Below are 72,089 nucleotides of genomic sequence, written 5' to 3' on the forward strand. Positions count from 1 at the left end.
ATATGTGTGTATGTTTGCATGTATGTATATTTGCATGTATATATGTGCATGCTTGTATGTATGTTTGTATATATGTATGTATGGCCATGTATGATACTGTCTGCTGGCACCCTGTATCTAAGTCAACTTCACGGCAGGCTTCTATACATGGTATAACAGTCAGTATCACACATGAAACTGAATCTAAGCCTACGACATGTTTTATTTAATTTTTTTTTCTCACAGGTTTGGTGTTTGGACTACGTCGGTTTCGAGGACAACTTAGATGACGTGTTTTTTTTCTACAATAAAATGGTTAATGAGGGTTGTGTTGGGGGTGCTTTATTTCAATAAAATATTTTATCTATATCTTTGTCTTTTTCTTTTCAAATTTTATTACTACCACTTTAGTAATGGCCGCTGTCTGAGTGACAACATCCATTACTAAGGTGAGGCTTAGTGTTAGCCGGTTCAGAGGCTAACACTAACCACCATTATTACCCCGGTACCCACCACCACCAGGGGTGCCGGGAAGAGCCAGGTACGATCCAGTACCCGACCATCTGTTGTGATGGCCGGGCTCTGGGGCGGCCGCAGGCTGGTATTATGAGGCTGGGAAGGGCCAAAAACAGTGGACCTTCCCACCCTTGTAATGCTAGGCTGCTGCTGCTGTGTTGTATCTGGCTGGTTATAAAAGTGGGGGGGACCCCACGTCATTTTTTTTAAATTATTTATTTAAATTTTTTTTTTTTAAAAGACATGGGGTTCCACCCAATTTATCATAACCAGCCACATACAACACAGTGTTATTAGCCTGGGAATGGACAAAACCAGTGGCCCTTCCCACCAATGTAATGCCAGACTGCTGCGGCCTTGTATATGGCTGGTTATTAAAAATGTGGGGGACCCGTCTATTGCTAAATTTGTTAAATTCAAAAAAAAAAACGACGTGGGGGTCCCCCCCATTTTTATAACCAGCCCGATACAACACAGCAGCAGCAGCCTAGCATTACAAGGGTGGGAAGGTCCACTGATTTTGGCCCTTCCCAGCCTCATAATACCAGCCTACGGCCGCCCCAGTACCCGACCATCACAACAGATGGTCGGGTACTGGATCGTACCAAGCTCTTCCCGGCACCCCTGGTGGTGGTGGGTACCGGGGTAATAATGGGTGGTTAGTGCTAGCCTCTGCACCGGCTAACACTAAGTACCGCCTTAATAATGGACGCTGTCAATCAGCCAACTGCCATTATCTAGGCACTAATAAAGTTTAAAAAAAAACACAAAGACAATTCTTTTTTATTGAAATAAGAAATCCCCAACAAAACCCTCGTTAACCATTTTATTAAAATTTGAAAAAACGTAGATCTACGCAGTAGTCCAACGAATCGAAGACGTAGTCCAATCGGTACATCAAAATCTGCAACAACATAAAAAAACAGTTATCAATGTGAACAATAACAATACTTCTACTCACCTACACACATATATACACGCACACACAAACAAACAACCATACACAAACACACATATATACACAAACAACAAGATATACAAACACACACACACACATAAACAGACAAACACACACACACATATACACGAACTCACACATATACAAACAAAAACACACATATCCAAACACACACACACACACACACAGTTATACACACACATACACGAACACATATACACAAACACATATACAAACAAAAACACACATACCCAAACACACATATACCCAAACACACATATACACAAACACATATACACAAACACACCCATATATACACACAAACACACACCCATATACACACATATACACAAACACACACACATATACAAAAACACACACAAACATCTACACACAAACATATACACAAATACACCCATATATACACAAACATATACACAAACGCATATACACAAACACACCCATATATACACACACACACATATACACAAACACACATATAAAAACAAAAACAGACAAAGTCACATACCCAAACACACATATATACACAAACACACACATACACAAACATGGTTTCTTTTAAATGCTGCTGGGGAACCCGCTCGATCCACTATATAAGGCTGCGCTACAGTGCAGCATTTAAAAGAAACAGGATCCTGACCTGTCCATAGAGTTTAAGGCAGCACAGAGTATTTCAGGAGATGAGCATGCAGATTCAGTGCTGCTGTGAACTCTGCTCTTACCATTACGTAGCTCTCAGTCTGTTACCTCTCCTCCACTCCTGTCCTCCAGAACACCTTCACATGATTGGCAAGTCACCACGTAATGGTAAGAGCAGAGTTCACAGCAGCACAGAGTATTTCAGGAGATGAGTGTGCAGATCTTGTGCGGGGTGGTGACTTGCCAATCATGTGAAGGTGTTATTGAGGACAGGAGTGGAGGAGAGGTAACAGACTGAGCTACGTAATGGTAAGAGCAGAGTTCACAGCAGCACTGAATCTGCAAGCTCCTCTCCTGAAATACTCTGTGCTGCTGTGAACTCTGTTCTTACCATTACGTAGCTCAGTCTGTTACATTTCCTCCACTCCTGTCCTCTATAACACGTTCACATGATTGGCAAGTCACCACCACGCACAAGATCCGCATGCTCATCTCCTGAAATACTCTGTGCTGCTGTGAACTCTGCTCTTACCATTACGTGGTGACTTGCCAATCATGTGAAGGTGTTCTTGAGGACAAGAGTGGAGGAGAGGTAACAGACTGAGAGCTACGTAATGGTAAAAGCAGAGTTCACAGCAGCACTGAATCTGCACGCTCACCTCCTGAAATACTCTGTGCTGCCTTAAACTCTGTGGACAGGTCAGGATCCTGTTTCTTTTAAATGCTGCACTGTAGCGTAGCCTTATATAGTGGATCGAGCGGGTTCCCTAGCAGCATTTAAAATAAACAGGATCCTGACCTGTCCACAGAGTTTAAGGCAGCACAGAGTATTTCAGGAGATGAGCACAGGCAGCCGTTCGTTTTTCCGAGCCGTGCTCCCATTATGCACACGACCGTAAAAACACCCGTTATTGCGGGTCGGAATTACGACCCGCAATAACGGGCTCATAGACTTCTGTTACCCACGGGTACCTTTCCGTTTTCTCACGGGAAGGTGCCCGTGCCGTTAAAAAAATGGAACATGTTCTATTTTTCTATTTTACGGGCCGTGCTGCTATAATTATAATGACAGCACGGTTCGCAAAAGCAGCCGGCCGGCCGTGCTCGTAGTTACGAGTCGTAATTACGAGCACGGCCCGTAAAATAAAAAAATAGAACATGTGCTATCTTTTTAACGGCACGGGCACCTTCCCGTGAGAAAACGGGAAGGTACCCGTGGCTAACAGAAGTCTATGGGCCCGCTATTTCGGGTCGTAATTACGACCCGTGATAACGGGTGTTTTTATGGTCGTGTGCATGAGGCCCCGTAATGACGGATGGCTACATGTGTGCACCCGTCATTACGGCAGCGTTGCCAGGCGACGTCAGTAAGGGTATGTGCACACACACTAATTACGTCCGTAACTGACGGACGTATTTCGGCCGCAAGTACCGGACCGAACACACTGCAGGGAGCCGGTCTCCTAGCATCATACTTATGTACAATGCTAGAAGTCCCTGCCTCTCCGTGGAACTACTGTCCCGTACTGAAAACATGATTACAGTACGGGACAGTTGTCCTGCAGAGAGGCAGGGACTCCTAGCATCGTACATAACTATGATGCTAGGAGCCCGGCTCCCTGCACTGTGTTCGGTCCGGTACTTGCGGCCGAAATACGTCCGTCAATTACGGACGTAGTTAGTGTGTGTGCACATACCCTAAATAGTCACTGTTCAGGGTGCTGAAAGAGTTAACTGATCGGCAGTAACTGTTTCAGTACCCTGGACAGTGACTACCGATCACAGTACCTGTAAAAAAAAAGACGTTCATACTTACCGGGAACTCCCTGCTTCCTCCAGTCCGGTCTCCTGGCCGTTGCCTTGGTGACGCGTCCCTCTCGACATCCCTTGATGACGATGCAGCCCATGTGAGCGCTGCAGCCAATCACAGGCTGCCGCGGCCTCTGCAGCCAATCACAGGCTGCAGAGGCCTCTGCAGCCAATCACAGGCTGCCGCGTCAGAAAAGGTCGGACTGGAGGAAGAAGAGGGACTCGTCACCAAGACAACGACCGGGTACGTATGAAATGCTTTTTATTTTATTTTTAATCAGCAGCCTCTTTTCTCTATCAGTGATTGATAGAGACAAGTGGCTGCCGATTTGTATAATGTTTTTGACCGGGTTCGGTCAAAACGGGTTCGGCCGAACCCGGTGAAGTTCGGATTCGCTGCGAACCGAACTTTTCCGGAAGTTCGGACCGAAACCGGGTTCGGTTGTCCCGGTTCGCTCATCTCTAGTACTAAATGAAAGCTAGTGTAGACAGCAGCATCCTGGACACACAGTATCTCAATCCAGCATGTCTTAATGGTAAAGACATGTCCACATGAGAAAAGTCTGAAAATACGAGAAGGTTGCAAACTGCAAATCAGTAGGCCCGAAAATTAATAAAGGAATTAAAATTGCAGCCCGAAAATTAGTGCAACTTTTTAACACCAAATAACCACTAACACACTGTATGTTAAAGTAATGTTTTTCCAAGTTAATGGTGTCCAAAGCATTTAAGTTTAATCTCTCGCTGCAAGGGACCGAGCAAGCTTATAACCATTCTATTTAAGGCCTCATAAAGGGGACCGTTTATTAGGAAATTATAATTTATTTAAATTTCCAAACAGCCCCACGAAAAAATAAATTCTTTAAATATATCTATAAAAAAATGAAAAAGGCTTTTTTGCGCAGTGCACACCTTATGCAAATAGGCTGACTAGCTGGCCAACAGGACACAGGTCACAGTCTATAGTTCGTATAGTGTACCTGTGGTAGCTCAGACAGTAGAAAGACAGGCTTGGCTGGGACTAGGCAGCAGGCAGGTACCAGGCGTGGTATACAGCACAGCATGACTTCAGCTCAACATGGCACTTGACCAGAATAGCACGGGATACAGGTTACAGGTAGCAGGAACGGGAAACACTGGGTACTGTGAAACACTAGGAGACCATTTGCTTAGGCAAACTTAAGGTAAGAATACAACGCTCAGGCAAGGCAGGAAGCGGCTGGGCCCCTCTTATAGTCCAGGGGGCTCATGGGCTAATTTTGACTTTAACTCAGGTGTGCACGCTGACCCTGTAAGAGCAGGCACGAACGTGCGCATGCACCCTACGGGACCTGGCCGACATAAGCGGAAGTGAGCGCTGGCGTCTCCTGAGGAGGAGGCTGGGGCCAGCGCTCGAAGATCCATGGCTGCGGCCGTCAGGAGGTGAGTGAGCTTGACGGCCCACGGCCATGGGCATGACAGTATCCCCCCTCTTACGCCCCCTCCTCTTGGGGCCAGAGCAAGAGAGAAACTTCTTCAGAAGGGTAGGAGCATTGAGGTTCTCCTATGGCTCCCAGGACCTCTCTTCAGGACCAAACCCCCTCCAATCCACCAAATAAACAGTTCTTCCTCTTACTCCCTTGGCGTCCAAGATCTCCTTAACCTCGAAGGTGTCTGAAGGGCCGCTGGAGGCAACCGCAGGGCTAGGAGTCTTGGTATAACTTGGTATGAAGTCACTCTCCAATTTCTCTTTAACATAGGAAGACATGGACAGAGTCTCTGGCAAGGAGAGAGGATATACCCTACCACGGGGAAGGGATGCACCAGAGATCAACTCAATAGGACATTCATACGCCCGGTGTGGGGGCAGCATCGCTGCCTCTTTCTTGCTGAAGACGTCCGAAAATGCAACATAATGACCAGGCAATCATACCAATGACCGAGGCAGAGGAGGCTGAGCCGAATGAATCTGTGTCAGGCAACGGTCAAAACACTCGGGGCCCCACTGGTGAACCTCTGCAGAGTTCCAGTCCAGGACTGGGGCATGTAGTCGGTTCAGAACCTCCGGCTTTAGGAGGGAGACATGGAAGGAGTTGGGGATCTTGAGGGTAGGAGGCAGCCGAAGCTTGTAGGCAACAGGTTTGATCTGCTGTAGGATCTCTAAGAGTCCGAGAAACCTGGGAGCAAATTTGTACGATGGCACCTTCAGTCGGATATTCCTAGAGGACAGCCAGACCTTCGTGCCAGGTAGAAATTGAGGAGGTTCTCTTCTCCTCGTGTCTGCCTTCCATTTCATGTGGTCAACTGCCAATAAGATGGAGGATCGAGTCTGATGCCAGATCGGTAGGAAGTCCCTAAAAGCAGAATCAGCTGCTGGTACCTCGGACATAACGGGCACCGGGAGAGGAATTTGTGGGTGTTGGCCGTAGACAATGAAGAACGGTTTATTCCTTGTGGACTCGCTAGTGTGATTATTATACGAGAACTCAGCCCATGGAAGAAGCTGCACCCAGTCATCATGTTGCTTGCAGATAAAGTGGCGTAGGTAGTTCTCCAATATCTGATTGATCCTCTCAACTTGATCATTGGACTGAGGATGGTAGGCAGAGAAGTCCAATCTCACATTGAGGAGTCTACAGAGAGCTCTCCAGAACCTAGAGTTTAACTGGACCCCCCGATCAGACACAATATGCAGTGGCAAGCCGTGCAGGCAGAAGATATGTTGGTTGAAAAGGTTGGCCAGTTGAGGAGCAGAAGGAAGGCCGGTCAGCAAAACGAAGTGGGCCATTTTCGGAAATCGATCCACCACCACCCAGACAGTACTGTATCCCGCAGAGGCAGGCAGGTACGTAACAAAGTCCATAGCTATATGCTGCCAGGGAGCATCGGGCACAGGCAGCGGCTGGAGCAGGCCAGCAGGTCTGGAGTGAGTGACCTTGTTAGCTGCGCACACCGAGCAGAAAGAAACAAATGTCCATGATGTCTTTGGGCAGCGTGGGCCACCACATAGGATGGGCAATCAGGTCTCGGGTCTTACGGGTACCCGCGTGACCTGCCAGTCTAGAGCAGTGTCTCCAGCGGAGGATTCTCCCTCTGTCAGCCAGGCGCACAAAGGTCCTCCCTGGAGGAATGTCCCTAGCTTGCAGGGGGTTGACAGAGACAATGCAAGACGGGTCAATAATGTTCTGTGGAATTTCCATGGTGTCCTCTGTCTCAAATGACCTGGACAAGGCATCGGCCCTCAAATTCTGGTCAGCCGGGCGATAATGAAGCTCAAACTGGAACCTGGTAAAGAACTGCGACCAACTGGCCTGACGAGGGTTCAGCCTTTGGGCCGCCTGAAGATAGGTGAGATTCTTGTGGCCAGTAAAAATCAGGATTGGATGAGCTGCGCCCTCTAGTAGATGTCTCCACTCCTTCAGAGCCAATTTGATGGCCAGTAACTCCCGATCCCCAATCTTGAAGTTGCGTTCTGCGGAATAGAAGAGCTTAGAGAAATAGCCACATATCATTGACTTGCCCTTGGAACCTCTCTGGAACAGGAGTGCACCAGCACCGAAAGAGGAGGCGTCCACCTCCAATGAGAACTGTCGAGAAACATCTGGATGATGAAGGATATAGGCTGATGTGAAGGCACTCTTCAGGCTATTGAATGCGGACTCTGCCTATGTAGTCCACACCTTGGCGTTCATGCCCTTCTTGGTGAGGTTAGAGATAGAAGATGTCAGTGAGGAGAAGTTTGGAATGAACTGTCTGCAAAAATTGGCGAGACCCAGAAAGCGCTGTATGGCCTTCAAGCCTTCTGGGCGTGGCCATTCCAGGACGGACTTTACCTTTTCAGGATCCATCTTGAGACCTCGATTCGAGACAATGTAGCACAACACAAACATAGGGGAGGTCACGGAAGATGTCATTAACAAACTCCTGGAAGACCACGGGAGCATTACACAGGCCGAAGGGCATTACTAGATATTAATAGTGTCCGTCATGGGTGTTAAATGCAGTTTTCCATTTGTCACCCAGCAGCACGGGGTTAACGGCCCTGGGCAAGACAAAAAACGAGAGGAGCTCGGAGTGGAGAGCTCCCATTTGGAGCCTCAGCAGCTTGGTCACAGCTATAACTGGGTCTGGCAGAGATAGTCGATTTAGAGATGCAACCACCACCCGCTTCTCCAGAGGGGTAGTAGGCAATTGGAGAAGATCCACCAGGTCTCTACGAATAAAATTAGCAGCGGATCCAGAGTCCAGATACGCAGAGACCCGATGCGTTTTTTCGCCGGACATTATGGTCACGGGAATAGACAATTTGGACAAATGTCCTTCTTTATCCAAGGTTGTCTCTCTTACCAATCCTAGACTTTGGGGCTTTTGGGGACACAGACGCACAAAATGGCATCCGAGGCCGCAATATAGTCCCGAGGTGTCTCTCCTGGGTAGATAGCTTAAACTGGTCCATCCTCACAGACTCCTTAGGAGGATTGGCATCTGAGAACAGCAGGGGTTGCTGCAAAGTAGGGACCGGACTAGGGAGTACTCCCTCCCAACGAGCTTCATGGAGCCATTCTCGGATCCTTATATCAATCCGGGCGGCCAGAAGGATGAGGTTATCCAGGGTAGACGGTAGATCTCGAGCAGCAAGCTCGTCCTTAATCGTAGGAGACAGTCCCTGCCAGAATGTAGCCACCAGAGCCTCATTGATCCACAACAGTTCTCCCGCCAGGGTGCAGTAGTGGATGGCGTACTCGCCCACGGATGTGTCTCCCTGGCGTAGGTTCAGCAATGAGGCAGCTGCGGACGAGACTCATCCAAACTCCTCAAACACTGTAGGAACCCCTGCAAGTCACGGGTCTCTGGTCCTTGCCTCTCCCAGATAGGATTTGCCCATGCAAGGGCATTGCCAGTGAGGAGGGAGACGATGAAAGTGACCCTTGCGCCATCAGACGAAAATGCCCTTGCATACAGGCTGAAGTGGATCTGGCACTGGTTCGAAAATCCACGACAGGTCCTTGCGTCTCCATCATAGCGGTCAGGAAGTGCCAAAGAAAATCGGAGATCAGCACTGCCAGGAGGTGTAGTCAGAGCATCAATACTGCCAGAAGGTGTAGTAGGAGATTTGGCAGCTTGCACCTCCAGCCGACGTGCAATACTGTTCAATGTCTAGCGGAGTTGGTCCTGTTGAGACCGGAGGTCTAGCATATCCGCCCGCATCTCTTGTGATGTCATCATGGTCTTGGATTGACCAGCGAGGTCCATGGCCTGAGCGTACTGCTACGTTGGACCCACTGAGCCGTACCGCCTTGACGGTATGGCAGCTGGCCAACAGGACACAGGTCACAGTCTATGGTTCGTATAGTGTACCTGTGGTAGCTCAGACAGTAGCAAGACAGGCTCGGCTGGGACTAGGCAGCAGGTACTTGCGTTTTCTTTCTTCTCTTCCTCTTTCCCGTTCTTTTCTTTCTCTTGCTTTCCTCTCTTTCTTTTTTCTCTTTATTTCTTTTCTCCCCTTTCTCGACAGGTTACATTTATATATGCCATATTCTTACTTCCAAAATAACATCTATCGCCTCCGAAATCCCTGATTGTACTTACATATATTTACTATCGATATCGACAGTTGTTCCCAAGTCTGCATCTCTCCGTTAAGTGGTATAGGGTGAGAGAGGTGTGCGCTGGCTAGGGGTGGGGGAGTGGCTCACTCACTCTCGGCCGAGTCTTTAATCTTGGTTGGACGTGGGCGGCGCTGTCAGACAGCGTTCGCGCACTTCCACCTCGATGACGCGGTTACCGGAAGTGGGGCAGTAGCCATCTTGCTACCCCCGGCCTGTCGCCAAGAAACCTCCCACATCACCCACACTGACACCAATCTTGTTCTAATTATGCCTGCATATAAGGGAGGGCCCCGCTTGGGAAGACGCCACCCCCGGACGAAGGCATCTGCCGAAACGCGCGTCAGGACTGGCGTCTCCCCCATGCAGTTACATGAATCCGGGTACGTACCATTACTTTCCCTCATTTGTTTGTGGCTGCTCTGCTATCAAGATTTAGGCTGTACACCTTTATCCATATCAGCCTCAGCTATATTGCTTTGTGTTATCAAATTATATACACTGGTCACAATCTCTAATACCAGGTAATGGTGTTTCTTATATTAGAATCACTTCATTCATATGTACTGGCACTGCATAATTAATTATTTATATACATCTTTTATATACATGCCATATACACTAAGCTTGCTACTGTCATCAACACTGATTCTGGGTTCTTGTTACTTATTACCATTATGTCCCACTATCATCTTATGTATTCCGTATGGGCTGACACCTCTTTTACATTGTATGACTCATTTTTAATTGTTTGTTCTTCTATCTGTTAATAAAGAAGTTTTTTCTATCACACATCATTTTGAGTGTACTTGACCTCTTTCTCTATAGGTTTCAAGGTACCAGGCATGGTATACAGCACAACACGACTTCAGCTTAACACGACACTTGACCAGGATAGCACGGGATACAGGTTACAGGAAGCAGGAACGGGAAACACTGGGAACTGGGAAACACTAGGAGACCATTTGCTTAGACAAACTTAAGGTAAGACAACAACACTCAGGCAAGGCAGGAATGGGCTGGGCCCCTCTTATGGTCCAGGGGGCTCATGGGCTAATCTTGACTTTAACTCTGGTGCGCACGCTGGCCCTTTAAGAGCAGGCGCGAACGGGAGCGCTCGCAGATCCATGGCTGCGGCCGTCAGGAGGGGAGTGAGCCTGACGGCCCGCGGCCATGGGCATGACACTGTTCTATTGTGACACCTTACATCTGTACAGTATATGAAAGTAGCTCTAGCCATTCCACAGTGATAAGTGAAATGATAGGAGTGCACCCTCCTATTGCTACGAGAAAGCGTCTGTAGCAAAAAATGTGCAAGATCTAATTCCGAAAATGTAATTTCATAATTTGCAATGAAGCCTGATCCTGAAAAAATGTCTATAATTGTACACTTGCAAACCTCACACATGCACATATAATTGAATGGGCACGTTTATAACATTCTATTGTGTGTTGTAGGCATACTCTGTTTACACAGGTTGCCATAGTGATGGAGCAGCATGGTCAATTGAGGATTGGCGCTTCCCGTTTTTTTGTGTTCATTCGTGTGTGTGTGCTACCACAACGTGAGTGGCAAGTGTTGTCGGGGGACAACTGGCTCCCCTGGAGGGCAGTGACTATGTAGGCACACATTCCAAGTCTATGAATAGGTATACGCTACTACAGTATTACAATATTGTGTATGTATACCTTGCTGTACAGACAACTTCATGCACTCGTTAAGTAATAGCTTGTATAAGTCTATGCATGCGCAGACAGGGTATGCTATGAAGACAGTAATATAATTATCTTTCTATAAATTATCTAGCTTCTTGTTTTCACGTGAAACTGGAATTTTCCTTTCATCTGTATTCATAAAAGTCTAAGTTATTTATACACTGCGGTCTGTCTTTGTGCAATGTGTATTAGTGTCCTTGTGCGCCTAAACTGTTCTAGCAATAAACACAAGACCTGTGCCCTGTTCCTCTTAATGAGTCTGCCATGTAGGCTATAATTGGCTTTTCAAACTCTTCACTAGCCAGGCTGTCTGGTTGCCAAGCAGAGCATTTCATTAATTGATAGTCACTGTGAGATAACACCTAAAAAAGAAATGAAAATTGCATGTAACTTTCTCAGCAAACCTATTAGAAGTGTAAACTATCATATGCTGGTTCTAGATTATTCAACATTCTTGACATAGATCAATGGCATTGGGCACATGCTGTGTGATATTGTTATACAGAATGTGTGAATTAGGTCTGTCATCACCATCATCTATGGAGCAGTTGAGGCAGTAATCACAAGAGCTATCAAGATTGTAGAGGCAGTGGAATAGCTGCTTATGGCAATATATGATTTGTTTTTTATCTTTATTGTGGTAACTATGATTTCTGTTTAGCTACACATGATTTAGGCAGGTATAAGAAAGCATTGAATTGTCCCATGGAAAAGAAACTGTCAAGTAACCAAATAAAAAGAGAGGTGGAATGATATGTTTCATGGTTGGCAGTTTCGAAGCAAACTCTCATGAAATCTGTGGTATTACACTTGCAATGTCAATGTGAAAAAAACTTCAAAAGATTTTAGAGTGGAGGATTGCTGCCAAAAAAAAGAATACAAATTTGCATTTTTTTATTTGAAAGCATTTTAATGATTCTGTGTATCCAGCTCAATTCAGAAACAACTTTTGTAATAATTGATGCCTTTTTATGCTATAGAATTTTCTTCAAGGGTTGTGCGGGTTGGATAACCCATCAACACAGAACAATTCCCTGGAACGGTTCCATGGGAAATTAGGCAAAACACAGTGCAAATTAAAATCATTGTGCATCCCACATAATGCATGAGTGACCTGGGTCTTTTAGGGAAAGTGAGATAATATTTGTAGGGGCTCTCTGATCTGGCTAATAGATGGAAGTTGTGAACTATAAAGGAAGACTTCGCTTTATTACATCTATAAACCCTAATAAGGCATGTGGATAGAGGTATGTATTAAATAGAGTCTAGGATGGGGCAGACCCACAGGTCTTGCCCAACACATCATCTTCATCCTTCATGTCATGGCTATCTGTAACTCTGATAAAGTATAGGACACCACCCTATGTCCACATCTTTATCTTAAAAGGAACGTGTAGCAAATGAAAAAAATTAGAATTTTTTTAGTAAGTTACTTATTTTTATTATATTTTTTTAAGTTTTTTTGCTGTACTTTTTTTTTCTTCCACAAGGTGGGAAGTATTAAAAATTAAATAATAATTTCACGTTTTCCTATAGGGAGAGAGCACTTCCCAGCAAGGTGAACCAGGCAAAGCAGCCTGACTTACAGCTGCTGTAAATGTGGGAGGGAGACTCACCCCCCTACTATTTTTGGCTACAAGCCAGGAAAAGGTGTCTTCAAATTGCTAAGCAGTGTCTAGCTCCCATTTTGGGAGTGATTTTACAATGGCAGCTGGCAGAGCTCTATAACACACCAAATCCTTAAGAATGATGAAAGTCAAGAGGGAAGACCCTGTGGTGAATGACTTTTCAGTTGATAGGTTCACACAGCGTATTTGACGCGGTTCTTGGCACATTATACGTGCCATAAAATGCGTCAAATGCTTGATTAAGCTTCCCATTTACATCAATGGGAAAGTGCGCCGTTAGTACATACAACACAATTTTTTACGCGAGCGTTTTTAAAAAACGCGTTGTGGAAAAAAGAAGCGTCTGGTCAATTCTTTGGCACGTAAAGTGCACCAAATCTTCCTATAGTCAATAAGAGTAATACTTACATGCCAAAAAATGTAAAAAGCCCCTTTGAAAGACGCGTCAAAAAACACTTGATTAAGCTTTCCATTTTCATCTATGGCAAAATCGAGCCATTAGTACATACAACAAGCTTTTTTTTATGCAAGTGTTTTAACAAAAATACACGTTGTGGAAAAAGATAAGCGTTGGGTCAATTCTTTGCAGGTAAAATGTGCCAAATGTTCCCATAGTCAATGGGATTACTAATTATGTGCCAAAAAATGTGCAAAAAGCACGCACAAAATGCGTAAAAAAACTAGTGTAAAACATAAAAAAGGCCTGCATTTTAAAAGGCGCTTCACAAGAAACACTAGTATAATTGACACGTCTACACACTTGTTGTTGTTTTTTTGAGCGGCATGTGAACATGCCCTAAGGGAATTCTTTTTCATTGGCCTCTAATTTATATTGCGGTGCAGGGAAGAAGACAGAAGTCTGCTGTAGGTGAGAAGATTTTTATTTTTTATATTACTAACTTTATTTTTGGGTTTTGCAGGTTCTGCTCGATCCTTTGGACTCCGTCGTAGATATGCTGGACTACTTCGATGATCTATGTTTTTTTTTTTTTTAAATGGTTAACAAGGGTTGTGTGGATGAGTTTTTATATTATCTTAGGGTGTATTCTCACAGTGCGATTTTGCTGTGTTTTCACCATGCAGCCGAAAACCGCATCAGAAAAATTGTGGAAAAAACGCATGCTCTATTCGATGTGGTTTTCGGCCACGCGGGAACAACGCAGTGTAACCGCACAGAGTTTTTTGCAGGTAGAAAAAAATCTGCCTCAGAATACCTTCAGGAATTTTGAAGTCACTTTGAAACTGTCTGCACTTTTTTCCACTGTTTTCGCGGCAGTTTTCGTCCACGGCCATTGAATCTAATGCAATAAATATGGGCAAAAACGCCAAGAAAAACTCCTCAGAAAAGATTTCAATGCGAGGTCCGAGGTGGAAGCCGCAAGAAAGGAAATGCCACTTTTTTGTCCCTGCGAGTGGTCATAAGCCACTCGGGAAAAAAACGCCCAAGCCTCCCATTGAAATCAATGCGGGGGACTTTCGAGGGTTTTATGGCGCTGATTCCGACGCAGTTTCCGCATCAAAATCAGCGCCAGCAAGCTCTGTGTGAACAGGGAGTTATATCTCTGTTTTATAATACTTTATTACCACCTTAGTAATGACAGTTGTCTGTTTGACTACGTCCTTTACTAAGGCAGGGCTTAGTGTTAGCCAGTAAAAAGGCTAGCACTAACCCCCCTATTATTATCCCGGCACCCACTGCCACCAGGGGTATTGGGAAGAGCCGGGTACCATCCAGTACCCTACCATCTGTAGTGATGGTCGGGCACTGGGATGGCTGCAGGCTGGTATCATTAGGCTGGGAAGGACCAAAAAGATTGTCCCTTCCCACTCTGGTAATGCTAGGCTGCTGCTATGTTGTATCTGGCTGGTTATGAAAATGGGGGGAACCTCACATAGTTTTCGTCAATTATTTATTCATTTAAAAAATTAACAAAAAAAAAACACGTGGGGTATCATCTTTCATATGTCACCAGAGCCAAACAGTTGATCGCTGCTGACAGGCGCCCTGTATGACGGGCGGCTGCAGCAGTGGTCAGCCTGATGTGACTCACCTTATGGAGGAGGCAGGAGGTCTTGCAGTGGCATTCTGGCTGGGGTCGATGCCAGCCCGGGAGTGGACCAATCCAGTCACCTGACCTGTCACCTGACCTCATGTCAGTAACATGAGGTCAGGTGACTGGACTGGTCCACTCCCGGGCCAGCACCGACCCCAGTTAGAACACCGCCACAAGACCTACTGCCTCCTCCTAACGGTGAGTCACGTCCGGCAGAGCAGAGAGTTGTAGCGGTAGGCTACCACTACCGCTCTCCACTCTGGTGGCAGTGTGGCACTAAGTACAAGGGTAATGGGGGGTTAAGTGGAACTAAGCAAAAGGGGGTAAGGGGTTGTTTGGCACCAAGTACAAGGGGGTAAGGGGGGTTGTGTGGCACTAAGTACAAGGGGGAACGGGTGTTGTGTGGCACTAAATAAAAGGAGGAGGGGATGTGTGGTCTTAATTACAAGGGGGAGGTGGGTTGTGTGGCACTAAGTACAAAGGGGGTGGGGGGTTGTGTGGCACTAAGTACAAGGGGGGTTGTGTTACACTAAGTACAAGGGTGGAGGGGGGTTGTGTGGCCCTAAGTACAAGGGGAGGGGGGTTGTGTTGCACTATGTACAAGGGGGAGGGGGTTGGTTGTTTGTCACCAAGTACAATGGAGGGCAGTGTGTCACTAAGTACGAGGGGGGACAGGGTGGCACTAAGTACAAGGGGGGCTGTGCGTGGTGCTATCTACAAGAGGGGGCTGTGTGTGGCACTATCTAAAGGGGCTGTGTGTGGAGCTATCTACAAGGGGGGTATGTGTGGCGCTATCTACAGGGGGGCTGTGTTTGGCGCTATCTACAGGGAGGCTGTGTGTGGCGCTATCTACGGTGTTGGACTGTATGTGGAACTATCTACAGGGGGGCTGTGTGTGGCACTATCTACTGGGGGGGACTGTGTGTGGCACTATCTACAGGGGGGTTGTGTGTGAAGCTATCTACAGGGGGGCTGTGTGGCGCTATCTACAAGGGATGTGTGGCACTAAATACAGGGGGGCTGTGTGTGGAGCTGTCTGCAAGGGGGCTGAGTGTGTCATTATATACAAGAGAGGGGCTGGGTGTGGCGCTATCTACACTGGGGCTGTGTGGCTCTATCTACAAGGGGTCTGTGGGGCACTATCTGCAAGAGGGTGCTGTGTGGGACTATCTACAGGGGGGCTATGTGTGACGCTATCTACAAGGGGGCTGTGTGTGGAGCTATCTACAAGTGGGGCTGTGTGGCACTATCTACAAGGGGGGCTGTGTGTGACACTATCTACAAGGGGGCTGTGTGTGGCACTATCTACAAGGGGGCTGTGTGTTGTCTCTTTAATTATTTTTTTTAACTTATTGTTATGTTAAACTACCTTTAAGAACTATATTGCTTGTAAAATGTAAAAATGGTTTTATGCTCGAGTTACATTAAAAAAATTACACCTCATTAATTGGTAGAGAAAGCAAACATGTGAAGGGGGAAGGAGATAACGGTCAAGAAGTTGTGGGGGGGGGGGGCACCAATCTGAATCTTTGCCCCGTATGCTGGAGAACCTAGCTACACCTCTGTCTCAGAGCTATTTTGCTAATTTTTATCAAAGGTGGCACTTGTCATTATGAAGATTTCCTTAATAAAGGAGAAAGACATGAATGAAGCAGGTGATTATTATATGACCAAATAAAATAAGAAACTGGTAATCCAACAAAAATTTGCCTATTTCTATTCTGCACTATTTACAGTATCTTAAACTTGTTTCAGATAAAAAGTATTTTGGCATTGTGCATACATACTAAATTAATCCAGCCATGAAAAGGCAGATTCTTGAAAGAACTTTAATATGCTAAGCAGTGTAAAATATCCTTAAAATAAACACTACATGTCTTCAAAAATGGAATTGCAGAAGCTGTAGCATTGAACAATGCTGCTCTGTCAGCTTATCATACTTTTCTTCTTAATCTGAAAGAGGACACTCATCCTAATAACTGAATATCAATATTTTGTCATTAAAAAGTAACATTTCTTAGTAATTGTCAAGAGAAGTCCATTTTTGAGCTTAGAAATAAAGCCAGGAAACATGGATAATATTGCTATTTCTGGAAAGATCGGTATAGACACCTGATATAGAGCATTATACAAGGAGGTCACATAACGCCACAACGAAGCTATGGCAGGACATTCCCACCAGATATGTAACATTGTACCAGCAACTGTACCACACCTCCAACAGAGATAGGAGACCTGATGATATATTTAGTGTAGCTTAGCGTGGGTTCTATACCATTATATTGGATTTTTAGTTGAATTCCTGTAACTTACAGGAGACAGAGCGCTTATGTGTCAGAAGAAAAGGGTTGTTCCATTGTTCCTTCCAGAAACTATGGCCCAGTTCTCGCTCCCATGCCTGGACAAACCCAGAAGCAGAGTCCTCACCCAATTTCAGCATTCCATAGACCAGAGAGGTCGAGCGTGTGGGTGCATAGCTTTTCAAAGTCTGTAAGTTGGGCTGTAAGTGTAGAAAAAGGCAGAAGGGAGTTCACATAACTCCTAAGCTGATGATATTGTAACCAGTTCCCAGTAGACATACCAGAGTTCCCCAAATTGTCTCCCAGAGGTTCGACCACCTTAGTGGACATCACATCCATTATACGTAGTATAACTGTCCACACTGTCCACAGCCACAAAATGTGGATTACCCCGATTACCCATAAGCGGGGTAAGTGGACTCGGGGATGAGACCAGGTGCAGTCATAAGGTGAAACTATCCCATATGTCTAACAATGTGGAGAGAAAAGGGGAGAAACTGAGTTTCTTCTTGTCAGTGCCTGGAGGAAGACAAAACATTCCCTGTGCCTGGTGTGGTGCCAAATTAAGTTCCATCTCTACCCAGATCTTGGATTTGCGATCATGGACAAGATCCAGTGCACAAGTGCTGATTGCGGTTTTATGATACAATACAAAGTTCAGTAACCCTGTACCCCACATAGTTTTAGGGCGAGATAACAAACAATGTTTTAGGCGTGAACCAGTACCCATCCAAACAAAATTAGATCTCAACTTGCAAAGTCGAGTAAAATAAGCTCTAGAAAGGTGCTATGTCGACGTCTGAAACAGATAAAGCAATTTTGGGAAGGTATCAATCTTTTAAGACGTTTATCCGACCAAGCCAAGAAAGGGACAAGCAATTCCAATTGTTTAGGTCAACCTCTAGAGAAGCCAGCAGTGGTTTAAACTTCAGGGAAAGCGCCTCTTTAGGATCAACTGGGATGTGAATCCCAAGATAATTAATTGAGGAATATTGCCAGCGGAAGGGAAAGACTGCCTTAAGATGTGACACTTCGTCATTCCGAAGGTTTTAAAAAAAAAAAAAAAAAACTAACCCTGCTTTAAAATTGCTAAACCTACTTAACCTCTCAAATTCATACAAAATAACAGGTAGCACTACTCTAGGAGGGGGAAACATAAATTAAGAAGTCATCTGCAAACAGAAATAATTTATGTTCAGTTGAGCCCACTGTGATGCATCTAATAGAAGCATTCATCCGGAGTGCATTTACTAGGGATTACATCACTGAAATAAACAAATATGGGGACAATGGGTATCACTGTCTAGTCCCATTACGGATGTGGAAAGGGGTAGAGAGGGAGCCATTGACTCTGACCTGTGCAGTGGGGCAATTATATAGAACCATAATCCATTCTCTCACTCACGAACCTAACTCTATCCTCCGAAGGCTTTTTTCAGCATCTACCATTAAGAGGCATAGTGGGCTCTCAGAGCGACACGCCTGCTTTATTAGGGACAAAGATTTAATGGTGTTGTCTCTGGCTTCTTGACCAAGGAGAAAGCATACCTGTTCTCTATGGATGAGAGTCAGAATATTTCCCGTTTTAGCCTAAGAGCTAATATTTTAGAATACAATTTCATATCAACATTAATGAAATTGGTCTAACATTACCAAAGGCAGAGGTGTCTTTTACGGCTTTAGTGAGAAAATTTATATGGGCTAGAAGAGATTGCGAAGGAAAAGGGCATCCCTGGAAACTGCATTGAAATCCTGAAGATGTTGGGGCGGAATTCATTCCCTAAAAAATGTATAGAATCTAGTAGTAAAACCATCCGACTCATCCCAATTGTAAAATTCTGGATGATTGCCTCTACTTCAGCATCTAAGAAATCACAGTCAAGGTCTGGTGCATCTTCCACAGGGACAGATCTAGGAGAATGATTCTCTAAGTACTCTCCAACAGCTAACGAAGAAGATAAGTCGGGAGACTCACCAGGGACATGGATATTGTACAGGCGTTCAAAGTATAGTTACATAGTTACATAGTTACATAGTTAGTACGGCTGAAAAAAGACACATGTCCATCAAGTTCAACCAAGGGAAGGGAAAAGGGAAGGAAAAATTTCTACACATAGGAGCTAATATTTTTTTGTTCTAGGAAATTATCTAACCCTTTTTTAAAGCCATCTACTGTCCCTGCTGTGACCAGCTCCTGTGGTAGACTATTCCATAAATTCACCGTTCTTACTGTAAAGAAGCCTTGTCGCCTCTGCAGCTTGAACCTTTTTTTCTCCAGACGGAGGGAGTGCCCCCTTGTTTTTTGAGGGGGTTTTACAAGGAACAGGATTTCACCATATTTTTTGTATGTGCCATTAATATATTTATATAAGTTAATCATGTCCCCCCTTAGTCGTCTTTTTTCAAGGCTAAATAGGTTTAATTCTTTCAATCTTTCCTCATAACTTAAATTCTCCATGCCCCTTATTAGCTTCGTTGCTCTTCTTTGTATTTTTTCCAACTCCAGGGCATCCTTTCTATGAACTGGAGCCCAGAACTGGACTGCATATTCTAGATGAGGCCTCACTAATGCTTTGTAAAGTGGTAATATTACATCCCTGTCCCGCGAGTCCATGCCTCTTTTAATACACGACAATATCCTGCTGGCCTTTGAAGCAGCTGATTGACACTGCATGCTGTTATTGAGTTTATGATTTACAAGTACACCCAGATCCTTCTCAACAAGTGAATCCGCCAGTGTAGCTCCCCCTAGGACATATGATGCATGCAGGTTGTTGGTACCCAGATGCATAACTTTACATTTATCTACATTAAACTTCATCTGCCAAGTGGACGCCCAAACACTTAGTTTGTTTAAATCTGCCTGTAATTCATGAACATCCTCCATAGTCTGAACTATATTACATAGCTTGGTGTCATCTGCAAAAATAGAAATCGTGCTATTAATCCCATCCTCTATATCATTAATAAATAAGTTGAATAATAGTGGTCCCAGCACTGAACCCTGGGGTACACCACTTATAACCGGTGACCATTCAGAGAAGGAATCATTGACCACAACTCTCTGGATACGGTCCTTGAGCCAATTCTCAATCCAATTACAAACTATATTTTCTAAACCTATAGTCCTTAATTTACCCATTAGGCGTCTATGGGGGACAGTGTCAAATGCCTTTGCAAAGTCCAAAAACACTAAATCCACAGCGGCCCCTCTGTCTAGACTTCTGCTCACCTCTTCATAAAAACAGATTAGGTTGGTTTGACAACTTCTGTCCTTAGTAAAACCGTGCTGGCTGTCACTTATAATGCTATTTATTGTCACATAATCCTGTATATAGTCCCTCAATAGCCCCTCAAACATTTTCCCCACGATGGATGTTAAGCTTACAGGTCTATAATTACCCGGGGAAGACCTAGAGCCCTTTTTGAAAATAGGCACCATATTTGCCCTGTGCCAGTCCCTTGGCACTATACCAGTCACTAGAGATTCTCTGAATATTATGAAAAGGGGGACAGAAATAACTGAACTAAGCTCTTTAAGAATTCTAGGGTGTAACCCATCTGGTCCCGGGGCCTTGTGCACATTTATTTTATTTAATTTAGCTTGGACCATCTCTACATTTATCCAATTCAGTATATCAACTGATATATTAACAGCACTGGCACCGGCTACATCAGCTGCTCCTTCTTCAGTTGTATATACAGAGCTAAAGAACCCATTTAGTAACTCTGCCTTCTCTTGATCCCCTGTGATCAACTCCCCATTACCATTATCTAGGGGTCCTACATGTTCAGACCTTGGCTTTTTTGCATTTATATGCTTGAAGAATTTTTTGGGATTTGTTTTACTATCCCTGGCCACCTGCCTTTCATTTTGTATTTTTGCAAATTTTATTACATTTTTACAGATTTTATTAAGCTCTTTATATTTTACAAAGGCTGCAGATGTACCCTCAGATTTGTATTTTTTAAATGCCCTTTTTTTGTCATGTATTGCCCCTTTCACAGAAGGTGTAAGCCATGTGGGGTTTAATTTGAGTCGTTTATACTTGTTACCTATAGGAATAAATTTTGCACTATAATAACTCAAAGTAGATTTGAAAATCTCCCATTTATCATTTGTTCCATTATTTGACATTAGTTCTTCCCAGTCTATAGCCTGAATTGCCGCCCTCATCCTGGGGAAATTGGCTTTCTTAAAATTAAATGTTTTTGCCCTCCCAGCCTGCGTTTGTTTTTTACAGTATAGGTAAAATGTAACTATATTATGATCACTGTTACCGAGGTTTTCACGAACATTGACATTCCCAACAAGATCTGCATTATTAGAAATGACCAGATCCAACAGAGCTTCACCTCTAGTCGGGTCTTCCACAAACTGGCCCATAAAATTTTTCTGCAACATGTTCAGGAAATGTCTCCCCTTTGCAGTTGAAGCCGAACCATGACACCAATTAATATCCCGGAAATTAAAATCTCCCATTATCACTACAGTACCCGCCTGTGCAGCCCGCTCCATCTGTTTATATAGCTGAACTTCCATCTCCTCAGTTATATTGGGGGGTCTATAGATTACACCAAAAGTAATTTTTTCAGTGTTTACCTCCCTTTCTAGTTCCACCCACAAGGTTTCAACCTCCTCACAGTATTCACCCACTATTGTCTCTTTCACACTCGCCTTCATATCATTTCTCACATACAGACATACACCACCACCTTTCCTATTTGTCCTGTCTTTACGAAAAAGTGTAAAACCCTGTAGATTTACAGCCCAGTCATGTGAAGAGTCCAGCCATGTTTCAGCAACACCAACTATATCTATATTTTCTTCCAGTATCAAGGCCTCCAGCTCCCCCATTTTGCTTGCTAGACTTCTGGCATTTGTGAACATACACTTTAACTTGCCTGTCAGTTTTTCACTTTTATTATCAGAAATGTGATTTGACATTAATCGGGCCTTTTTATTTACACTGATGTTTTGTAACGAAAGGATCTCCTTATCTTGTTGTCTAGTCCTCTCCCCACATTCTGTTTCTCCCCCCACCAATATAGTCTGACCCCTCTCTAACCTGGCTACCCCTTTTTTTTCTACATTGACCTCCCTCCTCAGCCCTAGTTTAAATACTCCGCCACCCCAGCTAGAATTCTCTCCCCCAGCACAGCGGACCCCCTTCCATTTAGGTGCAAATCATCTGCAGAATACAGTTTGTACCCCAATGAAAAGTCAGCCCAGTGCTCTAGGAACCCAAATCCTTCTCCTCTACACCAAGACTTCAGCCATGCATTTAACTCCCTGAGCTCCCGCTGTCTTTCCTGTGATGCGCATGGCACAGGCAGTATTCCTGAGAATACTACTTTGGAGGTCCTTCCCTTCAGCTTGTAGCCTAGTTCTTTAAAATTATTCTTAAGGCTCCTCCACCTACCATTTATTCTGTCGTTGGTACCGACATGGACCACGACAGCTGGATCATCACCAGCCCCTCCCAGCAATTTGTCCACCCGTTCCACCACATGCCGAACCCTGGCACCAGGGAGACAGCAAACCATTCGGTTGAGGTGGTCTTGGCGACAAATTATTCTATCCGTCTTTCTGATTATAGAATCCCCTACGACTATCAATTGTCTTGGCTTACCTGCATTACCATCCCGCCGACTACTAGCTGGGCTGTTCTCCCGGCTGTTAGGGAGATCAGTATCCACTAGGGCTGCCATTTCTGAGACTGACACCCTCGCATCATCACCCAACTTGGCAATTTTGCCTGGAATGTCAGAAACCGGATCGGCCTTCCTTGTCTTTGACCCCTTTCTACTGCCCCTAACTACATTAACCCAGCTACTTACCTGATCCTGCTCACCCATGTCTTCACCCTCCAGTTGTAACCCACTAACTGCATGCTCTGTGAGCAGCAAGCTCCGTTCAAAATTGTCTATCCTCCTCAGTGTTGCATTCTGCTCCTCCAGATCTCTAATACGAGCTTCCAGGTGAACAACATGCTCACATCTGCCACAGAGATATTCACCCTGGAACTCCGGCTCCAGTCGTGCATACATATGGCAAACTGTGCACTGAAGAAAACCTCCAATCTTGCTATCCATTATCCAAGTTACCAAAAAAAAACAGCGAACAGGTGTTAATCAAAAAGAAAAAGAAGTAGAAGAGCACTTACTGGGACTTTAACTCCTCTTTTGAACTCCGGTTTTTGGAACTCCACTTGATATACAAACCACTTGTTATTCAAGCCACAGAGCAGGCTCTACAGAGTAGTGAGGCCTGATTTATAGCACCTGGGACCAGCTAATCTAGTAGTAGCATCAAAACTCTCTCAAAAAGCTCGAAGTGGAGGGCACCAGACCATTACTGGGGGAATTAATAGAAAAAAATTGGATTGCGGTAAGCGGGGGGGGGGGCGGGGGAGGTCGGATGTGAGGCTTTAGATAACCCAGTACAACATTTATCACCATATTCAGCGTAACTCCTACGTATCTTGTCTCTAAGACATAACAACCTCCGATCTCTAAAAAATCTTAAGTCGTAGTTTTGTACATCTATATCCACACTAAATACACTTAGACTGATTAACCCCTTACCTGTTTGGCCACTTTTGACCTCCCTGACAGAGCCTCATTTTTCAAATCTGACATGTTTCAATTTATGTGGTAATAACTTCGAAATGCTTTTACCTATCAAAGCGATTCTGAGATTGTTTTCTCGTGACACATTGGACTTTATGTTACTAGCAAAATTTGCTCGATACGTTCAGTATTTAATTGTGGAAAAACACCAAAATTTAGCGAAAAATTGCAAAAATTAACATTTTTCTCAATTTAAATGTATCTTCTTTTAAGACATGTCTGAAGAGAGAAAAATATACACAGCGCCACATGGTGCAAGATAAGCCTTAAGGGATAGGGTACTGAATAGTAACGGTTTAGGCTCACCATAAAAGCTAGTACTGGCAGGTACAGCTTAGTGTAAAAAGCCGTTTGATGTAGCCAGGTTGCAGCTTTCCGTATCTAGGTACCGGCATCAATGGGATTGAGCCACAGGAAGGTAAGGATAGTATATTTCGATGAAATATATATATTAAAAACTGGATATTTTTTGGAGAGCGCTCCTTGATAAGAGGAAAAGGCAGATAGGTGCTGATAAGCTGATTTATTGTGCAACACAAGATGGGCAACACAGGATGGGCAACACAGGATACCTATCTCTCGGCCTGACGAAGATGCATGTTCTGCGTTGAAATGCGTTGCCCATCCTGTGTTGCCCATCCTGTGTTGCACAATAAATCAGCTTATCAGCACCTGTCTGCCTTTTCTTCTTATTGTAAAGCAATTTCTCCCGAGTAAAACAATACCCCACGTGTGGTCATAAACAGATGTTTGGACACACGGCAGGGCTCAGAAGGGAAAGAGCGCCATTTGGCTTTTGGAGCTCAAATTTAGCAGGAATGGTTTGCGGAGGCCATGACAAAACAGTTGAAACCCCCCACAAGTGACCCCATTTTGGAAACTACACCCATTGAGGAAATGATCTAGGGGTATAGTGAGCGTTTTGACCACACAGGTTTTTTGCAGAAATTATTGGAATTAGGCCGTGAAAATCAAAATCAAAATTTTTTCAAAGAAAATGTAGGTTTAGTGATTTTTTTCTCATTTCCACAAGGACTAAAGGAGAAAAAGCACTGCAAAATTTGTAACGCAATTTCTCCCAAGTAAAACAATACCCCACATTTGGTCATAAACAGCTGTTTGGACACACGGCAGGGCTTAGAAGGGAAAGAGCGCTATTTAGCTTTTGGAGATCACATTTAGCAGGAAAGGTTTGCGGATGCCATGTCACATTTGCAAATCACCTGAGGGGACAAAACAATAAAAACGCCCAAAAAGTAACTCCATTTAGGAAACTACACCCCTTGAGGTATTCATCTAGGGGTGTAGTGAGCATTTTGACCCCACAGGTTTTTCATAGATCTTATTAGAATTGGGCAGTGAAAATAAAAACAATCCTTTTTCTTCAATAAGACGTAGCTTTAGCTCAACATTTTTAATTTTCTCAACGAATGAAGGACAAAAAGAACCCCAACATTTGTAAAGCAATTTCTCCAGAGTACGGCAATACCCCATATGTGGTCATAAACTGCTGTTTGGGCACACGGCGCATATTTGGCTTTTGGAGTACAGATTTTGCTGGATTGGTTTCTGGGCACCTGTGGGACCAAAACAGTGGAAACCCCCCAAAAGTGACCACATTTTGGAAACTACACCCCTCAATGCATTCAGCTATGGGTGTGTTGAGCATGTTAACCCCACAGGTGTTTGTAGAAATTAGTGTGCTATGGATGTTGCAGAGTGAGAATGGGAGTTTTTCCATAGATATGCCAATATGTGGTGCCCAACTTGTGCCACCATAACAGGACAGCTCTCTAATTATTATGCTGTGTTTCCCGGTTTTAGAAACACCCTACATGTGACCTTAATCTTTTGCCTGGACATTTGACAGGGCTCAGGAGTGAAAGAGTACCATGTAAAATTGAGGCCTAATTTGGCGATTTACAAAGTATTAGTTCACAATTGCAAGGCTCAGATGTGAAATAATAAAAAGAAACCCCTGAGAAGTGACCCTATTTTGGAAACTACACCCCTCAAGGCATTTATTAAGGGGTGTAGGGAGCGTTTTCACACCACAGGTCTTTTCCATAAATGAATGCGCTGCGGATGGTGTAAATTAAAAATTTATATTTTTCCCTAGATATGCCATTTCAGTGGCTAATATGTCGTGCCCAGCTTGTGCCACTGGAGACACACACCCCAAAAATTGTTAAAAGGGTTCTCCAGGGTATGGCGATGCCATATATGTGCCACTAAATTGCTGTTTGGGCACACTGTAGGGTTCAGAGTGGAGGGAGCACCATTTGGCTTTTGGAGGGCGGATTTTGCTTGGTAATAGTTTTGTTTGAGTATTGCTGGTGTTTCCGTTTATAATGTGGGGGTACTTGTGAGCTGGGCAGAGAACATCAGGGGCATAGTCAGGTGGTATAATAATGGGGTAAAAATACAATAAAATAATCCATAGATGTGTGTTACGCTGTGACACAATCCTTTCTGCACAGGCCAGTATCGCGTTGATAAATGTCCTTCCTTATCCGTCTTTTGGTCCACACTCCGAACCTTTGCAGTTTGGGGAGTTTTGCTGGGAAGTGTTGTCCTGGTATAATATGGGAACCCTCGCTTCCAGTAGATATGTTTGGGCCCTACCCTTCCTGGTTCCCTAATTTTAGGGCCTTGATAAATCGCCTCTTGAAACAGAAGAAATGTTCCCCTCGGGCCGGCACAACTGAATATTTTTTATTTCCTGCCTTATTGGAGCCTTAAGTAATTTAATCTTTTCATAGACGTAGTGGTTTGAGGGCTGTTTTTTTGCGGGACGAGCTGTAGTTATTATCGGTACCATTTTTGGGTACATGCGACTTTTTGATCACTTTTTATCCTATTTTTTGGGAGTCCAGGTAACCAAAAAAACCACAATTCTGGCATAGCTTTTTTATATTTTTTTATACAGCGCTCACCATGCGTTATAAACTACATGTTATCTTTATTCTGCGGGTCTGTACGATTCCGGCGATACCTAATTTATAGCACTTTTTCATGTTTTACAACATTTTGCACAATAGAATTACTTTTGTAAAAAGAATGTATTTTTTCTGTCGCCATGTTGTGAGAACCATAACGTTTTAACTTTTTCGTCGACGGAGCTGTTTGAGGGTTTGTTTTTTGCAAGACGAGCTATAGTTTTCATAGGTACCATTTTTGGATACGTGCGACTTTTTGATCACTTTTTATTCCAATATTTGTAGGGCAAAGTGACCAAAAAACAGAAATTCTGGTATCGTTTTTTACGGTTTTTTTTTACGCTATTCACCGAGTGCAATAAATTATATTTTTATAGCGCAGGCCGTTACGGTCGTGGCGATACCAAATACGTATGTTTTTGTTTTTTTTCAATAATAAAGGACACCTTAAATGCAGCGATCGCGTTTGAGTGCTGCATTGAAGGGGTTAGTGGCAGGGATCGAAGCTAATTTCTGTCCCCGTCATTACAGCCGGATGTCAGCTGTAAGATACCGCTGAGATCCGGGAATGATGGCACCGGCTCAGCTTCTGAGCCGGTGCCAAGCATTTGGCGTATGGATACGGCAAAATGTGGGAAGCACTAGCTTTCCATGACGTATCCATATGTCGGGAAAGGGTTAAGGACACTGAGTTTGCTATCTGTGATATTTGTAAAATAACAAAAGTATATTTATGTTCAGCTATATAATGACATATTTTAATTAACCATTTCTATTTATTGGATGAATTTATCATGGTGGGAAATAAATATGAAAATTGGATATTTGCAAAAATGGGGTCACTTTCCTGTTGTCTCAATAGTGTTTTTTGTTTTATTATATTAACTCTCAGAACTTAATGAACTTGTAAGGCCTTGATCCAAGTCAGGTTTATAACTCTGTCTATAATCACAAAAAGAACAGCTTTCTAACTGTGAAGCCTGGGGTGCTTTTGGGTTGTGTGGCAGTCAGTGGTGGTGAAAATATTGTATGGATTGTGCATTGGACTGTTAATAAATATCAATAAATCGGAAGTCTATGTCCCAGATTTAGTGAAGACGTTTAAGTTGAAAAAAGGTTGAATATTACAAGACAATGATTTAAAACATGCTGCCAAATCAAAATTGTATTACTTTAAGATTAAGATTTTGGTATGATGAATTCAAAATTGTTTAAAATCAAATGTGCATGTACATCATTGGCAGAAGGTAGTACTCAGATCTTGCAATGGCCCGAATTGGAGAAACATCCCAATCCAAGCATCATAGTGATCATGGTGTTAAAGGTGTTTTCCCAGTAAATAAATGTATCCCCTATTCACAGTATAGGTAATAAATGTATGATTGCTGAGGGCCCCACAATTGGGACCCCCACTGATTGCTAGAACAGGTATCCCAAGTCCCCTGTTTCTCCTCATCACTATGAATGTGGTTAAGAGGAGTTTGAATGGAGCAGTAGTCGGTGGATAAATGATAAATGATTTGGTGGGAAAAAAATATCTTTAACCCCTTTAGCTCCATTTGTTTTATAATACGAAATCCTGGCATCCTAATTGACAGAGTTCATGGTTACATAGTGACAGCTTGGGGATTGAGTAAAGCCTCCAGGGCTGTTCTGTGAAAATGCCTGTGGCTCACAACCCCCTACTATGTGGTTCACCAAAAGGAGCTTTGAGTTATGACCATGCTTCAATATGACATATCCTATCCCTAGAAAAGTGCCAATTTGGGTGGTGTAATACCTGTGTGTCAAATATAAAACTGATATATTTATCTGTAAATAGAAATGTAATGATCTTGTTTTTCTCCACATTTAATATTTGAATATATTTTTACCTAAATGTGGCTCTTGACCATCACTCAAAGTTGCATGTGGCTCTCAAGGTGCAAAAAGTTGAAGACCTCTGCTCTAGGTATACCCTAACAGATTCTTGTGCATATTATTATGAACAGGCATAATGAATTAGCATATATTGAGACTATGAAGTGATAAGAATAAACGTTTTTGTGCCCTACTTATTTTATAATGCAGGAACAAAAATGTTCTTAATATCTCTCCATTACTGGGACATTTTTCTAATTTACCCTATAATTGTGTGAGCACTCCTATCCTAACATGGACATAATTGTTTGAACATATAGCTTATTCCATGTTTTGACTGTAGAAGAATCAATTTTGTCTCATGTTTGCATTTTTTTTTCAATTGAATCTGTACTGACCAGCTTAGTTCTCTTCTTTATTGCAATTACAATGTTCTTTGGCTTCTGCCAATTTGATTTCCCTTCATATATCACTGATTGGGGCTAAATGTATCTCAGATGGGACTGTTAAACATGATCACTATTTTTTTTTTGTTCTACAAAACTACATGCACACTTTATTACATCACTATAGTGGCAAGACAGTGCTATGCGTGATCTGATTGCATACTTTGAAAATATTTAAAGTGAAAGTTCACCTTGATCTTTTTCTGATAGCTATGAAGACATAACAAAACTCAAAACAGAGCAAAGTGCAAAAACATGGTGATACAGTATCCAATCAATGTTTAGTTAAAAAATATGACAAAAGTATAGCAATCCCAGGTAAGGCCTCATTCACATCTACGTTGGAGGCACTGTTAGGGCCTCCATCACAATCTGGCCAAAAATACAAGAAACAATAGCGCAACATTCTGCGCTATTGTTTTTGATAAAACAATAGACACCATGTTGGAAACCCAACGGAACTCATTCAAAGTTGATGGGTTTTATTGCGTACCAATAGAGTCCATCATGCAATGGAACCAGTATTTTAGTTGTTCTGCTGCTCTGACAGAGCAGAACAACAGAAACACAGATGCAGATTTAAACGAAGCCTTGGTCACTAGGATGAAAGCAGCACATATTTTATGCATAGTTCAGCAAACAAATCAATCTAAATGAATCAAAGGAAATAAGTTACCCAAATATGTAATCAATCGGTTGGAAAAAATACTTAATAGTACACAAGAAAGTGCCAAGGATAAAGTCAATGTTCACCCACCACACCTGACACTCTGAACGGCTTTGTCTGAACTAAAAAAAGATGAATTTGGAATACTAATTGGGTCTAGCACTTTCTTCTTCTTGGTGTAGCTTATTAAGACATGTTTAAAATGTCTTCAGTGGGTTTTCCATTAAAGTCAGTGGAAATGAAATGTATTACAGACCCATTATTTTCAATTGGCAAACTCAACATCAGAATCAGAGACATGAAGCTCTCCCAGTCAATTGTTCTAGCAATTGATCATTTTCTGACACGTCATCAAGGCACTGGAAATCTCATCTACGGACTCCATAAGTGGACTTTTACTTTAAAAACAACCTAGATAAAATAAGTTTTGTTTCATAAAGCAGTCATTTAATACTACAATTATTCAGAATCAGATTTAAAAACTCTACACATGACTACACCAAGCTGCTAGGTTATCTTGTCTATTTAACTGACTTCCTGTGCCCCCTACATGCTTCACACTAATATATGTATATAAAGCTCTCTGCCCCATTCTTGTAATCATTTATTATTTTTCACATTCCAGGGCTATCATGCAGTAAATAGTTATTCTTGATGACTGCTTCTCTGCAGCTACAGGAATTAGCTTCACAACAGGCACATGGACATAAGGAATTTCTGTCAGAAAAATACCTGTTGACTTCTATGGGAGAGTGTTGTGGGCATGCTCTGTGACCTGTGCAGAGGTCACTGTGCAAGGAGAGGGAGGATGTGTGCTGTGTACACCACCTATGGCCACTGATGAAGTCCTGTGTTATTTGCCTCAAACTTTATAATAGAGTTGTTACATTTGATTGTAATTCTGCCTATGGAGAATTCAATAACCGCAGGAAGACCTCTGTGTGGAAGAACGGACAATCATCTGGCGCAGACAGGGGCATGTTTGGAAACATTGCCAGCTCATGTAATATTGTATGGTGGTAATTTAGGGGGCTTAAATAATCTGCAATGAAATGCAACAATTCCAGCTGCCCTGCAATTTTTGTTGTTTTAAATAAATCCTACATACAGCACCAGAACAATTCTAGTGATATGAATACAGTACCAGAGGCAATCTCCGTACATATATATATATATATATATATATATATATATATATATGTATATATATATATATATATATATATATATATATATAGAAAAAAGCAGAGGATTGGAGCAGCACTGTGAACAAATGCCTGACTAGGCTGGTGCAAAGCTTCAAAAATAAAGGAGTGACCTCTCCTTATGTTTTAGATATCCAAAAAAGAGAACGTGAAGCAGCACTCAAAGTGAATTTATTCATCCAACATGGAACCACAACGTTTCACCTCCTCTATGAAGGCATTTTCAAGTGAAAATTGAAAATGCCTTCATAGAGGAGGTGAAACGTTGTGGTTCCATGTTGGATGAATAAATTCACTTTGAGTGCTACTTCACGTTCTCTTTTTTGGATATATATATATATATATATACATATATATATATATATATATATATATATATATATATATATATATATATACACTACCGTTCAAAATTTTGGGGTCACCCAGACAATTTTGTGTTTTCCATGAAAACTCACACTTATATTTATCAAATGAGTTGCAAAATGACTAGAAAATATAGTCAAGACATTGACAAGGTTAGAAATAATGATTTTTTTTTCAAATAATAACTTTCTCCTTCAAACTTTGCATTTGTCAAAGAATGCTCCATTTGCAGCAATTACAGCATTGCAGAACTTTGGCATTCTAGCTGTTAATTTGCTGAGGTAATTGGGAGAAATGTCACCCCATGCTTCCAGAAGCCCCTCCCACAAGTTGGATTGGCTTGATGGGCACTTCTTGCGTACCATACGGTCAAGCTGCTCCCACAACTGCTCTATGGGGTTGAGATCTGGTGACTGCGCTGGCCACTCCATTAGAGATAGAATACCAGCTGCCTGCTTCTTCCCTAAATAGTTCTTGCATAATTTCGTGGTGTGCTTTGGGTCATTGTCCTGTTGTAGGATGAAATTGGCTCCAATCAAGCGCTGTCCAAAGAGTATGGCATGGCGTTGCAAATTGGAGTGATAGCCTTCCTTATTCAAAATCCCTTTTACCTTGTACAAATCTCCCACTTTACCAGCACCAAAGCAACCCCAGACCATCACATTACCTCCACCATGCTTGACAGATGGCGTCAGGCATCTTTTCAGTTGTTCTGCGTCTCACATATGTTCTTCTGTGTGATCCAAACACCTCAAACTTTGATTCGTCTGTCCATAACACTTTTTTCCAATCTTCCTCTGTCCTCTGTCCAATGTCTGTGTGCTTTTGCCCATATTAATATTTTCCTTTTATTAGCCAGTCTCAGATATGGCTTTTTCTTTGCCACTCTGCCCTGAAGGCCAGCATCCCGGAGTCGCCTCTTCACTGTAGACGTTGAAACTGGCGTTTTGCGGGTACTATTTAATGAAGCTGCCAGTTGAGGACCTGTAAGCCGTCTATTTCTCAAACTAGAGACTCTAATGTACTTGTCTTGTTGCTCAGATGTGCAGCGGGGCCTCCCACTTCTCTTTCTACTCTGGTTAGAGCCTGTTTGTGCTGTCCTCTGAAGGGAGTAGTAGGAAATCTTCAGTTTCTTGGCAATTTCTTGCATGGAATAGCCTTCATTTCTAAGAACAAGAATAGACTGTCGAGTTTCACTTGAAAGCTCTCTTTTTCTAGCCATTTTGAGAGTTTAATCAAACCCACAAATGTAATGCTCCAGATTCTCAACTAGCTCAAAGGAAGGTCAGTTTTATAGCTCCTCTAAACAGCAAAACTGTTTACAGCGGTGCTAACATAATTGCACAAGGGTTTTTCAAGTTTTTTCTAATCATCCATTAGCCTTCTAACACAGTTAGCAAACACAATGTACCATTAGAACACTGGAGTGATGTTTGCTGGAAATGGGCCTCTGTACACCTATGTAGATATTGCATTAAAAACCAGACGTTTGCAGCTAGAATAGTCATTTAGCACATTAACAATGTATAGAGTGTATTTCTGATTAATTTAATGTTATCTTCATTAAAAAAAACTGTGCTTTTCTTGCAAAAATAAGGAAATTTCTAAGTGACCCTAAACTTTTGAACGGTAGTGTATATATATATATATATATATATATATATATATATATATATATATATACATATATATATAGAGAGAGAGAGAGATGTAGCGCCAGAACCGAGGCCAGTAAATACATACAGCACCAAACTAAGTACCTAAATACAGCGCCAAAACCGTTCTCAGTACATAAATATAGCACCAGAACAAAGCTCAGTAGATAAATACAGCACCAGAACCAAGCTTAGTGCATAAATACATCGAAAAAGGTTAGAGGTCCAGCACACGATATGATGTGAAAAAATACAAAACTGTTTATTTAAGTCAAAATTAAAACAGGAAATTAAAAAATCCCGGGAGAGAACGCCTATGTGTTTCGATCTTTTCAGTTCTTAATCATAGCTTGGATTTCCTTGGATTTCTACCTACTCCCGACGTAGCTCTTTTGCCCGTGCACCGAATAATCATGGAATGTGGGGTCTTTACTTCGAATGAGTGGTGAGCAGACCAATTTTTCTTCTTTGCTCAGTACATAAATACAGTACCAAAACCAAGTTCAGTACATAAATACAGCACCAGAACTAAGCTCAATATATATATATATATATATATATAGAGTGATCAAAAAAGTAGGCAGCACACCATCGGATTAAGTGAAAAAGAGGGTACTTTATTAACCCTAAGTGCGACGTTTCAGCACTATCCACTAGAGCCTTTCTCAAGCCTTGAGAAAGGCTCTAGTGGATAGAGCTGAAACGTCGCACTTAGGGTTAATAAAGTACCCTCTTTTTCACTAAATCCGATGGTGTGCTGCCTACTTTTTTGATCACTGTTGATATTGAGAGCTTTGGTCTGCTCCCTGAGGCTTGCACCCACATTCTTTGACCGGTGCTGCTGGATCCTTTTTTTGTTTCTGTATATATATATATATATATATATATATATATATATATATATATATATATATATATATATATATATATTATATATATATATATATATATAGAAGACAACGTAGAAAGCAGTGACGGCACCAGGACTTCAAGGCAGATGCCTTGAAGTCCTGGTGCCGTCACTGCTTTCTACGTTGTCTTCTATCCATAAAATAGGGGAATTGATTCATCCACTTGTGACGAGCACATGGCCTGATTTTTTGTTATTTTGGAGTGCTGTGTTTTTCCATTGCTGGACTGTATATATATATATATATATATATATATATATATATATATATATATATATATATATATATATATAAATGTACTGAGCTTGGCTCTGGTACTGAATTTATATCACTAGATTTGTTCTGGTGCTGTATGTAGGATTTATTTAAAACAACAAAAATTGCAGGGTAGCTGGAATTGTTGCATTTCATTGCAGATTATTTTAGCCCCCTAAATTACCACCATACAATATTATATATATGCATATATACAACACCAGAACCAAACTCAGTAAATAAATACAGCACCAAGCTTAATACATAAATACATTGGCAGAACCAAGAATAGTACATAAATACAGCACCAGAACAAAGCTCAGTACATAAATACAGTACCAGACCCAAGCTCAGAACAAATATACAGCACCCGAACCATGCTCAGTACACAAATACAGCATCAGAGTTAAGCTCAGTATATAAATACAGTAACAGAACCAAGCTAAATACATAAATACAGTACCAGACCCAAGCTCAGAACATATATACAGCACCAGAACGATGCTCAGTACATAAATGCAGCACCAGAACAAAGCTCAGTACATAAATACAGTACCAGACCCTAGCTCAGAACATATATACGGCACCAGAACCATGCTCAGTACACAAATACAGCATCAGAGTTAAGCTCAGTACATAAATACAGCACCCGAACCAAGCTCAGTACATAAATACAGCACCAGAATCAAGTTCAGTGTAAAGGCCGCAGTCGTGGACCACCGCCTTCACTCAACTCCCAATGTTCGCAACCGCAGACCTCTGTCTTCTTGCCAGCGTTTCCCTCCTCAGAGACGCCAGCACACTCGGCCGTCCTACTCTGAAGTGCCCTCTAGTACGTGCGTGCGCTCTTTCCCGACCTGAAAGGGCCAGCGCGCACATGCAAACTGTTACCAATTATCCCCAGATCACCGTGGACTATAAAAACGGCTCTGCCCTTCCACTCCTTGCCTGAGCATTGTTGTTGTATTGCCATGTTAGTCTTAGAAAATGGTCCCTTAGTTGTATCCTGTTTTCAGTGTTCCTGTATCCTGCTTCCTGTATCCCGTGCTGTGTTTGCTCATGTGCCTTATCGAGTGTTGGAGTTGTGTTGTGTCATCTGCCACGCCTGCTGTAATTTGCCACGTCTAGTGTCATCGGCCATGCCTGCTGTAATATACTACGTCTGGTATCATCCGCCATGTCTGGCGTCGTCTGCCACATAAAGATCCATCCGTGCCAAAGACCCTGCTACTGTTTGGACTCTTACAGGTACTCTTGTGCTAAGGACTTTGCATAGACTTTATAGACTGTTGTTTTGCCAGCTGCTACTCCGCTACGGAGGTGCGGCCTAGTGGGTCCACATTGCCCAAAATCGTGACAGTACGCTCAGGCCCTGGACCTCGCTGGTCAACCCAAGACCATGATGGCTTCACAAGTAATGCAGGCAGACATGCAAGACCTCCGGTCATGGCAGAACCAACTCCCACAGTCGGTGAACGCCATTACACATTGTCTTGATACTCAAGCTACAGTCTTCACGGCACCTTCTCCTGTTGCTCCTGTTGTTCCTCCTGCTACAACTCCTGTCAGTACCGATCCCAGACTTGCCCTGCCACTACCTCCTCACTACGATGGGGACTCGAGGACCTGCAGTAGATTTTTAAATCAATGCCAGATCCATTTGAAGCTGCACGAGAGGTAATTTTATTCTGAAAAATCTCCCTTCTTGCTGGCAAGGCCCTGGCATGGGCAAACCCCATCTGGGAACGTGAGAGTCCAGAGACCTTCAACCTACAGATTTTTCTATAGACTTTCCGTATGGTATTTGAGGAACCTGGTAGAACATCTTCAGCAGCTGCATCTCTGTTGTCCCTTTGCCAAGGAGACACCTCCGTGGGCGAGTATGCAATCCGGTTCTGTACCCTGGCTGCAGAAATGGCCTGGAAGAATGAGGCCTTGGTGGTTACCTTCTAGCAGTGGCTATCCTCTTGTATTAAAGACAAGCTTGCCGCTCGTGATCTACCACCTACCCTAGATGTTCTCATCCTTCTAGCCACCCAGATTGACATGAGGATCCAGGAATGGGCCCAAGAGGTGTACCGGGACAGAAGATTCCCTCAGCTGGTTCCTACATTCCAGTGACTCCTGCTGCCCTCATCAGTTGTTCCACCAGAAGAACCTATGCAGGTGGACCAACTCAAGTTGTCTGTCCAAAAGAAACAACGCAAATGCACTTCAGGACTCTGTCTGTATTGTGTCATCATAGGGCATTTCGTGCATTTGTGTCCCCAGAAGTTAGAAAACTCTAGTGCCTAGGATTGGTTGGAGAGACAACACTAGGTGGAATGGCGCTAAATAATAAATCCGTTCCCAAACTGTCCATTCCCATGAACATAGTCTCCGGCGAGAAAACACACCAGGTCTCTGCCTAGCTAGACTCTGGGTCCGCGACAATCTTTATCGAACAGGACCTAGTGGATCGTCTCCAATTCACCACGGTTTCTCTGAAGACGCCCATGGCTGTTGCCTTGGTGAATGGACCTCCTCTGTCCGATCCTATCATGTCTGAGACTAAGCAACTGAGGTTCCAAGCTGGAGCCCTTCACACTGAACAGATTGCATTCCTTGTCTTGCCTAAAGCCATCAATTCTGTTTTGCTGGGACTGTCTTGGCTCCGGCTACATGCCCTAGTCCTTGACTGAAATTCTGAAGAAGTTCTCCAATAGGGCTCCAAATGTCTCCACTGCTGCCTGTCACAGATCTGTCCTGCCCAGCCTCCTCTGTCCCAGTCATTAGCGGGACTACCCACTCACTATGCACAGTTTGCAGACATCTTCAGCAAGAAGGAGGCTAAGATGCTTCCCCCGCACCGGTCTTACGACAGTCCGATTGAACTAGTCCCAGACGCCTCACCTCCCCGTGGATGGGTATATCCTCTCTCCTTGCTTGAGACCCAGACCATGTCGGCCTATGTCAAAGAGAATCCTGAAAGGGGATCTATACGAATGTCCTCCACCACGGCCGGAGCCGGGTTATTCGTTAAAAATAAGGACAGATGTCTTTGACCCTGCATTGACTACCGTGGTCTCAACCAGATCACGGTCGAGAATAAATATCCATTGCCGCTGATTCCCAAATTATTTGACCGTATACAAGGAGCCAAGATTTTCTCTAAGCAGGACTTGCGTGGGGCTTAAACTTGATCCAAATCTGTTGGGGTTACGAGTGGAAGACAGCATTCAACACTCGAGACGGGCACTACGAATACCTGGTGATGCCCTTCGGTTTATGTAATGCTCCCGCCGTCTTCCAGGAATTCGTGAACGATATCTTCCCAATTCTCCTCTATGTCTGCATTGTGGTCTATCTAGATGATATGTTGATCTTCTCCCCAAACCCGACACTTCGGAGGCATGTCCATCAAGTCTTGTTGCGATTAAGGGAGAATCGCCTGAATGCCAAGTTGGAGAAATGCATTTTTCATAGAAGTTGATTTTATCTGTGATCAAGGCCTCAAGTTAGATCCTGAGAAGGTGAAGTCCGTCTTAGAGTAGCCACATCCTCAGGGCCTGCGGTCCATACAGCGTTTTCTGGGATTCGCTCACTTCTACCGCCAGTATATCCCAAATTTCTCATCGCTGACGGCTCCCATCTCTACCCTTACCAAGAAAGGTGTGAACACCCAGGTGTGGACTCCAGAGGCAGAATCAGCATTTAATAGCTTTAGAGTGCCTTTACATCAGCCTCGATCCTCCATCATCCATATGTATCTCGACAGTTCTCTTTGGAGGTGGACGCTTCCTCTGTTTGTACAGGTGCACTTCTCTACTAAAGAGGCTTCAAGGGAAAGGCAGTAGTGTGTGACTATTACTCAAGACTTTTTTCTTCCGCAGAACGCAATTACTCTATTGGGGATCGGGAGTTACCGGCCATCAAGCTGGCACTGGAGGAGTGGAGACATTTGCTAGAGGGCGCAGCTCACCCTATCCTGATATACACCGACCACAAGAACCTCATCTATCTCCAGTCCACTTAATGGCTAAACACCCGTCAAGCCAGGTGGTCGCTGTTTTTCACCCGTTTCCAGGTTGTGCTCCAATCCATCCCACTGACAAGAATGTGAGGGCCGATGCCCTGTCCAGGTCATTTGAAACGGAGGACACTGAGGAGGCTCCTCAATGTATCATAGACCCGTCCTGTATTATAGCCGTTAATTCCCAGCAAGTTAGAGACATCCCCTGGTGAGGGCTTTTGCTCGTATAGCAGACAGGGGGAGAATTCTTCGCTGGGGACACAGCTCCAAACTGGCTGGGCATGCTGGTTTCCGTAATACACGAGATTTGATAGCTCGTCAATTCTGGTGGACCACGGTGCGCAAATATATTGTGGACTATGTCTCCTCCTGCACTGCCTGTGCTTCTAATAAAGTTGCCCATTCCAGACCTGCCTATCTCCTCCAACCTCGACCTGTGCCCAACGCTCCCTGGCAGTATATTGCAATGGAATTTGTCATAGATCTTCCTCCCTCAGCAGGATGCAATACTGTCTGGGTGGTGGTGGACCAGTTCTCTAAGATGGCACATTTTATCCCGCTAACGAGACTACATTTTGCTCCACGTCTGGCGAACCTTTTCATTCAACATATTTTCCGCCTGCATGGCTTGCCTCTTCATATAGTGTCTGATCGGTGGGTCCAGCTCACCTCAAAATTCAACGCCAGAAATAAGCTCAGAAAATAAATGCAGCACCAAGCTTAGTACATAAATACATTTGCAGAGCCAAGCTTAGTACATAATTACAGCACCTGAACCAAGCTCAGTACATAAATACCACAACAGAACCGAGCTCAGTACATATATGCAGCACCAGAACAAATCTCAGTACGTAAGTACAGCACCAGAGTAAAGCTTAGTACATAAATACAGTGCTAGAACCAAGAGCACTGCATAAATATAGTACCAGAACAAAGCACATTCCAAAAACACAGCACCAGAACAAAGCTCATAACATATATACTGTATCAGAACCAAGATCATACATATAAACAGTACCAGAACCAAGCTCAGTACATAAATACAGCACCAAAACCAAGCTTAGTACATAAATATAGCACCGGAACCATGCTCAGTAGATAAATCCGGCAACAGAATCAAGATCCGTACATATATTCAGTACCAGAACAAAGCTCAGTATATAAATACATTACCAGAACAAAGCTATGTCTATAAATACAATGTGGGAAGCAAGCTCAGTACATACAATGCATTCGGAAAGCCTTTTGACCCTTTACATTTTTTTCACGTTTTGTTATGTTGAGGCTGTGCACTAAAATAAAAAAATGCTCGCTTTTCCCCCTCATGCTGCACTCAATATTACATAATGACAAAGTGAAAACAGAATGTTAGTAATCTTTGCTAATTTATTGAAAAGGACCAATTAAAATATAGCATTGACATAAGTATTCAGACCCTTCAGTACTTAGTTGAAGCATGTTTGACAGAGATAACAGCCTCTAGTCTTCTTGGCTATGATGCCACAAGGTTTGCAAACCTGGATTTAGTGGATTTTCTGCCATTCTTCTCTACAGATCCTCTATGGGGACTGTAGGTGGATTGCTATTTTCAGGTCTTTCCACAGAAGCTCAATTGGGTTCATCTAGAAGCTCCGGCTGGGCCACTCAAAGACATTTATAGAGTTTTTCCTAAGCCACTACTTTGTTGTGTTTGCTGTGTGCTTAACATCATCGTCTTGTTGGAAGGTGAACCTTCGGTCCACTGTACTTTGCTCCAGTCATCTTTCCCTCAACCCTGACCAGTCTCCCTGTACTAGCTGCTGAAAAACACCCCCACAGCATGATGCTACCATGACCATGCTTCACTGTAGGGATGATATTGTACAGGTGATGAGCAGTGCCTGGTTTCCTCCAGACATGGCGAATTGAGGCCAAAAAGTTCAATCTTGGTTTCATCAGACCACAGAATCTTGTTTCTCACAGTCTGAGGGTCCTTTAGGAAGGGCCGGCCTTAGGATAGATGGCGTCCCGAGCAAAATTTTCTTTTGGTGCCCCACCCAATCATAAAAAAAATGCCCCATCAAAAAGTATAATGCCCCCCCACAATATAATGCCCGTTTTAGTGCCCCACACACTATAATGCCCCCTTTAGTGCCCCCACACAGTATAATGTCTCCTGAGTGCCCCCACACAGTATAATGCCCCTTTAGTGCCCCACACAGTATAATGCCACTCTAGTGCCCCAATATAGTATAATGCCCCCATAGCTGCCCCATACAGTATAATAATAATATAATATATTATTTTGCGCTCAAAGTGTGCCCACACTTTATAATGCCCCCTAGATGCCACACACAGTATATTGCCCCCTGTAGTGACCTGACACAGTATAATGTCCACTTAGTGGCCCCCACAGTATAATGACCGCTTAGTGGTGCCCACACAGTATAATGCCCCCCACTGGGTGCCTCAGACAGACCTCCCCTTGTAGATTGTGCCATACAGCCCCCCTGTAGATTCTGCCATACAGCCACACACCTCCCCTTGTAGATAATGCCATTAGGCCCCCTGCCTCCCCCTTGTAGACAGTGCTCCCCACATCCCCCTTGTAGATAGTGCCATGCAGCCCTCCACCTCCACCTTGTAGACAGTGCCACATAGCCCCCCACCTCCACCTTGTAGACAGTGCCATACAGCTCCCCCACCTCCCTCTTGTAGACAGAGGCATACAGCTGCCCACCTCCACCTTGTAGACAGTGCCCTACAGTCCCCACCTCCACCTTGTAGACAGTGCCTTACAGCCCCCAATCTCCCCCTTGTAAACAGTGCCCCCACCCCCTTGTAGAATGTGCCATACAGCCCCCCACCTCCACCTTGTAGTACACAGTGCCATACAGCCCCCCCACCTGTACTCACCTAGGCCCCGTTCCCGCAATGAACAGAGCTGCTCCACAACGCCGACGGGATCCTTTGTCATCACGCCGGCCTATAGCCTAGTAAATGGCAGAGCAGGCCATAGCATTCAATAACTGCGTCGCTACAATTTTAGCAGCCATAGGGGTGCCATCGGGCATGGGGGGGCCCATCCCGGCAGGAGGCATGGGCGCCCTCATGCCCGGTGGTGCCACTAGCAGTCGCTATAGCTGCTACAGTGGTAGTTACGCCACTGAGCAGAGGAGGAGCACCCGGGGGAATAGGCAGTGCAGAGTAGCCGGGCCTGGGCGCTTCAGAAACACAAGCTAGGGAAGGGACCCAGTGCAGCGCCCCCTTCTACCTGCTAGAGTGATGCGCTCTGTGTGATGGCACAGGTCGCACACCCCAAAGGTCGGCCCTGCCTTTAGGTGCTTTTATGCAAACTCTGTGTTGGCTTTCATGTGTATTTTACTGAGGAGAGGCTTCTTTCCGGCCACTCTGCTATAAATCCCAGATTGGTGGTGTGTTGCAGTGATGGTTGACCTTCTGGAAGTTTCTCCCATCTGCACACAGGATCTTTGGAGCTCAGCCAGAGTGACCATTGAATGCCCTTTTCCCCCAAATACTTAGTTTGGTGGGGCGGCAAGCTCTAGTAAGAATCCTGGTTGTTCCAAACTTCTTTAATTTAAGAATTATAGAGGACACTGTGCTCTTGGTAACTTTCAGTACAGTAGACATTTTTATTGTACCCTTCTCCAGATCTTAGCCTCCACACAATCCTGTCTCTTAGCTCTACAGGCAGCTCTGTCTTTCTCATGGCTTGCTTTTTACTCTGATATGCATTGTCAGCTGTGACATCTTATGTGACACAGGGGTGTGTCCATCCAAATCATGTCCAATCAAATGAATTTACCACAGGTGGACTCCAAAAAAGGTGTTTTTTTATTTTAAAACATAACAAAATGTGCAAAAAGTGAAAAGGTCTGAAGACTTTCCAAAAGCACTGTATATACAGCAGCAGAACAAAGTTCAGTACATAAAGGCAAAACAAAGCTCAGTGCATAAATATTGTACAGGAGGAAGTTCAGTAACATAGTTACAAAGGTTGAAAAATACACAGGTCCATCAAGTTCAACCTTTCTCAATCAATTACACGGCTTTCATTTCTAGATTAATTATAACCTTAAATGCCATTCGTCAATAAATAAACATCTGGCAATTTTTAAAGTGCTACATTACTACTTTTTGGGGTAGGGCATTTCATAGTTTGACTACTCTAACTGTAAAGAAACCTTTCCTATATTGATGTCTGAATTTTCTACGCCATGCAATGAATGTCCCCTGGTCCTTTATAAAGTCATTGGAAATAACAGATTATAGATTATATCCTACTAGCTTTTGCAGCTGCTGCTAGAAATTGAGTACTGCTTTATTACTGCTGCTTAGCTTATTTGTAACCAGACTACAAAGGTCCTTCTTTTATTCCGATATCCCCATTTTTTTTGCATTTAATGTGCATTATTATTCATTTATCAACATTAAAATCCATCTGCCATATATTTGCCCATGCTGAAAAATTGACACCTTACTATCAAGAAATTGGCCCAATACAGATCATTGTGGTACTCCACTGCTGACTTCAGCCCAATTTGAGTAAATATCATATATAACTACTCTTTGTTTTCTGTCCTATAACTAATTGTTTACCCAAGTGCATACACGGTCCCACCAGTCCCTTCCTCTGTAGCTTCATAACAAGACTGTTGTGAGGAACAGTATAAAATGCTTTTGCAAAATCCAAGTATATCACATCAGTCGCATGACTAACTTCCAGACTTGCACTTACCTCCTCTTAGAAACTAAGCATATTAATTAGGCATAACTTGTTTTTCATGAATCCATGTTGGTTATCACTTATTGGACTATTCTCCGCTATATACTTTACAGTTCAACTGTTAGAGTACCTTAAAAAAAAATTACTTACCGCAGTTTTCAAACTTAGTGTACAGTAGTTACTCGGTTCCACCTTCTTAAATATTGGTACAAAATCAGCCATCCTCCAATACCACCCATTATCTCGCTGCAGATCATACAAGTAACTACAGTGTTGATCAGTCAGTGGGAGAATAAACATTTGCATTCAGTGACTCCAATGCAAAGAACACACCTCAGAAAATAATAAATCTTATACTTACCCAGAATTCTGTGCTTCTACGTCTAGGCCAGCCTCTTGTGATGAGGTTTCAGCCCACATGACCGCTGAAGCCAGTTACAGGCACATGGCATGGAACATCATCCCAAGAGGTCGGCTTGCAGGATGGCAGAGGGATGCGTCGCTATGGCTACGTAAGTATCAAACGTTTTTTTTCTACGTGCACTTTTACGCAGCGGACCATTTGGTTTGGTTTATCGGCCACAATTCCCTGCGGTTATTAACACCTATAATACCTTTTGGGCATAAATAGAAGCACAAGACATAATCCAAATAATTGCTACATTATTCAATACGGTTTACAATACAAATAATAATTTGATTTGAAATTCTTGAAATATTTCTTGAAATTTTTAGGCTGGCTATCCCCATAACTGGAATAGTGAAATGGGGAGGTAATAAAAAAGGGGGGGGGGTTGGAAGAAAAAAGGGGGGGAAATGGGGGGGAAGAAAAAATTGTTGTCATGGATCGTGTAAACTTTGTCCATATGGTCCATAGGTTACTGGATGACACTTCAACCTACGTCACTTTGGATAAAAATCCTACAGACCTTTTTCTATCACAGTTGCGTCCCCTTTTAATTGAAGCTAAACTACAAGATTTAGTCACACAGGATGAGTTTAAACAGATGTTCAATCCTAGCCCCACTTTAGCGATTTACGCATTGCCTTAAATCCATAAGGTCTCTCGCTCTGTACCTGGCAGGCCCATAGTATCGGGAAATGACAACCTTACGTGGGGTATTAGCATGTATGTAGATGAAATGCTCTCATCTTTTGTCACAGCCCTGCTGTCTTTTTTTGCAGGATACTAACTACACTGTCACCAAGATCCAGGAGATCAGTGTCATTTTTACTACAATGATAGCGAGCATTGATGTCGAATCACTGTACACAAATATTCAGCACGATGTCAGCCTTGATGCCATACAAAAAATTTTGAGCACTAAGAGGATTCAGTTTCATGCACACAATAGTTTTGTCTTATAACTTTTGGAATTTCTGTTAACACATAATTACTTTGCATTTGATCACCAATTAAAAGGCACTGCTATGGGCACCTATGTGCACCCATTTATGCTAACTTATTTTTAGGGTAGTGGGAAAAACCTTTAGTTTTCACTGAATATTTACTTTTTTCACTTGTCACATTTTGTATTAGGGTATATTTGGGGTATATTGATGATATTTTTATTTTTTTTGGGATGCAGACAAGACGCTTTTCTCAGAATTCATGAGTATACTTAATAATAACACCCTCGAGATGAAATTTACTCACGAGATACACGAAAAATAAATTTGTTTTCTTGAATTAGTGTCCACATTAATATGTTTCACAAGGCAGTGTCCACACTAATATATTTCACAAGGCTATTCCCACAAACAGTTTTTTTTACCTTGGGAGTGCTTCCATCCACCTGCATTGAAGAAGGGTATCAATATTTAAGGGCTGGAAGGAACTGCTTTGATGAGCAAACCTTCCACTTAGAATGTGTTTGTTTATATCAGAAATTTCTAACACGAGGCTATCCCAAAAAAAGTCTACATATGGCATACGCCAGGGCCAGGATGACTGACAGAAGATACCTTCTCTATAGTGAAAGCAAAAAATCTATTAAGTCCCCTTCCAACATCAGATGTATTGACGTCTGCTGCCCTCAGGTTGTCAACATTCTACAGAAACATTGGCCCATTCTCCATGCTGATGCAGATTTAGATGACACCACATCTACCACCCCAAGCATCACATATGGTAGAGGGAAAAACCTTCGCAAATTTTTGGTACATAGTCGTTATTCTAGACAATCCATTCCACGAAGCACTTGGCTTCAATCTGCGGTAAAAGAGTCTCACCCATGTGGAAGATGCTCATTTTGTCCTTTTATGCCAACCACTAAGAATTTTTGCAACCCTTTAAATGGGAAATCTTAATAAATTAGGCAATTTATTAATTGTCAGAGTAGTGGAGTGATCTATGTAGCAAGATGCTCATGCCCTAAATTATATGAGGGCAAGACTGTCCAACAATTGAGAAGAAGAATCCCTAAGCACCACAGCACGATAAATGAAAAGGAAGACACACCTCTGTCAAGGCATATTAGATCTATACACAATGGTAAAACCAAGACAGTCCAATTTTAGGGTATTACTCAACTAAAACTGTGCCCAACTCGGCTGACTGTTTTTAATACAATGCTCCAGTGAAAGATAGACAGACCAAATATCATTAGACAGTGTAGGCACAGAGTACTGCAGCCACTGGCTTAGACACTAATAGATACCTACTTACTATCAACAAAGTCCATATAGGCATCATGCCTTATAGGTTATTTATTGTCAGTTTGCATTGGATATTTTAATAATGTGTGATTCTTCAATTTTGCTTTAAATAGAACTAATAAAAGTTACATTTTAAAATAAAAAGTCTTTTTATATAGGTAGTTGGAAAATAGGTTTTTTTTCTTGCCATTTGGCAAATAGTGTTTAGAATTGTAGATATACTATGTTGCAGATATACATGGTCATATAAGTACCATTGGGCGGTCAGCAACCAGTTAATAAGCACAATAATAATTAAAAAATAATGTGCGTTTACTTAATTTCTCTTTGTCTGAGGAACTAAGCCCATGGTTGTTTTATAGATCCTTGTATGTATTCGTAATGCAGCGCCCAATGACTGCTGTTGGCCCATACTGTACTTCTGTGTCCCTCTGATGGCATTCTTCAACATATGCCATATTACAGACATGTTCTCCCCTAAAATGTATGTTCACTACTGCAGATCACTGTCATATTAGCACATTTTTTCTAACATTCAAAAATGATTCATGGCTTTATGTATTACCACAATTAAAATTCTCAGCTTATGAGAAGACTTTAGTGCACTTCCTGTTTTCCAATTATCTTTCATAGTAGCTGCAAAAAGATAATTAGGCAATTTAAACAGAGGCATTTTACAGATTGCTTTTACTTTTGATGATCTAGTCTTTTGTAGATTAGTGGAATAAGCATAAGAAAAAGAATGCAAAAGAAATAAGCTTGTGATTTGCATCTTAAGCAAAAGCAGCTGTCAGATTATGTTATTTACCCACTTAACGTTGCTAAAAAAAAGTATTGATGTACAATGCTTACCACAATTGTTATGTTGACAAACAATTCAGATTAACACCATACAGTGTGTTTGGAAAGGAATCCATCAAATAAAAAAAACAAGAATTAAATCTGGGTTGGCTAAGAGCAAATCATTGTCAAAATACCTGGATGATGTGTAATTCTGACAAGGGACATCTTTATGAGTTCTCCTTTAATGGACTGGCCCCATTAACATTGTAAAAATCCACAACACAATCAAGAGGTCTACATGCTTTATAGACCAAGCATAAAAGAGAATCCGGGATATTGTTAATTTGGAAGCAACTTGCGCTGCTCTTGGTAAACCTGTCCCCCTAAACACCACCTATATTCCTGGTGCCTTTTTTCATCAATGCAGCTAGACAACAAATTCTAAGTAGGGCTCAATGGTGTGGCCCAAATATGCATTTTGGTTTAACAAACAATGGAAATACATGTATCAAATAATGCTCAGTAAAAGTTTATATTCATAGTATAGAGACCATACAACATGTCTATGTATATTATTGACTGGGCTTACGTAAAATGGAACTACAACCATAAATTGTGTTGGTCTTTGGAGAATTTAAATGATTGTTTTGTACAAAAAAACACTTCACTTATGACCTCAACATGAATGGCCATGTGTTTTCTGTTGATTTAACTATACATTTACTAGTATAGAAAACCTGTTACACGGATTTGCTAGCAAAAGGAATGATAAGTATTTATAATTGTGCTCTTTGAGAATGACGTTGTTCATTACGGGCTTGTCTTACTTCAGGGTTTTGCCTTCTTAACGCCTTGTTTTGGGAATTGGTTTCTCGTTGTTCCTGATGTTCCTCTGCACTCATAGTTGCTCTTCTTATTCTCTGAGCCAAATATATATATGATGATTATCGGCATTGTCCCCTTTATAAGTGAGCAGCTAAGGGACAATCCTGATAATCAATATATATTATTGGATAACTATGCCTGCAATTCTCTTCTGTAAGAGAATTGTGTCTTGGTATTTTTTGGAGATAAGGGAATTGCATGGACAGTAATTCCTTAATTACTCCTAAAAATAAGAAAATCGTGAATCAAATAAAAAAATCGTCCATAGGGTTGAGAAAAATCGAGATTTTATTTTTTTGCAAAATCGCCCAGACCTACATACAGTGGTAACTCTGAGTACAGATAATGTAGTAGGTCACCTGCAGTCCTATGTAACACCACAGATAACACACAGTGATAACTCTCTGAGTACAGATAATGTAATAGTGTTACCTGCAGTCCTATGTAATACCACAGATAACACAGTGATAACTCTCAAAGTACAAATAATGTAGCAGATGATACATGCAGTCCAATGTAACACCACAGATAAGACAGTGATAACTCTCTGAGTACAGATAATGTAGTATATGTTACATGCAGTCCTATGTAACACCACAGATAACACAGTGATAACTCTCTGAGTACAGATAATGTAGTAGATGTTACCTGCAGACCTATGTAACACCACAGATAACACAGTGATCGCTCTCTGCTTACAGATAATATAGATGTTACCTGCGGTCCTATGTAACAGTGATAACTCTGAGTACAGATAATGTAGTAGATGCACACACAGAAATATATACACATACAGATACAGGGGCGTAGCTAAAGACTCATGGGCCCTGGTGCTAGAGAATTCAGCTTGGGCCCACCTACCCCTTCCCAACAGCACCATACCCCTGCACACGCTTATGCCCAGCCGCCTTGCAAGACAGACCCCATTAAGGCCTCCACAGTATAATGCTCCCCATAGATGACCCCACAGTATAATGCCCCATAGCTGCCCCCACATAGTAGAATGCCCCGCATAGCTGCCGATACACAGTATAATACCCCCATAGCTGCCCATAGATGCCCCCATACAGTATAATGCAACCACCATAGCTGACCCCACAGTGTAATGCCCCTCATAGTTGCCCCCACAGGATATTGCCACCCATAGCTGCCCCATACAGTATAATACCACCATACAGTATAATGCACTCCATACCATATAATGCCCAATACAGTATAATGCCCCCCATAGCTTGCACATACAGTATAATGCCCCCATAGCTGCGCCGTACACTATAATGTCACATACAGTATAATGTCCCCCATCGCTGCCCCATAGAGTATAATGCCCCCATACAGTATAATGCCCCCATAGTTGCCATGTGCAGTATAATTCCCCCATACAGTATAAAGCCCCCATAGCTGTCCCATACAGTATAATGCCCCCATACAGTATAATGTCCCCCATAGCTGTCCCATACAGTATAATGCCTCCATACAGTATAATGCCCCCATAGATGTCCCATATAGTATAATGCCCCGCATACACTATAATGTCCCATACAGTATAATGCCCCCATAGCTGCCATGTGCAGTATAATTCCCCCATACAGTATAAAGCCCCCATAGCTGTCCCATACAGTATAATGCCCCCATACAGTATAATGTCCCCCATAGCTGTCCCATACAGTATAATGCCTCCATACAGTATAATGCCCCCATAGATGTCCCATATAGTATAATGCCCCGCATACAATATAATGCTCCATACAATATAATGCCCTCCATAGCTGCCACATACAGTATAATACCCTATACAGCATAATGCCTCCTATAGCTGCCCCATACAGTATAATGCCCCCCATAGTTGCCCCATACACTATAATGTACCATACAGTATAATTCCCCCATAGCTGCCACATACAGTATAACACCCCCATACAGTATAATGCTCCCATACAGTATAATGCCCCACACAGTATAATGCCCACCATAGCTGTCTAATACAGTATAATGCCCCACACAGTATAATGCCCCCATAGTTGTCCCATACAGTATAATGCCCCACACATTATAAAGCCCCCCATAGCTGCCACATACAGTATAATGCCCCCATACAGTATAAAGCCCCCCATAGCTGTCCCACATAGTATAATACCATTCATACAGTATAATGTCCCCCATAGCTGTCCCATACAGTATAATGACCACATACAGTATAATGCCCTCCATAGCTGCCCCATACACTACAATGCCCCCCGTAGCTGTCCCATACAGTGTAATGCCCCCATACAGTATAATGCCCCCTCAGCTGTCCTATACAGTATAATGCCCCCCATATAGTATAATGCCCCCTCAGCAGCTTCCATATGAGCCCCCCTCCCATACCCAGTATAATGCCCCCATATGTACATACCTAATAGAAAAATAATAACATAATTACTTACCTATCCCCGTTCTAACGACTGGTGGATAATCCTCCTCCTCCGGTCTGTGCTGTGTGTGACTTGGCGCAGACATTCGTGATGACGTCACTACATCGCGCCTGCCTGCACCGAGCCGCTCACGGCAAGGTGAATGCTGGGGCAAGGCTCCAGCATTGCACTGAACTGTATTTGCATCCTGAGAACGCTTGGGGGCCCAGTGGCAATTCCAACTGTTGCGACCCCTATAACTACGCCACTGTGCTTATACATATATAGGCACTTAGACACACAAATACACACACACACAAAGACACACATACACACCTACTGGAACTTATACACACAAAAACACAGAGACACAAAGACAAATAGAGGCACAAACAACAGACAGACTGAGCACTCACATCTCCTTCCTCACAGGCTTCTTGCAGGTTGGGCTGTAGGCGGAAGCCAACTGTGCCTCGGACACCACGTCCTTACCAAATATATTTATGATTAATCAGTTTGATTCGCTTAGAAAATAACATCTAGCAAGAAATTGATAATACATTAAGATTTTAGTGCTAATTTTACCCTTTTGCTCATGCATATACTCATGTTATGTACGTAGACATGCGTACCCGGTTTTCCTGGTGTGCCCTAATTTTTGGAATTTTTTACTGCTGCTCCCAAGGAATGGTGTAGACTGAAGACAATTGCTAGCTGCTTCAGGCTTGGTTCTTTTACTGTATCTATGTTTTAAGCTTGGTTCTATTATGTACAGTATCTATGCAGTAATCTACAAACTATATTCATTCAGTTGCTATGTGTATGCTTAAAGAGGCTCTGTCACCACATTATATTCATACACTTCTCTCCACAACGCCCACTTGGTCAAAAAGTAAAACACGCCCAGTTGTCCATTAAGAAACTCATTGGCATAAAGCTAAAATAGGTCATAACGCCGTCAAAAATGATTGTTTTTCTAAATAAAAAACACTGCTGTAATCTACATTACAGCGCCGATCACATTATGTACAAGATAGGCCACTTATAATGTGGTGACAGAGCCTCTTTAACCCCCATAAGAACCAGTCTATTTTGGGCTTTCATGACCTATTTCCTTTATTCATGATTTCATCTCCGCATATCAAGAGCTATAACTTTTTTCGTTTTTAATCTACAAAGTTGTATGAGAACTTATTTTTTACGGGATGAGTTGTATTTTTTATTGACATCAAGTCATATCATTTGAGCTATGATTTAACCGCTTGCTGACATCCGCCACATATATGACTGCGCCATAAGTTGAGCTTGTCGGTTGTATGATACAGTAAACACCTCCCTGCAATGAGTGGAATCCCACTCGTTTAACCCTTAGATGTCACGGACAATAGCGACGTGATGACGGCGATACCAAATTTATCGTTTTTTTTCAGTTTTATTTAACTTTTTCTGAATAAAAACTTGTTTTATAGGAAAACCTTTTTTTTTCTTTCCATCAACATAACAATATGGGGGCTTGTTTTTGTGGGAGAAGTTTTTGGTTTTTTTGCACTATTTTGGGGTGCAAATTATACATTTTTCAACTTTTATAAAAAAGAATCGGGGAAAATGGGACAAAAACATCAAATCCGCAGATTTTTTTGAACACTATAAGTGATGCTGTTTTAACCCCTTCCCGCATTTGGCCGTTACTCTACATCCTTTTTGGCGGTGCATTCACGCAAAAGGGCGTACAGTAACGTCCTGTCATTAAACTGTCACAATGTCACAAGACATGGTGACTTTCTTACACTGTTGCTGTCTGTAACAGCTAACAATAACAGTTAGCCGGCACGGGATGAATCAGAGCGGTCCCGTGACTGCGAACGCTCTGATAGGTCAGTATGTGTGACTGACCTTTCAGAGCTGTAAATAACAGAATACAGCAGTTACTGCCACTAAGTAGCTCATATTTGTGTCAGAGCTTCTCCAAGCCAGTCACTGTGTAAAGTGCCAAATAAATTGACAAGATATTTATAAAAAAAATTAATAATAGTAAATTAATAAAATAGTTATATTCAATAAACCACCACTTCCCAAAGGATTGCCCCCCAAGTGTCCCAAGTATTCCTATACTGACCCCTGACCCCGTCACCTGGGTTCTGTTCCGTGCTGGAGACTCCCACTTGCTGACCTCTGTCACCTGCTTACTTCTGTCCCCACCTGTGCGGGTCGTCTGTTTTTGGGGAGTTAAATAAAAAGATATTATGTTAAAAAAAAAAATTTACAATTAGATTAGCAATTGTTACACTAGTGTTAGGGAGTCTTGTTAGGGGTAGTGCTATTTTATATAGGACCCATTACCCAACATCTGTGACCTATATACAGTGTGCTCCATCCCGCTCTTAGGTGACTTTTTTCTAGTTCGTTTTGTTAAAAAAATATATTAAAAATACATAAAACAAATAGTTGTTAGGGAGTTTTATTATAGCCCAGAAATGTTATAGTGCAGAGGAGGCATATGCCATGATATGCTCCAACACAGACACTGCTATTAATGATGAGATGGAATTTGTTATTTTATCGTCATCTTTTTCTAGCGAGTCCAATGAGCCCCCCCACAGTGCAGAAGAGTGTGGCCTTCAAATGAGGCGATGTGGGTACCCACTGTAAATCATAACCCTCAGGTTCCCAACTTCACTGTCTCCTCAGGGAATCAAGTGGAGACAGTGGGGTTTTTTGAAATTAGACTTTTGTAATCTGTTCTTCTCTGAAGAACTTGTTTCTGTGATGGTCCAGCAGACCAATTTGTATGCAGAGCAGTTTATTGCCAGCAATCCCACCTCATATCATGCCAGAGGGCAAAAGTGGACTCCCACAGACCCAGTGGAACTCGGAACATTTTGGGGCTTATTGCTAAACATGTGCCTCATAAAAAGAACAAGTATCAGGGACTACTGGTCCAATGATGTATTGTAGAATACACCTCTATACAGTATGGTGATGAGCAGGGCACGTTTTGAGGCCCTGGTCATGTTTTTGCATTACAACAATAATTCCCATTGCCCACCGCCCCAGGACCCCAATTATGACTGGCTTTATAAGATCAGGCCTGTCATTAACCAATATAAATTTAGGAAAATTTACACCCCTGAAATAATTATAGCGGTCGTTGAATCCCTCGTAAATTTTAAAGGGAGACTGCACTTCAGGCAATACCTGCCAAACAAAAGGGCCCGGTACAGGATAAAAATGTATAAGGTGTGTGAGAGCACCACCGGGTGCACACACCTCTTTAAAATTTACAAGGGAAAGTTTTGAAAGTCAATCCCCCAGAGTGCCCCCTATTTCTCGGAATAAGCGGCAAACTTTTTTGGGACCTGATACACCCTTTACTTGACCAGGGATATCACCTATATGTGGATAATTTTTATAATAGTATTGCCCTCTTGAAGTCCCTTTCATCCAGATCCACCGTGGAATGTGGAACCATTCGGAAAAATCAGAGGGGCCCCCAAAATGCCTGCTGGGGCAGACGTTGCCTAAAGGAGAAAGTAGTGATGTCTGCAATGAAAATATGCTGTTTCTTAAGTTTAAGGACAAAATCGACATGCACATATTGTCCACCATACATAATGCAAGCAGCAGACCTGTTGCAGTTCATAGATCCAGCTCCCCAAACACCAAACCTCCTTGCACCCTGGGCTATAATCGCTTCACGGGTGGGGTGGACCTATTCGATCGGGTGATCAAACCATATAGTGCCATGCGTAACACCAACACGTGGTACAAAAAGCTGTCCGTCCACGTCACTGAAATTGGATTTTTTTTTAATTCACAAATAATGTTTATTGTAAAAGATCAAAATCAAATACAGGGTATTGAGGTGTGCAGACAACATTTCTACTGCAAGTACAAAAGAACACAATGATTCAATACAGCAATGCGTTTAAGTTCCATTAAATAAGACAAAGAAAGTTATTGAGTAAAGAAATGTCATGCAATATAATAGCATACAAAACAGTGTAAAGCGAGTAGGGAAACTGGTAAGTATACACTCCTTGAAATTTTGTGAACCAGTGTGTAGAGCCGATCTTGGCCTAAGGCATAATATAAAAAGTTAACTAGCTAACTAAAAACTTGAACAGTTTCCATTGGTGTAAATGTATAAGAGTAAAACATAGACATGCCAGGTAACATTCAGCGGAAGATCAGGACCAATAATTATACCGCGTTGAAATCAAAATTGTATATTGTATAGTACATACTGTACATGGAGTGCAAGAAGGGTGAACTGGGTATGGGACAAATAAGAGCCACATCCGTGGTAGTAAACAGATTAATGGCTCGGGGGCGAGTCAAAGAACCTTCGTTGTGAGGAACAGACAGTGACAAGAGACTGTAGCCATCTATCCCAAATTTTGGTGAATTTGAGAGGACTGTTTCTATGCTGATATAACCACTTCTTGTGCGGTAACATACTACCAAACATAGACAGACATTCTGCAAATATAGGGGCACGACAGAACAACCAAGTTTTGGCTAACAGCTTTTTAGCATAATATAACGTCTCCACAATAAAGGTATGGCTATGACATGAGTCATATTCCGCAGTGTCAGGAGTGAATAGACAGGTCTTAGGGCACAGTGGGACAGGAGTCCCCATCTAATTGTTCAGAAATTTGATAACCTGATCCCAAAACCCGGCTACCTTAGGGCAGGACCACACCAGATGATAAAAGGTACCCAAGGTAAACCCACATTTAGGGCATTCGTTAGGGTATTCAGGATAGAAACAATGCAATCTAGAGGTTGTATAATATGCCCTATGTAGTCTCTCATTATAATTGGACGATACTTATTTAGGGGAGGAGAGGGCTCTATCCCACTCATCCTCAGTCAATTGACCTACATCACCTTCCCATTTTACCTTTAGCGGGGTAAGCATAGATTCCCTAAACTTGCTGGACAATAGGCTATAAAGATTAGAAATCAAGTTTTAACATGGGGGAGAGCATAATGTTCAGAAGTGGAAAGTTTAGGTACATTATATACAACTAGAGAGATTTACCGTTCAGGGGTGTGGGAAAGCTGGGTGACCACCATTACCCCTCCTACTGGAGTGTGAGAGGTTCATTAGTCACGTCCCCAAACACTCCAGTAGGAGGGGTAATGGTGGTCACCCAGCTTTCCCAGAAGCAGATATAACCAGGAAAGGGCTGGATGGACAGGCTGAGGGTGCACAGGGTTTTTGGCGATCCCCCTCTGTCATGTGATTGGACCTAGGATAGCGGTTCATTAGACAGGGTTCATGTGACTATAAATCTGCCCATAACAAGAGACAGTGCACTCAGGACAAGCCCTCCCTTATGCCGTAGTTGTGTGGTTCTGTCAGTGATGGCGGTAGGTGGCTCTGACACCCGCCTCCCCCGTCAGGTCATCTCAGGACAGAAGGGGTGTCCGGATTGGAGACACAGCGCCACACCTGTCCTCAGGTTGTGTCTGGTATTGCAGATCACCTCCATTGAAGTGAATAGGACAGAGCTATAATACCACACACGACCGGAGGACAGGTGCGGCGCCATGTTTTCCTGGACGACCCCTTTAAGACTTTTCCCGTGTGTGTGTGTGTGGCAGAGCGGAGTGTGCTGTGAGTCAAGTTGCTTTGCCTTATTCACCTTGCTGTAATTCTGGGAAGTGCTCCCCCTGGAGCCCAACATAGGAAAACATGTCAAATTATTATTTGATTTTTAATACTTTCCACCATATGGAAGAAAAAAAAAATACAGCAATAAACGTAAAAATATATAATAGAAATAAGTAACGACACTTAAAAAAAAAGGTTTAATTCGCGACACACTCCCTTTAAAGTTCAGATGCAAGAGTGTCATTAGCCAGCTGGAGTTCATTATGGGTTTCAGATCATTAATCGCCACATACTGTACCCCTTGTGTGTATGCCTTGAAGGAGTCCCACACAACCATGGGAGAAGCACTGCCGTTATTGTCAAGAAAAAATTGATGCCACTTAGTCTGAAAAGAGTCAGACGGGGGGAGATTTTTAGGGGGTATATTTGGGATTCTAATATGTAGATGGCCAGGTGAGTGATCCGAAGCACACCTGGAAAGATACTCTGCAGAGTCTACAGCCGTCATGAGGGAAGTGTGTACTAGCATTAAGTTAATACGGGATAAGACCTCAAATTGAGGAGCAAGCAAGAAAATTGTCGGGTATGAGGGTTATAGTTCTCCAGGCTTTCGGCAACATTGAAATCTAAAAGGAGAGAATGGAGGGAGGAAGGAGCCGAAGAAATGGGATCTTGGCTGGGGTGGAAGAATTTGTCTAAATGCTTATCCCAGTGGGATTTAAAATCATCCAGCTGGATAGCAGGCACAGACGGGTGACTGGATTTAAACGATAAGATGGCATTAATAGTGGCAAGGGAAAAGGGAGAAGGAACATAAACCACTATCAGGAGGAATGGTTTATAATAAAGTAGACAGTGTATCAGAACAAATTTAACACTCGGGTCCGAGGTAATATTTAGCAGGTGAAAGTGGATAGACCTTTTTATCAATATTGAGACACCCCTGGACAAACTAATAAATGTGGAATGATATGACCAATCAGTTCAAGGTTTATTTAGAAGACAGAGCTTGTCACCTGTCATGTGGGTTTCCTGAAGGCAAATAATATCACAGTCATGCTTTTATAAATACCGAAACCCAAGGGCTCTCTTAATGCGGTCGTTGAGACCTCTCACATTCCGTGTTAAAAAAGATACTGGGTCGAAAGACATATTAAATGGTAAAAGAGGAAATCCTGGCCCAGCTGTTGAGGACGGACCAGTATATAAGCAGCATAATGTACCTTAGACCCGAAAAAATTAGAGGTGTGATATGCATTGTGGAAACAAACATGTAAAAAAGAACAGGTACAAACAAGTCCCCTCCCTGCCCTACTATCATGCATGCAGGCATGGAGTCTTGGATCCCTTATACCAAAGGTAGTCGCAAGGACAGTAGCACAAACTATAGACACTAACTATCAAATAGCATGTGAAAGAAGGGTGCATGGGTAGAAAAAGGCTACTGAAGAATGAAGGTGTCCATACGGTGAACGAATGATCCACAGTTCCTTCATTGAATGTCAGAGACTAGAAATATTCCAAAAGCTTGGAAAAAAGCAGAGTAGTCGAGATACACAGCTACAAATGTCAGCAATTGGACATCCAGACGACGAGGAGAACCAGCCTGACCAAGGGAACGAGCTTCCAACTAGTCGAGGACTCCCTGTGGAGTGGTAAAGAAATGCGATCGGCCATCCACCAGGACTTTCAGCCGCGCTGGGTACAGCATAGCATAATTCAGATCAAGTACCTTGAGTTTCTTCTTGGCAGTGAGGAATAAAGCTCTCCTCTTCTAAACCTCAATGGAGAAATATGAGTAAACTGAAATCTGAGTTGGCATATGGAATTGATCCTTTTTCTCTTGTGAGTTTAAGGATAGTGTCCCTGTCCTGGTAATTAAGGAGTTTAGCAATAAACGTGTGTGGCGGAGCTCCCGGAGGTGTAGGTTTGGGCAGGATACGGTGCACCCTATCCACTTCAAACATAATCGAGACTTTCTCCATGCATGCATTTCTTCGGCGGGTAAAACGCATCAAAAATGCGTCGAATACTGGGTAATGGGGGCAGTGAGTTCAGGATGCAGCTGCCTTCATCATCTCTCATGTACAAGCACAGCTTCACTCCTGTACTGCTTGTCCTCTCTAATAAAGTCCATCAGGGATCTCCTCTCTACTGTACATATACAGAGTGTGTGTGAGTGTGAGATTGCACTCTCCTTGCAGATTCTGCCATTGGTTTTCTCCTCTCTCTCTCTCTCTCTCTCTCTACACAGCCTGTGTGAACTATCCCAATGCAGGCTCAGGGTCCTCTCTACTATGTACAACCTCCTCCCCTTCCTGTTGGTATCTCTAACACTTAGAGAAGAAAATAGAGAGCAAAGAAAGCAGATTACATCAGTCCCAACACAAGCAGTGTGCTGTTGGCTCTGAATCAGAAGCAGCACCAAAGATAACTATGTACAGGAATTACGAAGACTCCACAGAAGCAAAATGGTAGGACATATTTTATTAAAGATTGTTTAGAATATTGCTTAATTTTGCACTTAGAAAAGAACTGAACAAAAAAGAAAATTAGGTCAAAGGAGTCCATAGCCGTATACCTATATATCCAGAGTGTGTGGTTAAAACTGGCCAATCAATTCATGCATGCAAATGTTTGGTAACTAAACTTTTGAGAGTTATTCAGGTTTCTCTAAATGCTTAAAAAAAGTGCAAGCATTGTGCTGCACTGATTTATGTAACAGGTTTGTGTCATGTGTCACACAATAGTCTTTTAATTTTTTCTTCATATTCACAATTAACTTAGTGAAAAATCTGAAAATATCTAGTTTTACTTTCATAGAATTCAGCCAAAAGCCAGGTAAAATGTGAATAATTATTAAATGTATTGTCACGGTCATTTCAGCCAATGAGGGCTGGAGCACAATTTGAAAATTTAGAAATTTTTCATTATTATTAGTAAGGATACGATTTAGATAATTTCTTGACCTTAAAACGTACCTATACACAACAAAGTTATATCAAAATTATTGACAAATGGGCTTTGCAAGTACAGAATCAAATATCATATATCTTATGATATATCTATTAATTTAAATTAACAATCGAGGTAAAACTGATTCGCTATGATATGCCTGAGGGGGCGGTCTATGACACAAGAAATCAAATAAGACCACCGAGAGAATCCCTGTTTTATGTAACACTCCCTGAAGCCCTGTGCTAGACATAACACAGCTTATCAGTCTTGCCTAGAGTGTTCCTATAATTTTTACTATCAATTCCATGTATACTTTATTGCAAGATATATGTATATATGTATATATATATATATATATATATATATATATATATATACACATATATATGTTTTCATGAAAAGCAACCATTTTTACATAAGCATTTATTCTGTCTACTAGATATGTTGATTGCATCTGAAAATCTTATGCCCACCTATAGCTCTACATCTTGTGTGCTTTGTCTGAAAGAATGCATTTATCATCTCTCACTGACCGTAACCTTACTGTGGTTGATAAAGACTATTCCTATTTGTATTCAGACTCCACGAGAGTGTACTGATAGATGTTTTAAAGCAAATTCTTTTGTTTTCAGTAGGAGCATAATCTAGAGGAGAGGAAGTCGAGCTAACTGATGGCAGGGTAGTCCATCATAATCTAACCTGCAGTATTGCACTGTGACAGCTTCTAAGTACAATTTAATGTAAGGCTGTGTTTTGTTTGTTTACTTTAATAGCAAGTCATATCATGCATCATGCCAATTTTTCTCATTTTCTATTATATTTTATAAAGGAAGACTGAAAATACTCCAAAGGATTATATTAAAAAATAGAACTTCCTTTTATCTGAACATATTTATTTCAGAAACTATTAGTTTACCAATTATTATTATTTTACTCTATATATCTGCCCTTTTCACTATAGGGGCCATCTGTAAATTATTACAAAATACATTTTAAAAAGTACTTTACATTGCAATGTTGTACTGAAAAAAATGAACCTCTACAATGAAAAACAATTACAGTTGAATCGCCCTGTGAAGCAGGTTATGGATGAAGTAATATTTTCAAAGTAGACCAAGATTATTGAAAAGGACCTGTCAGCTGCCCTGATTTTGGAAAACAAGCAATAAGAGCACCAGAATAGCTTGTAAAAAATAGTTATCTTCTTTTTGCAGTTCTCCTGATGTGACTGCTTTAGTAATACTTGCATTCCCCCTGAAATAATAATTCTGGAGCGTCTTTTCTTAGAAATTTGTATAGTGTTGTTACTCTTTTATTCCTCCCAGAAATGCATCAACAAAATTGGCAACTGGGTGTTACCATTGCCCTTGTCAATAGGGTGTGCCCAATCAGTGATGACAGCATCAGACTGTGAAGGGACATGCCCTATTAATAAACCTATAACTTGATTGGTCAAGGGTCAACTTGGGCCAAAATTAGGTTGCACATATCAAAGATCTCAACGTAGAGAATGTGGATTAGTGAGTTTGCTGTCATAGCTACTCTAGTCTGAGATCACTTTAGATAGAAAATCTTCTAATTTGATTGGTCAGATGGAATAATTTGCTATCTTGCATGTGCCACCTGATAACCAAATGGCACGCCTCTCATAGAAAAACAGAAAAGTTATTCACATGCAGTTGTTATGTGGCATTTACTGTAGTTCAGAATAACAATATTGATTTGTACATTAGCTTTACCAGTATCTTCTAATCATTTCTTTTTTTATGTCCATAAATAACTTCATTTTTAGTTAAAAAAACTTTAGAAGATAAATTACACTTGTCAAGGCTTCTTAAAACCACCAATACCACACAACTGTATAGAGTAAAAACATTTACTAAAAGATCATTGCATTTACTCAATAAAATCTGAAATGTTCAATGAGTATTGATCCAAAAAGATGCCCAAAATAATACCATAGTTCAAAGGCTCTGTTTATAATGAAAAGGGAAAAAGCAGTTTTAACCCCTTCAGGACAGAGCCTTTTTTGGCCTTCAGGACGAAGACGATTTTTAAAATTTGACATGTGTCACTTTATGTGGTAATAACTCCGGGATGCTTTTACCTATCCAAGTGATTTTGAGATTGTTTTCTCGTGACATATTGTACTTTATGTTAGTGAAAAAATTTGGTCGATAAATTCAATATTAATTAGCAAAAATTAGCATTTTTCTAAATTTAAATGTATCTGCTTGTAAAACAGATAGTAATACCACACAAAATAGTTACTAGTTTACATTTCCCATATGTCTACTTTATGTTTGCATCGTTTTTTGAACATTCTTTTATTTTTCTATGACGTTACAAGACTTAGAACTTTAGCAGCAACTTCTCATATTTTTAAGAAAATTTCAAAATCCGATTTTTACAAGGACCAGTTCAGCCCTGAAGTGGCTTTGAGGGCCTTATATATTAGAAAATCCCCATAAATCACCCCAGTTTGAAAACTGCATCCCCCAAAGTATTCAAAACAGCATTCCGAAAGTGTTTTAACCCTTTTGTAATACATTTTTTTTCTATACCACAGAAAGTTTTACCTGAGAAATGTAACTTATTATTTATTGCCCAGTTTCTTTATTTTTTATAAATATCCCACATGTGACCCTAGTGCGCTAATTTACTGAAATACAGGCCTCAGAAGCAAAAGAGCACCTAGTGGATTTTGGGGCCTCTTTTTTTTAAAAATATATTTTAGGTACCATGTCAGGTTTGAAGAGGTCTTGTGGGGCCAAAACTATAAAGAACCCCAAAAGTGACCTCATTTTGGAAACTACACCCTCAGGGAATTTTTCTAGAGGTATAGTTAGCATTTTGAACCCACAGTTTTTTTGCTAAATTAATTTGAATTAGTATGTGAAGATGAAAATCTACTTTTTTTCTGAAAAAACGTAGAAATTTGTAATTTTTTCAAGGAATAAAAGAGAAAAAAACCAACATATGTAAAGCAATTCTTCCGATTATAGCATTACCCCATATGTGGTAATAAACTGCTGTTTGGACCCACAGCAGGACTCAGAAGGGAAGGAGCACCATTTGGATTTTGAAATTCTGATTTTGCTGGAATAGTTTTCAGTGCCGTGTCGCGTTTGCAATGCACTGGAGGAAACAAAATAGTGGAAACCCCCGAAAAGTGACACCATTTTGGAAACTACATTCATCAAGGAATTTTTCTAGGGGTAAAGTTAGCATTTTGACCCCACAGTTGTTTTGCTGAATTCATTGGAATTATTCTGTAAAGGTAAAAATCTACTTTTTTTCTGAAAACAATTTCTCCCGATTACACAAATATGCCATATGTGGTAATAAACTGCTGTTTGGACCCATGGCATGGCTTAGAAGGGAAGAAGCGCTATTTGGCTTTTGGAGCTCAAATTTAGCTGAGATGGTTTTTGGGTGCCATGTCGCATTTGCAAAGCTCCTGAGAGGCCAAAACAGTGGAAACCCCGCAAAAGTGACCTCCATTTTGGAAATTACACCACTTAAAGAATCTATCTAGGGGTATAGTGAGCATTTAGATCCCACAAGTCTTTTGCAGGATTTATTAGAATTGAAAATGAATATCACCATTTCTTCCACTAAAATGTTGCATTTTTTCAATTTCACAGAGGATAAAGGAGAAAAAAGACGCAATTACTCCCGAGTACAGCTATACCCCACATGTGGTCATAAATGTTTTTTCATTAGAAAGTAATTAACCCTTTCTGGTCTGAACCATTTTTTTTATTTTTATTTTTTCTCTCCCCACTTTCCAAGAGCCAAAACTTTTTTTATGTTTCCGCCAATAGAGTGGTGTGAGGGCTTATTTATTGAGGGACAAGCGGTCATTTTTATTGGTACCATTTTTTGGGTACATACAACTTTTTGAGCACTTTTTATAAAAAATTTTGGTAGAGCCAAAGTGACCAAAAAACTGAGATTTTGCCATTTTAAATTCTTTATTTTTCACATGAGCCCACTCCATACATCACCCCCCACACTACGACATGCTATGCGCGAAGGGCTTAATGTGCAGCGGATGGTGCAGAGTGAAAATTAAAATTTTCCACTGATATGCCATTTTAGTGCACTACATGTTATGCCCAGTTTGTGCCACTGAAGACAAATACCTCATAAAATCTTAACCGCTGTAGGGCTCAGAAGGGAGGGAGCGGCATTTGTGCGCAGATTTAGCTTGTTAGTTCTGTTTGGCATTTTACTGGTATTTCAGTTTATAATGTGGGGGCATATGTAATCTGCGCAGAGAACATCAGGGCATAATAAGAGGGTATAATAATGGGGTAAATAAATAATAATCCGCAGTGTGTGGCCGGTGTCACACTGATAAATGGCGCCCAATTTTATCCGATTTTAGAACACTTTGCATCGCCATATTCTGAGAGCCAGACGGAGCTGTGTGAGTGTTTATTCTTTGCGGGACAATCTGCAGTTTTCATTGGTACCATTTTGGGGTACCAGAAATTTTCTAATCACTTTTTATTCCATTTTTTGGCAAGCAAGGTGACCAAAAAACATCAATTCTGACAATGTTTTTTATTCTTTTTTTTTAATGGCCTTCACCCTGGGCTATAAATGACCATTTTACTTTATTCTGCAGGTCGATACGATTACGGGGATGCCATATGTATATCATTTTTTTTATGTTTTGCCGCATTTGTGCAATAAAATCACTTATTTATAAAATAAATTATTTTTTGTGTCACCATATTCTGAGAATGATAACTTTTTTATTTTTCAGTCAAAAAAGCTGTGTAAGGGCTTGTTTTTTGCGGGACGGGTTGTAGTTTGTATTGGTACCAATTTGGCGTACATGCAACTTTTTTTTTATCACTTTTTATTGTATATTTTGTGAGGGGTGGTGACCAAAAAATTGTGATTCAGGCATTGTTTTCGTTAATTTTTTTTGCGGTGGTCACCGTGCGGGAAAAATAATATTAGAGTTTTATAGTTGGGGTGGTTACGAACGAGGTGATACCAAATATGTGTACTTTTTTAACGTGTTAATTTTTTTCCTATAATAAAAGACTTATTATAGGAAAAAAAGCATTTTTTGTTTATGTCACTTGTAACTTTTATTTTTACACTTTTTAAAAACATTTTTATTCTCTTTTTTTTTTTTTTTTTTTACTTGTCCCACTAGGGGACACTTAGACTTGCAGCTCTGATCGCTGCTAGAATACATTACACTACCTACGTAGTGTAATGTATTCTAACTGTCATTGTGACGTGTCAGTCACACTGACAGGAAGCCTCGGAGGACAGGCCGTAGGCTGCTCCTCTGAGGCTTCCATACATGGCATCCCAGAGGCCATTGTCTAGCCTCTGATTGCCGTGATAAGGATCGCCAGCCCCCGCAAATGCATGTGGGGGGCTGCCGATCTGCTCTAAACCTCTTCAATGTGGCGATCGCAATCGACCACCGCATCGAAGGGGTTAATTGCCGATTTCAGCAGCACATGCCGCTGATCGGCAACGGGGAGAGCAGGGCAGACTCTCTGCACAGTTAACCGCCACTGTGGTGTAGCGCCGCACGGCGGTTAACTGTTAAAGCGCGGACGTAACTGCACGCTCAGGTGCGCAAAGTTACTGTTCACCTGGGCGTTCATGTACGCCAAGGTGCGGGAAGGGGTTAATTACTAAGAGCTTTTTTTATTTTCTTAATGAATACAGAATAATCTGGTTATATCAGTTAAGTGATTTGCAAGTATCATATTGAATGTAATACATTGAGAGTTTTATAAGAGCCAGTGTTACGTTTATAATTAAATTTGGAAAGTGCTATTATATGTATGACCCTCATTTCGCATCAAAAATTCTGAATACAAATGAATATGTTTTCACTAAGTTATGTCAATAATGTGTGTGTTATTTTCAGAACTCGACCCTGAGAAACTCCTGCGTCCCAGGAACTAGCTCTTCTCGCTGAGCCACTGGTGCTCGAAGACAGCTCAAGTGCTGGATTTAGTGTCTAGATTCTCTTAATTCCTACCTCTCTATATTCTTTTAATGGTCTCAGCTTTTTGGCTTACTATAGAAGTTTAGCCCTTACATTCTGATTGCCAGACTATTGAGCTTTCTCCATTTGGTCTTGTTCCTCTCTGCTTCCCGTTACTACCAATTGATGTTTATCTGTGTAGGGAACTTGGACTGAATCCTGACCATGTCTCTGTCTCACCTAACTACCTATTGCAGTTTATCTGTGTATCGAACCTTGGCTGTTACTTTACTAATCTTGCTGTTTGCACCCATCTGCCTGATTTTTTTCAGCCACTGGACTTTAAATTTGCAAAAGTCCTTGACAGAATAGTCTGACCCAATATGGAGTCCGCTTGACAAGTCCTTTGACAACAATGAGGCAAGAAATTGCTAAACTACAAGAATTTGTCGCTACCTACTGGATGTGTATGGCTCTGCCACAGATTCAAGTTCTCTCATTCCACTACCATCAACGTTCAGTGGTGACCCACACCATTTCCGAGGTTTTCTTTACCAGTTCCGCATATATTTTCAAATACAATCTGCTCTATTTACCAGTGAAAGGAAAAAAGTTTTTTTTTTTTTAATCAATCTTCTGACAGATGAAGCTTTTGCCTGGGCCTCTCCATATGTAGTAGTCTTATGAATGTTTTGGATGACTTTATCACTGCTATCAATCAAGTTTTTGATAATCCTAATTCTTGCGCCACAGCTGAAGCTAAACTGCATAATCTGCAGCACAGAAGATGCCCTGTAGCTGGTTATACAGCAGAATTCTGCCACTATGTAGCTTTATTTTTATTATAATATTTTTTTAAAAGTTTTGAAACTATTTATTTCAATAAGATCAATAACAGAAACAACAACATATTTTCCAATCCCTGACCCTAAGCAGAATACAATGAAACCCCCCCCCCTCCCTTTTTTTTTTTTGTTTGGGCGCACAGAAAAAAAAAAAAGAGAAACATATAGTGGTTTTAATTGAAAAAAATTATATGTCTTGTTTATCAAATAAACACTTTATCAGATTTTCCCATGGCTTTCTCTGAACTCCTTCCCTCTGATAAATATGTAGCCATTCTAATGTAGTAAAAAACTTTAAGAGATTTAAGAACTCATTATAAGCTGGTTTGTGGGGTTTTAACTAAGCATTCAAAATAGTATTTTTCACTGTCAATATTAATAGCATAATAATTCTCATTATTTCTATTTCGTTTGACTCTAAGGCTTCGTTCACATCTGCGCCAGGGTCCCTGTCCGACGTTCCGTCTGAGCTTTCCGTCGGAACGGGATCCTGACTGACACAAACGGAAACCACAGGTTTCCATTTCCATCACCATTGATTTCAAAGGTGACAGATCCGGTGCTAATGGTTTCCCTTTGTCTCAGTTGTGCAAGGGTTCCGTTGTTTTGCTGGAATCAATAGCGTAGTCGAAACCTATGGTCGAAACCTATGGTTTCCGTTTGTGTCAGTCAGGGCTCCATTCCGACAGAAAGCTCCGACGTTCCGTCGGAACGGAGCCTCGGCGCAGATGTAAACGAAGCCTAAGTCAGCATTGAATATGAGAGTCCATAGATTCATAACTAAAGACTTATCTACTACAGTATTAATACAGGATTTGACGGTACATGGCTCCATCCATTCTCCCATTGATGCGGTGAAGTAGTCCTGTGCCCTTAGCAGAGAAACACCCCCAAAACATAATGTTTCCACCTCCATGCTTGACAGTGGGGACGGTGTTCTTTGGGTCATAGGCAGCATTCCTCTTCCTCCAAACACGGTGAGTTGAGTTAATGCCAAAGAGCTCAATTTTAGTCTTATCTGACCACAGCACCTTCTTCCAATCACTCTCAGAATCATCCAGATGTTCATTTGCAAACTTCAGATGGGCCTGTACATGTGCCTTCTTGAGCAGGGGGAACTTGCGGGCACTGCAGGATTTTAATCCATTACGGCGTAATGTGTTACCAATGGTTTTCTTGGTGACTGTGGTCCCAGCTGCCTTGAGATCATTAACAAGTTCCCCCCGTGTAGTTTTCGGCTGAGCTCTCACCTTCCTCAGGATCAAGGATAACCCACGAGGTGAGATTTTGCATGGAGCCCCAGATCGATGTCGATTGACAGTCATTTTGTATGTCTTCCATTTTCTTACTATTGCACCAACAGTTGTCTCCTTCTCACCCAGCGTCTTACTTATGGTTTTGTAGCCCATTCCAACCTTGTGCAGGTCTATGATCTTGTCCCTGACATCCTTAGAAAGCTCTTTGGTCTTGCCCATGTTGTAGAGGTTAGAGTCAGACTGATTGAGTCTGTGGACAGGAGTCTTTTATACAGGTGACCATTTAAGACAGCTGTCTTTAGTGCAGTCACCAAGTTGATTTGGAGCGTGTAACTGGTCGAGAGGAGGCTGAACTCTTAATTGTTGGTAGGGGATCAAATACTTATTTCTCTGTGCAAATAAATATATATAATTTTGACTATGTGATTTTCTGTGTTTTTTAAAAATATAATCTATCTCTCACTGGTAAAATTAACCTAGCCTAAAAATTATAGACTGTTCATGACTTTGACAGTGGCCTAACTTACAAAATCAGCAAGGGATCAAATACTTATTTCCTTCACTGTATTTTAGGCACCATGTCAGGTTTGAATAGGTCTTGTGGTACCAAAACAGTACCTCCCAAAAGTGACCCCGTTTTGGAAACTATACCCCTCAAGGAATTTATCTATGGGTATAGTTAGCATTTTGAACCCACAGTTTTTTTGCTAAATTTATTTGAATTAGTATGTGAAGATGAAAATCTACTTTTTTTGTGAAAAAACTTAGAAATTTTTAATTTTTGCAAGGAATAAAAGTAGAAAAACACACCAACATATGTAAAGCAATTTCTTCCGATTATAGTAATACCCCATATGTGGTAATAAACTGCTGTTTGGACCCATAGCAGGCCTCAGAAGAGAAGGAGCACCATTTGGATTTTGGATTTCTGATTTTGCTGGAATAGTTTTCAGTACCGTGTCGCGTTTGCAATGCACTGGAGGGATGAAAACAGCGGAAACCCCCCAAAAGTGACCCCATTTTGGAAACTACACCCCTCAAGGAATTTTTCTAGGGGTAAAGTTAGCATTTTCACCCCACAGTTGTTTTGCTGAATTCATAGGACTTAGTATGCAAAGGTAAAAATCTACTTTTTTTCCTGTAAGAACTTAGACATTTTTAATTTTTACAAGGAATAAAGGAGAAAAAGCACCCCAACATTTGTAAAACAATTTCTCCTGATTACGTAAATACCCCATATGTGGTAATAAACTGCTGTTTGGACCCACACCGGGGCTTAGAAGAGAAGGAGCGCTATTTGGCTTTTGGAGCTCAAGTTTAGCTGGAATAGTTTTTGGGTGTCATGTCGAATTTGCAAAGCCACTGAGAGAGCGAAAAAGTGGAAGCCCCCCAAAAGTAACCCCATTTGGGAAACTACCCCACTTAAGGAATCTATCTAGGGGTATAGTGAGCATTTAGGCCCCACACGTATTTTGCAGAATTTATTAGAATTAGGCCGTGAAAATTAATATCAATATTATTTCCACTAAAATGTTGAATTTTTTCAATTTCACAAAGGATAAAGGAGAAAATTCACCCCAACATTTATAAAGCAATTTCTCCCGAGTACGGCTATACCTCACATGTGGCCATAAATGTTTTTTCATTAGAAAGTAATTAACCCTTTCCGAACTGATCAATGTTTTGCTTTTTGCTTTTTCGTTTTTCCTCCCCGCTTTCCGAGAGCCCCAACTTTTTTATTTTTCCGTCAATAGAGTGGTGTGAGGGCTTATTTTCTGCAGGACGAGCTGTAGTTTTTATTGGTATAATTTTTTGGTACATAAGACTTTTTGAGCACTTTTTATTAAATTTTTTGGTAGAGCCAAGGTGACCAAAAAAACTGCGATTTTGCAGTTTAAAATTCTTTATTTTTCACCGTGCGAGTTCAATAATGGTATATTGTAATAACTTGGACTTTTACGGACACAGCGATACCAATTTTGTGTATTTTTTTTATTTTTTTACATTACTTTAGAGAAAAAATGTGAAAAGGGTTTCTTTTTTTACTTTAAATATTTATTTAATTTTTTCCACTAATAATAACTATTAACTTTTTTTTTTACATATTTTATTAGTCCCCCTAGGAGACTTGAACCAGCAATCGTTAGATCACTGGTAGAATACACTGCAATACTAATGTATTGCAGTATATTGTCATTTTTATATGCTCCTGTAACAGCGCAATCGCTGTTTCTGTCCGTTAGTCCCGGGTATCAGCTGTAATACACAGCTGACACCCGCAGAATATGGCACTGGCTCAGCGCGTGAGACGCTCCATATATCACCCCCCACACACCACGATATGCTATTAAGTCATGGTGCACGAAGGGTTTAATGCGCAGCGGATGGTGCAGAGTGAAAATTACAATTTTCCACTGATGTGCCATTTTAGTGCACTATATGTTGTGCCCAGTTTGTGCCACAAATACCTCATAAAATATTAACCAGGTTCTCCCGGGTATGGCGATGCCATATCGGTGGACGTAAACGGCTGTTTAGGCATGCTGTAGGGCTCAGAAGGGAGGGAGCGGCATTTGGCTTTTGGAGCACAGATTTAGCTTGGTAGTAGCTCTGGCGTTTTGCTGGTATTTCAGTTTATAATGTGGGGCATATGTAGGCTGGGCAGAGTACATCAGGGCATAATAAGAGGGTATAATAATGGGGTAAATAAATAATAATCCACAGATTTGTGGCCAGTGTCGCACTGATAAATGGTGCCCAATCTTATCCGCTTTTGGAACGCTCTGCACATTTTGCATCGCCATAATCTGTTAGCCGGAACTTTTTTTTATTTTTTCACCACCGGAGCTGTGTGAGGGCTTATTTGTTGCGGGACAATCTGTAATTTTCATTGGTACCATTTTGGGGTACATGCGATTCTGTTGATCACTATTTATTCCATTTTTCAGCAAGCCAGGTGACCAAAAACCATAAATTCTGACAATGATTTTACGGCGTTTACCCTGGGCTATAAATGACCATTATATTTTATTCTGCGGGTCGGTACGATTACGGCGATACCATATGTATATAGTTTTTTTTATGTTTTGCAGCGTTTGCGCAATAAAATCACTTATTTAGAAAATAAATCATTTTTTGTGTCACCATATTCTGAGAGCCATAACTTTTTTATTTTTCAGTCAAAAAAGCTGTGTAAGGGCTTGTTTTTTGCAGAATGGGTTGTAGTTTGTATCGGTACTATTTTAGCATACATGCGACTTTTGGATCACTTTTTATTGTATATTTTGGGAGGGGTGGTGACCAAAAAATAGTGATTCTCGCATTGTTTTTAAATTATTTTTTTTTGCAGTGTTCACCGTGCTGGAAAAATAATATTATAGTTTTTCAGTTGGGGTCGATACGAACGCGGTGATACACAATCGGTGTACTTTTTTTTTACGTGTTCATTTTTTTCCTATAAGAAAAGACTTATTATAGGAAAAAAAAGCAGTTCTTGTTATGTCACTTATAACTTTTATTTTTACACTTTTTTTAAAACATTTTTAGTCTTTTTTTTACTTTTTTCACTTGTTCCACTAGGGGACACTTAGACTTGCAGCTCTGATCGCTGCTAGAGTACATTACACTACCTACGTAGTGTAATGTATTCTGTCATTGTGACGTAACAGTCACACTGACAGGAAGCCTGCGATGACCAGCCTCCGGCTGGTCCTCATAGGCTTCTGTACATGGCAGCCCGGAAGCCATTTTCTGGCGTCCGCTTGCCATGGGTACCATCGCCAGCCCCCGTGATTTCACGTGGGGGCTGCCGATCGGGGCTAAAATCCTTCGATGTGGCGATCGGAATCGACCGCCGCATCGAAGGGGTTAACTGCCAAAATCAGCGGCGATGGCCCGCTGATCGGCAACGGGGAATGCAGGGCAGACACCTTGCACAGTTAACCGCCGCTGCAGTGAAGCGCCGCGAGGTGGTTAACTGTCAAATCACAGACGTAACTGCACGTCAAGGTGCGCAAACTTACTGCACACATTGACGTGCAGTTATGTCAAGGTGCGGGAAGGGGTTAATGTGTCACATTTTATCGCTATATTGGTATTCTTCCAACCCTTATATCTTTTCCTGAATCTCAACTGGTGATATATTAATATCTGGGAGAGTTTCTTTTGCACATTTTGCAAAACAATTAGAATGTAACTCTTTGTAATTTATGCTACTCATATAGAATATATGATAGATACGCGATAATGAGGTTTTACCTTTTGCATTTGGTATTATTTTATAGAAATCTGAGGAATTCCAGAGATTAGGATGGTCTCTACAAAACTGACACTTGAAGTGTCTCCACTGGTAATAATATAAATAGTCTTTATTTGAGATTGGAAATTCATCTAGCATTTCACGGAAAGTGTAAATCATTCCATTTTCTCGATCAAACACTTGAATTATAAATTTCAACCCACATTGCTGCTATTTTAAAATTACTTTTTTAGGTATAGTAGTTACTAATGCAGGATGCTCAGAGGAAACTGTGAAAAAAAGCCTCCTCAAGGTCGGTATCAACCGAATATGAGCTCCTTCTAATCCACTCAATAGGATATCTCATGATACATGCCCAATTGTATTTTTTCAGGTTTGGAAAGGATATACCCCTTCCCTGCTTGGAAGCTTGGAGTCTATCTAGAGACATTTTATGTATTTTTCCTCTTCAAATAAATCGAAGAAAAGCCACTTCTAATTCTTTTATTTCTTTGTTTTTATTATGAAATGTATCATATATATATATATATATATATATATATATATATATATATATATATATATATATATATATATGATTTTCGGAAGTAGTACCATTTTCACCAATGACATTCTTCCAAACAGAGAGAGTGGCAAGTCCCTCCATATTCGTAAAGATTTTTCATCGTTGGGTAATAGTGTCTGTATATTGTTCTTGTAGATAAATTATTTTGTTCGTCCCATCCTAACTCCTAAATATTTTATTTTTGTTTGCCAATTTTTAATCACTGTTTCTAAAGTTCCATATGTTTCCTAATATTTTGTGCTTAGTCAAGAAACAATACCTCCATTTTTTCATAGTTCATTTTAAAGCCTGATAGGGGGCTATGTTTATTAAGAATATTCATAACACTACGAAGGTCTTTATCTATGTTAAAGGGCTTGTATAATGGTGGATTTCACTTGCTTGTGTCACCCACCATTACTACCTCCTTTATATTCAGGGTCACTAGAGTTATGCCTAGATCCTCTACCTTTTCCTTATACTAACCTTAATCTACTTGCTTTGCTTCTACGTAAGTGTATACGACTCAGTAAATACAATTGTGTAGTAAATAAAGGGTTATATTTATTGCTAACAATAATCACACTTACATATAAAATACACCGAACACAGTAACTGATCACAGTATGGTATCAGTATACCCCAATACATATAAGTTAATATATATTGAGTATACTCACACTATACGTAGTACAGTATAAGCACGGTATCACAATCCTAATCCATGCCGCCACCCACTTACCTAAACAAACATAGAAGTTACGTTACAATATACATACGTTACTTGTAATTCTCACACGCTCACTATCTCTGTCCCACTCCCTCCTAATATAACTTTCCCTATACACTAAGGGTTAATACAGGATAAGGAGAAACAAGGGGAATGGGTTTCTGTGTACCTGGGGATGTGCAGGTCAAGGGTCACTGCAGGGTACTTAGGGCAGCAAGGGTAAACAGGCACTGCAAGGGTTCACAGGGACTGCAAGGGTTCACAGGGACTGCAAGGGTTCAGAGGGACTGCAAGGGTACACT

This window comes from Rhinoderma darwinii, chromosome 10 (assembly GCF_050947455.1).
Source record: "Rhinoderma darwinii isolate aRhiDar2 chromosome 10, aRhiDar2.hap1, whole genome shotgun sequence".
NCBI lineage: Eukaryota > Metazoa > Chordata > Amphibia > Anura > Rhinodermatidae > Rhinoderma > Rhinoderma darwinii.